We start from the raw sequence: 71,698 nt of genomic DNA, 5'->3' as shown, positions 1-71,698 counted from the left end.
ACAATACAGGTTAAAGTTCAGAGATACCCAAAAGGCACAGACTCAAGACTGGGTTGACTTTGTAGATTGTGCTACTAAGGCTCTGGAAGGCTGGTTACTTGGCAGTAAAGTGTGTGATTTTAAAGGATTGTACAATTTAATTATGAGGGAGCAGGTCCTTAATAATTGTCAAAATCAGTTGTTGCATCAGTACCTGGTGGACTCTGATATGACCTCTCCCCAAGAATCGGGCCAGAAGGCAGATAAATGGGTCAGAACCAGGGGTGAGGCAGAAGGTTCAGAACCAAGGTGGTGACTCCAAGAACCAAGATTCTAAAAACTCTTATAAGGATGGGGAGAAGGGTAAAGACCAGAAGTCTTCTCAAGGGCCCCAAAAATCTGCATCTGGTGGAGAGTCACAATCCAACAAGTGAAAAGGCAAGAAGAAACCATGGAGTCAAATATGTAAACAGAAGACCCATTGGAGAAGTGATTGTAACAAGTCCAAGGACTCAACTCCAGCCACCATTGCCCCTAAGGCAACTGTTCCCCCTAGTTCAGCTCCAAGTGGTGGTACTCAGAATAAGGGTGTAGTAGTGTTAACCCTGGGATCTGAGATGGACTCTGGCCTAGTCAGAGTTCCTACTCAGGCTGTACTGATCTGAGATGGAAGCATGGATATTACCTCCCTATTTCTCAGTCCCAGTAATCTGGGCAAATACAGACACCAGCCTTTGATAAATGGAAAAGAGGCCTTGGCATTCAGGGACACAGGAGCAAGTGTCACCATGGTGACAAAAGATCTTGTGGCTCCTGAGCAAATCATACTTGGTGAGATGTACCAAGTGACCAATGCAAGCAATGTCAGGACAGACCATTCCTTGGCAGTTGTTAATTTCACCTGGGGAGGGGTAACTGGCCCTAAGAAGGTTGTGGTAAGTGCAGACCTCCCTGTTGAATGTTTGTTGGGCAATGATTTAGAAACTTCCGCTTGGGCTGAAGTGGAGCTCAGTACTCATGCAGAAATGTTGGGAATCCCTGCAGATGTGTTTGCTATGACCAGGTCACTGGCAAAAATGCCTAACACTGAACAGGCCCTGGATCTTGGAAAAATAGATCAGGTGCCTTCCAAGAAAAGGATCAGTAGGGGTAAGGCAGGCACCTTGACTCAAAATGCAGATCAGTCTCTTGAGGGAGATTATCTTAGTCCTGAAGAAGGAACTGTCTCAAATGAGCTTGAACCTGATCAGATTGAGTTCTTGGGGACAGGGGGCCCTTCCAGGGCAGATCTGAACCAGGAGCAGCTGAGCTGCCCTTCTCTTGAACCCCTCAGACAGCAAGCTGTTGCTGTGGCTGCTGGGAGTGCTAGTGGGTCCCATAGGATCTACTGGGATGATGGACTCCTTTACTCAGAGAGTAAAGACCCCAATCCTGGTGCCACCAGGAGGTTGGTTATACCTCTGAAGTTTAGAGGCTTCCTATTGACTCTAGCACATGACATCCCTTTAGCAGGTCACCTAGGCCAAAACAAGACTTGGAACAGAATTGTCCTTCAGTTTCATTGGCCTCACATGTCTGAAGACACCAAGGAGTTTTGTCGCTCCTGTGTCACCTGTTAAGTCAGTGGTAAGGCAGGTGGTACCACAAAGGCTTCCCTGATACCACTACCTGTGGTGGGGGTTGCCTTTGAGAGGGTTGGGATTGATATAGTTGGTCCCATGGATCCTCAAACTGTATCTGGGCACAGATTTTTACTGGTGGGTGCGGACCATGCCACTAGGTATCCAGAAGCAATTCCCCTTAGAACCACCACCGCTCCTGTGATGGCAAGAGCCCTTCTGGGAATCTTTTCCATAGTGGTTTCCCTAAGGAGGTAGTATCAGACAGAGATGCAAACTTCATGTCTAGTTACTTGACTGCTATGTGGAAGGAGTGTGGAGTAAATTACAAATTCACCACCCCTTATCACCCACAATGCAATGGGTTAGTTGAAAGGTTCAACAGAACCCTCAAGGGCATGATTAAAGGTCTCACAGAAAAGCTTAGGCACAGATCGGACATACTTTTTCCCTGCCTTCTCTTTGCCTACAGAGAGGTCCACAGAAGGGGGTTGGTTACCGCCCATTTGAACTTCTGTTTGGACATCCAGGTAGGGGTCCATTGTGTCTAGTGAAGGAGGGATGAGAGTTACCTCTCAAACCCCCTAAACAGGATATTGTGGACTATGTACTTGGTCTCTGCTCCAGGATGGCTAAGTACATGAAGAAGGCAACTAAAATCCTTGAGGCTAGCCAGGAATTGCAAATGGCCTGGCATGACCAAAAGGCTGTACTGACTGTTTATCAGCCAGGGCAGAAAGTATGGGTATTGGAGCCTGTGGCCCCAGCAGCTCTCCAAGCCAAGTGGAGTGGCCCTCATGCGATAATTGAGCAAAAGGGAGAGGTTACCTACTTGGTGGACCTTGGAACTCCCAGGAGCCCCCATAGGGTGCTCCATGTCAACAGGCTCACACCATATGTTGACGGGGCTGACATGGGCTTGCTCATGGCTACTGATGAGGGACAGGAGGAAGAGGGTGATCCACTCCCTGACCTGCTCTCACAGAACCCTGATGATGGTTCAGTTGATGGTGTAGCCTTGGCAGGCTGCCTCACTGTCCAGCAGCAAACTGATTGCAGAAAAGTTCTCAATCCGTTTAGACATATGTTTTCACTGACTCCAAGTCAGACTACCTGGTGCACTCATGAAGTGGACACTGGGGACAGTCTACCTGTTGAAAATAAGATTTACTGGCAACCTGACCATGTCAGGGACTGTATCAGGACTGAAGTCCAGAAGATGTTGGATTTGGGTGTGATTGAGCCCTCAGATAGCCCTTGGGCTAGTCCAGTAGTCTTGGTACCCAAACCTCACACCAAAGATGGTAAGAGAGAGATGAGGTTTTGTATAGAATACAGAGGTCTCAATGCAGTCACTAGGACTGATGCCCATCCAATCCCTAGGGCAGATGAGTTTATAGATTCTTTGGCCTCAGCCAAGTTTCTGAGCACATTTGACCTAACAGCTGGCTACTGGCAGATCAGACTAGCTGATGATGCAAAGCCAAAAACTGCATTTTCAACCCCTTGTGGGCACTACCAATTTGTGGCGATGCCCTTTGGTTTGAAGAATGCACCTGCCACTTTTCAAAGGTTGGTGAACAAAGTCCTTACAGGCCTGGAAGCCTATAGTGCAGCTTATCTAGATTATATTGCTGTCTTTAGCTCCACCTGGGAGGATCACCTGGTCCACCTGAGAAATGTTTTGGAGGCCCTGCAGAAAGCAGGCCTAACTATCAAGGCCACCAAGTGCCAGATAGGGCAGAGTCAGGTTGTGCACCTGGGCCACCTTGTGGGTGGAGGCCAGGTTCAACCATTGCAGAGCAAAATCTAGACCATCATGGACTGTGTTGCTCCAACCACCCAGACTCAGGTCAGAGCTTTCTTGGGCCTGACTGGGTACAATAGGAGATTTGTCAAAAGTTATGGATCCATAGTGACCCCTTTGAATGACTTAGCTTCTAAGAAAATGCCAAACAACGTTCAGTGGACATTCAGCTGTCAAAAGGCATTTGAGGTACTTTAGGTACATCACAGATGGGAGTCTGGGGTACCCTTATAAGCAGGGCCGGACTGACCGTAGCGGGCACTGGGCAATCCCCCGGAGCACCGCGTGAGTGGGGGCCGGTTTTGGGCTCCTGGGGGCCGTTTTTGTTACAGGGCCGTTTTTGCAGCAGAGCCGCAAAATCGGCCCTGTAAGAAAATTGGCTGAAAACCGGCCCTGGCAAAGAGCTCGGTGGCACCCCCAACCCCCCCCCCCCCCCCGCAGGGAGGGGGGCGGCCTAGCACTTTGCCAGGGCTGGTTTTGGTTCCCAGTCCGGCCCTGCTTATAAGTCCCTAGTATATGGTATACTATATACCCAGGGCGTAGGTACCCCAGAGGCCTCTCAGGGGCTGCACCATCTATTATGCCACCCCTGGGAGACCATTCAAAATGACACCACAGGTCAGCTACAGCGGCCTGTGTAAGGTGGTGCATGCACCCCTTATTTAGATATAGGTTCACTATATCTATCCTAATCACTACACAAATAAACCTATCAGTCACCCCTATGGCAGGCCTTATCAATCCTGAAGGCAGGGTGCTGGATTTTATGCGAGAGGTTGCCCATGCATGAGCAGAGTCCCTCTGCAGCTTTCGGAACCTTTATTCCGGGGTTGTTTGTGATGCAGCCAACCATATACTCTTAAGTGCATTATAACCTCACGGCAAATGCTAACTTTAAAACAGCTGCATGGAAACATGTCATGTTTGGTGTCAAACACCTTGGAATCATACCTCCACACCAGTAACTGGTGTTGGAGGTATAATTCCACCCAACTAGAGGGAGAAATGTAACTACACCAGTACACAAGGTACCAGCTTTACAAACCCTGGCATCACAAAATGGATGCTGCCAGCCACAGACACGAGTCTGCCCTCCTGCTGCTGGATGAAACTCCAGCAGTGGACGGCTGGACAATAGGTTTCCTGTCACAGGGAGGGTGACCACCTCCCAGACAGGCTTTAGTGTATTGGGGCTGGGTGGGTGCACTCTGAGAGTGCTTTGATGTCTGCACTGGGGGTACATTTGGTGTCCCTGTGCATAGTCCAGCTCATACCGGTTGCAGGGGTTATCAGCCCCTGCTCTAGCACAAAACTGGACAAAGGACGTGGGTGTAGCCAACCCTCTGTCCTGACCCTCCCATAGGTGGGTCCCCAGAGTTTGTCCCACCCCTTCCTTGGGTATAAAGTAGGAACCCCTGGCTACAGGACTTTAGACGTACCTGGACAAAACTCTGCTACAGAAACCAAGTACTTCAACTATCTACACTACGTTGGATGCCCGAAGTATTTCCCTTAGAGTAAAGTAGTTACTCCCATGCAAGGCAGGCACCTGAAACGCATCGGACCGGTTTGCATGCACACAGCTCCTGAAGGACTCTGAAGATTTTGCAACACAGGAGGTGGGTTCCCAAGCTTCCCCGAGGTTGACTACGACGGAGCGGCACGGAGGCATACGGAAGTGAGGCAAGATCCTGAAAACTTGACTATTACCAGGCGTCCTCCCCTCCAGTGCGTGCTCATGAAGCCTGAACATTACAACTAATCAAAATACCAATTTGGTCCTATTTTCCGATTGGGGTCAGTGTACCCTAGGGCGCAGCTTTCATTCAAGTCTGCTAATAGAGACGAATAGGCATACAAATCTAGAGATTCTCTCTAGTGTTCAAGGGATTATTATTTTTTGGTCCTGATGAGTATAGCAGTGGGGACTGCTCACGAAACATGTCGACCCAGTAGGTAACCACTAATTTGTGAGATTTCCTACTCTTTCCCCTTTTTAACGGTCCCAGCTAGAGAACAGAATAAAATTGTTTTTTCTACTAGCCAGGGTCTTTTTAATTTTTATTTTCACGTATCCCTAATCACTCACATCCCTTGCACTACACATAAGCCTTATTATCACAACAACAGTGCTCCCGCGTAGCCGTTGGTAGTAGCACGCCCCGCCCCGTAGAGGGACGGGAAGACCCCCATGATGAAGCATGACACTATGGGACTCATAGTGTGTGAGGGGTATTTTAAAAACACTTAGTGCTTTCCGTGGCATTCCACGGATCACTTTAAATTCACTGTACTAATCATTGTAAAAATCAAAAAACATAAATTAAGTAATTAATTAACTATTTAGTATCACTTTTTCACACTTTTTGATAGGATAGAATCACTTTTGTTTACTAAATAGTGCTCTAAGCAAACCTGAGACAAGCAGCCCACGTGGGGACCGTGCAACATGTACCCCTGGATACCCTGCACATTTGCAGCAGCATATGCTTTTTGGTAATCCCTGAGGCTGTGCTTTGGGCTACTTGTTGTCCAAACCCCGAGCAGTGATTCCACCGAAGACTACCGGCCTACACTCCATGAGTGTTCCGTGGGCTGGTATTTTGTGGTCCTCTCGAGGTCCCTTTACGATCCCTAGTCCGTCGACCTGTGGGTCCCTGTGAAGGCAACTTTAACTTTCAGTGGGCTTTCCTGGTTTCTCCAAATGTTCCCTGACTCTCCATTACTTGGGGAGTCCCCTGGACCTTGCTGGTCCTCCCCGAAGCATCTTTTCCCTGACCACATGGGTTGCAGTTGCCAAGCCTTGTTGGTCTCCAATATGGACACTGACCCCCCCAGCACTTGACATCCTTTGTGGGACAGCTCACCTGTGGATTTTGGTTGTCGTTGACATTTCCTGGTCCGCGTGGCTGCAGAGTCAAGCTTCATCTCATCTCACCTGAAATTCCCGACATTGGTGAGCATTCGTCTACCGAGCCCCTGGTCACCCTGAAGTGACCTAGAATCTGTCCCCTCTGCTTTCAGGTTCTTCTCAGCTCCGGTCCAGGTGTGGATCACACCGGACACTTCTCATCTTCCCGGCAGCAGCACTTTGCAGCATCACGCCATTGAAAACGGTGAAGCTTCCCGACACCATTTGTAACCATACGCACTCGGCTTCTCTGGGTTAGGTAACACGAGTACTCCGGTGCTCACATGGGTGCTGGCCTTAGAACCTTCTAAGGTTGAAAGGGTTTGCTCAAAGTCCTCTCCTAAGTGTCCTTAATCTTTAAAATTCCAACCGCGACTTTCCCATAGGATTGTACGGAGCTCGCGGATTTGTTCTCACACTGCATGCGTCCCCCGTGAGTCCCCTGTATCACTACCTCGGGTGGTTCCTTGGGGTCCCAGCAATTCTACGTGCTCTAGGCACTGTCTTTAGTCAAGTCGTGGTTGTTATACCACTTTCTTAATATATGGTTTGGTCTCCGACTGGGGCCCACTGTGAATTGTGCTATTTACTGTTGTTCTTGTGCTTTAATATTGTGTATCTTGTGATTTAATCTCATAAAGAGGTTAGTAGAGAGTATTTAAAAATAAATACATATATTTTATATATACCTTGTGTGGTTCTCCTTTCATTTGATCATTCAGGAGGTTATGATCTGGTAAACCAAGCTGCTTTACATTCCTTCGAGACTTAGCCTGAAGGCTGCTCTCCATAGCTACCACTAGGATAGCTTTTAATAAATGTTGTCTTTAACCTAATCATCAATATGGGTCATTTGGACTGGTGCAAGGTGCGCACTATAACTAGTGAACAGCAGATACCAGGCCAACTTCTCACACCTCCCTTCCCTCTCTCCACCCTGCTTCCCTGCATGACGGATGTAGAACTACCCAACTCTCCAACTGCGTAGAGTGCTTAGTGTCCATTCCCAATACCGTAATAAGGGGGAGAGTCGTCCGCAGTCCCTTATAACCTCCCCTACTTCGTAGTGTACCTTAGTTGGATTGTTCCGTTCAGTGGTCAGTGCAATAGTGATGCAGCCCTGCTTCACGGTAAATTGCCTCAAAAGTTTCTTGTGGTCCCATAACCGTCTTCAGAGAGACGTCCGTCATAGTGTCGCCCACTCGGTGATGGAGTTCTGAGTCCGGCCTTGCAGACCGGTATGCATTTGATTTCAGCCAGACAACCAGTGTCGGTGTTCATTTGTAATATGGGCGTGTTTACTCTCCTCCGCTTGCTTGCGATAGTCTTTCCGTTGCTCCTGTCTCTCCTGACTCAGAGTATGGGGTATATAAGAAAAACCTTTGTAAGTATTCTGACAATTCAATTTCTAATTCCATTCATTAAGTGATCTCTTCATCATTTAGAAGTGTGGCCACTGATACAGGAAATTCTGAGGTGAATGATATTACAAGCGCTTTGTCAATAACTGTGGAATGCATGTCACTTTCCCAGCTAGGGAAATTATGTAGCCATGGCGACAAAAGAATGATGAAGAAAAGTTGTGTTTCCCCTCATGTGTATGAGGGATACGGGTTGGCAGACCTGCTACTCTGCAGTAGCTGCAGGGCCCTGTTTTACACCCCTGAGCCTCAAAAGATTAAAATTGGGGATGAGCCTCATATTGTTATTTGAGAGGAGGGAGGAGCCACTATGTTTGAGCCAGAACTCATTCAGCATCCACTTTTGGTGGACTGGGCTCATCCGATAGGAGTGTTAGATCTAAAATGAGGGGAGAGTGCCTGGGAACAAAATTACACGAGAAAGCAGCCATAACTCTAAGTATGATAATACATTGTAAAAAATGTAAGCAAAGGTGGCAAATATCCCACTAAAGATGTGGATATGGCATGCATGGTCCTTTTTTCAGGATCCATTATTAGATACCCAGGGTCCTGTTTCCTGTGTTTGGTGTGCTGCTGAAGAGGTAAAGAAGTGAGGGTCTCAACTAAACCTTGAAACAATTTCTGGTTTGGATAAAAGTGTTCTCTGTTTTTTTGGGAATGTAAATGCAGGACTTTCTTTTGAGTGACTCATGGGACTGTTGTTGCATATTGATCCCAAACTTGGGGAGCTGACAAGCGCAAATGCTGGGCCACTTATCAAGATTATTTGTTTGGGGATACATTTATAAAAGAAATTGGGGGATATGTTCAGTTTGCCTCTGAGCACAAGTAAGTCACAATCATCCCTAGCTCATGTGTTGATTGGTTCTCTCTTAGGGCCAGTGCATATGGGGGTTGTTTCACCAACCAGGGAATCTTATACAGACCCTTTTACCACCAGCAGTATGGACACTCAAGGTCACCATTCTTCCCACAAAGAAAGAGAGGACGCTTTGTTATAAGCAGAGGCCAAGCAAGGGGGGGGGGACTCAAGGTAAATGTAGTGTTCTCTTGCTTATAGGGGAGCGAACATTACTACACTAGCAAGATACAGGTTCACCCTCTATGTTCAACAGTTGGGTTTACCGTTACAAGACATATGGGTATTACGGACGGCGAGAGGGTTTAAAAGAGAATTCTATGCAATCACAGTACAGACCTGGTGCCATTTGCCAATACATTTTGCTCGGGATGTTTGGGATCTGATCACCACAGAGGTACAGGATCATTTGTAGAAGGTCGCTATAGAACAATATCACTTACACCTCAAGTGTACACCCCATGCGTTTTGTCAGCAATTTCATTCTAGTGCAGATGAAGAACAAATAATATAGGTCAGTAATACATTTGAGGGACCAGTACAGTCTATACCACATTTTATAATGGAGACTATCATAGGCCTGAGTGCCATTCTTCTTCCAGGGGACTGCATGGTGTTTCTATATTTAAAGAACACCTACTTGGCAACTCCAATATGGCAAAAGCACAGAAAGTAACTGCACTTTCTGTGGCAGGGACAGGTATTTTGATTCAAGTCTTTCCATTCGGTCTATCTTCCACTCCTCGGTGCTTTACCAAGTTGATGGAGACTCTAGCAGAGGCCCTCAGAGCACAGAGACTGAGAATGGTGGTATATCTGGATGATAGATTATTTCTGGGACAGGTGAGAGAGAGGCTAGTAAAGAAGATGAGGGTGCTGTAGAATTGATTCAGTCATTGTATTTTGTTATCAATGTGGAAAAACTGCAGTTGGTGCCCTCAAGAAAGATGGAATTGTTTGGTTGCTAGAAGGAAAGTTAAAGGTGATGAAGAATGAGCTGCGGGTGACGTTGTCACAACAACCGATTTCTCTCCATCAATTAGCGAGGTTAGTGGGTTGCTTTCCTCCTCGATTGAGGCAATTTTCAATGACATCTTTAATACAGGTCTCACCAGTGTGTGAAGACAATACGCCTTCTGAGAGGTCCAGAATACTCACAAACCCCCCCTTTAGATCAGGAGTCAAAAGAGGAGATACGTCCGGCTAGTCATGTAGAAGCCATAAGTCCCCAGAACTTGCCTTAGAATCAGATATAAATCTGAGGGCCTGTTACTGGAGTGGAGGAGGATAATCCAGGAAGGATTCATTAATGGACATACATTGTTTAGAGCATATTGCATATTTCTTTGCAATTCAGAGGTCTTAAAAAAAACACACGTTTCAAACGTAAGGTCCTCCTTTGCATGGACAACATTAAGACAGTCAGGTACATAAACAGACTGGGAGGAACAAAGTCAAAGCAATTGGTGCGTCTAGCCATGTCTGTTTGGGAGTTTTCTTTACAGAGGAAAATATCTCTGGTGACAGAATACTTTATAGGACCAAAGAGTGTGGTAGAAGTTTGGTTTTCAATGACCGTTTTCAAGGACCACATACAACAGCAGTGAGTGGTGTCTGGATCTCCAAGTATTTCAAGCTCTAGCAACAGATGTTTTTTATCCGGGCTGGTCTAGTGTGAATCTTTATGCTTTTCTACTGTTTATCAGGATTCAAAGATGTGTTTCCTAGATCCACAGACAGTTGGCAAGGGTCAAAGTGCTAAATACATTGTGGAGGACATGGCCTCGGATCCTTTCACTCCTGGAATTGTCAGCTGATTGCCCAATTCTTATTCCAATCTTTCTTCTGGTATTGAGGGACTCTAAGGGACAGTTTCACAATCTGATTTTGGAGGGCAGATACACTCTGGTGGCATGGAAACTTTCAGGGTGCTCACAGGTATGCTGGGCCTTTCGAAATTAGCTTCTACTTGTATCAGAGTGTCCTGAGTGAAAGGTCAATCAATCAATCAATCAATCAGGGATTTGTGAAACACTCTACTCTCCTGCAAGGGTTTCAAGGTGTGGGAGGGAGGAATCATGCAGCTACGTCTTACCCAAAGAGCCATGTCTTGAGGCTCCTCTTAAAGGCATGCAGAGTGGGGAACTTTTGATGCTGACCGGGAGTTCATTCCAGGTCTTAGCCGCGATGTGGGAGTAGGCTCTTCCCCCCATTCCGGGTCTACGGATGTGAGGGGTTTTGGCAAGGGCGAGGTCGGTGGAGTGGAGAATTCTCTTGGGTGTGTAGAAGGAGACTCTTTCGTTGAGGTACTGGGGTCCGGTGCTGTGGAGGGATTTGTAGGCATGAGTGATTAACTTGAAGGTTACTCTCTTTTCGACGGGGAGCCAGTGGAGGTCTCGTAGGTGCTGGGTGATGTGGTCTTGTTGTGGGCTGCCGAGGACGAGTATGGCAGCGGTGTTCTGGATGGTCTGGAGTTTTCGGATCAGTGTTTTGTTGATTGTGTCATGGAGGGTGTTTACGTAGTCCAGTCTGCTGTTTATGAGTGCATGGGTGACGGTCTTTCTGGATTCGGGGAGATCCATTTGAAGGTCTTGCGGAGGGTGTTGAAGCACGTGGTGGAGACGACATTGACCTGTCGGATCATGGTGAGGGGTGAGTCGAGCATGATGTTGAGATTGCGGGCGTGTTCCATAGGTGTGGGGGTGTTGCCGATGGCAGTGGGCCACCAGGTGTTGTCCAATGCAGAGGGGGTGGGTCTGATGATGAGGACTTCTGTCTTCTCTGAGTTGAGCTTCAGGCAGCTGCTGCTCATCCAAGAAGCAACATCTTTCATTCCTTCCTGGAAGCTGAGTCTGGTGGTGTTGGATTCCTTTGTGAGGAAGAGGATGAGCTAGGTGTCGTCTGCATAGGATACTATGCTGAGTCTGTGCTGTCTGACGATGCAGGCGAGGGAGCTCATGTAGTTGTTGAAGAGCGTGGGCTGAGAGATGATCCTTGGGGTACTCCTCGGCTGATCTCTGTGGGTTCGGAGAGGAAGGGCGGGAGTCTGATTCTTTGGGTTTGCCTGGTGAGGAAAGAGTGGATCCAGTCGAGGGCGGCGTAGTGGAGTCTGGCGTTGAGTGTGCGGTGGGAGACGGTGTCAAAGGCTGTAGAGAGGTCTACTAGGATGAGGGACCCTGTATGGCCCTGGTCGAGGAGAGTGCGGATGTCGTTTTGTCATTTAGGAGGGCGGTCTCGGTGCTGTGGTTGCTGCAGAATCTGGATTGGGATGAGTCGAGGATGGAGTTAGCTTCGATGAAGCTCGTGAGCTGGATGTTGACGATCTTCTCAGTTACTTTAGCTGCGAAGGGGAGGAGAGAGATGGGTCTGTAGTTTTTTAGGTCCGTTGGGTGGCAGAGGACTTCTTGAGGAGGGGCTTAACTTCTGTGCATTTCCAGTCGTCGGGGAGCATGCAGGTTGATGGTGCGTCGTAGTTTGGGTGCTATGGTGGCGGTGGTTCTTTGGAAGATGTGCCGCAGGCAGGGGTCTGTGGGGGCCCCTGAGTGAATGCTTTTCATGGTTGTGGCAGTGTCTTCTGTAGTGACCGGGGTCCAGGTGCAGATGGTAGGCTGGCTGCCGTTGCTGGAGATAGGTGAGGTATCTGTTTGTTGAACTTGTCATAGAGGGACTTGATCTTAAGATGGAAGTAGGGGCCAAGTTTGTTGCAGAGGTCCTGGGAGGGCGTGATGTCTGAGGCTTCGCTGGGGGTTTGGCGAATTCTTGTATGATGCTGAAGATCTCCTTGGGGTGGCTGGAGTTATCAAGGATCTTATCCTGGATGAAGTTCTTTTTGGTGGATCTGATGTGTTGGTGGTATTCTGTCATGGCTTTCTTGTAGCTGGTCCATGCTTCTGGGGTTTTGCTGTTCCTCCAAGTCTCTCGAGACGTCTGCAGGTGCATCTGGATTCTCAGACGTCAGTGGTGAACCAGGTGCCTTTTGTGGGGCGCTGTTTGTCGGAGTTCCAGAGGGGGGCGAGCTTGTCTGCACAGTCGGTGATCCATCTGTGGAGTTTGTGGGCTGCAGAGTTGACGTTGGTCATGGTGGGAGGGGGTGCATGGCTGAGGGTGGAGTTGAGGTGCTCCTTGGTGACCTTACTCCCATTCCTGCACGGGAGCGTGGTGTAGGTTTGTGTGTGGTGGGTTTAGAGAAGGAGAAGTGTGTGCAGTGCTGGTCCTTCCAGAGGGGTTGCGTGGTGTGGCTGAAGTGGATGTTGTTCCCTCATGCGAAGATGGGGTCGAGGGTGTGTCCTGCCTTGTGGGTGGGGGTGGTGAAGAGCTGCTTTAGTCCGATGTTGGCGAGGTTGTCCAGGAGGGCAGTAGAGTTGGGGTCGCTTAGGTTGTTGAGGTGGAAGTTCAGGACTCTGAGCAGCATGTAGTCCATGGAGGCGATGAGGTCAGTGATCGTTGTGGCAAACATGGTTCACGGTCCGGGAGGTCTGTAGGCAGGGTTGCCGAGTAGGGTCATTCTGGGGTTGGTCTGGATCTGAAACTGGAGTTGTTCCGCAGGGGCCGAGGAATCGTTTGTGCTGGATGTAGTGAGTTGGAGGGAGTTCTTGTGTGCGATGACGAGTCCTCCTCCCGGGTGGTTGCGGCAGTCCTTCCTCTGTATCTTGTATCCGCCGGGGATGGCAATGGCTAGGTCGGGGCAGAGGTGGCGTTGGTCCAAGTTTCAGTGATGAAGGCAACGGTGTCGAGGAGGTCCCAGATTTCTACTGCGTGTCTGTGCAGGGAGCGTACGTTGAGGAGGATGCAGCTCAGGGGTTTGGGTGTGCTGGTGTCCGGTGGCGTCTGGTGGGTGGGCGGTAGCTGTGGGGGTCTGGAGTTGGGTGAAGGTGCGGCAGCATAGTTGGCAGGAGAACTGGCGGTGGGTGGCGTTTGCCATCGACAGCTGGCAGTTGTTGTTTCTTCCGGGGTTGAGTAGAAGAGGGCAGCTGAGTCGTAGCGGTGGGAGGTCGGAGAACCAGGGTTCCTGGCGCTGGTTGCGGTCGGGTCTCAGACGGGCTTGCCTTTGGTGCGCCAGTGGCTTGCCTGCTGCGCGCAGGGGCCGCCATTAAAGTATAACAAGGATCTATAAGTAAGAATGGGATACCAATAGTAGGTGGTGTGTGGTAAGTGATATTGATCCTGTTTTCTTTGACGTCACAAGTGTGCTACATTTTCTGGCATTGTTAGCAGCGAAACAGAAGTCTTATAGGACTATTAATGGATGGAGATCAGCTATGTCAGCAGGGTTTCAGAAGGTTGGAGGGAAACCGCTTTTGCAGTAATAGCTGGTTTGTAAATTACAATATCAAGATGTACCAAGAATGCCATTGAGTTGCTTGCCTTTCCTCTAGAACATAAGTTGTGTTTGGTTAGATGCCTCAAGTAGTAAGTAGACATAACAGAGCTCGAAAACTTCTGATCTGCAACTTTGATAGCTTTGCCCAAGCCAGTTATTCCTATATCTTCTACTACTCTTTGTTGGTGGGTTAAAAGTATAATGACCATGACAGGGGTAGACATCAATTGTTTTGGGGTTGTTGGACTTGGCCCTCCCTGCAGGGCCACCCCAAACTTTCTGCCTTCAACTCTCCTGTTTTCTGAACCCGTCTTTGTTGACTTTTAGGACTCTGAGTACTTTACCACTGTTTGCTAGTGCTAAAATGCTTGTACTCTCTTCCTAAAACATGGTAAAATTGGCCTATTCCTGATTGACACATTTAATTCACTTATATGTCCCTAGTAAAGTGGGTACACATGGCCTATAAATTAAAATGTTCTACTAGTGAGTTTGCTGCCCTTTTTGTGCCACCTACTGCAGTAGCCGTTTCCAAAATGTCTCAGGGCTGCTATTGCCAATTCAATCTGCCAAAATAAACCTTTTCAATACATACATACATACATACATGTCACCACTAAAAGCGCAGGGTATAGTGTATTTAAAAGGTTGTACATGTAGTTTTACATTTTCACATCCAGGTAATGAAATACTAAATTCCTTTTTCACTACTTTGAGGCCTGCCTCTTTCACATTGTTAGAAATGGGGTTTCTGCTTGTCAGAGTTTGTGCTCTGTATAAGCTGGAACCACCACTCTAGTCAGGGTAAGGTAGATACACACTAAAAGATAACCTGTGCTCACCCTCTGGTAGCTTGGAACAGGCAGTCTAATCTAAAGGTGCAATGTGTAAACTATTTGCGCAACACAGTAACACATTGTAAAACACCAGATAAATACTCCACACATGGTTAGAAAACTAGTTTATATTTATATGGATATAACAAGACCAAAATGACAAACATTCAATATATAGAACTGAAGTTATGAATTTTTAAAGAATAAATCAAAAATTCGTGCTTAGAAGCAAATAACGCTTAAGGGTTATTTGTGGACGTGCTGGACTGTGGTAAATCCAAAGTTCAGGCTGACCACGATGGAGGGCAGGCCGGATACAGGACTCATGCAGGCAGTCTCAAGAATTTGGGGGCCTGGGACCAATTGTATTTTGGGGGCCCCTTTTTGGAACAGTTTTGAATTTACGACCCAGTTTCAGCTCCTTCGTGCCCTCTTTGGCCAGGTCACGGACAGTGCACAGCCACACTCGTCCAAGTTCTAAAGTTGTTACATCTAATATTCATAGATTGTGATGCATGTTTTCAATATTGTAACACAGCACCAGCTCACTAATATTGCTATCAATATTCTCTGTGACACCCTCCCATTTTTCGTATATGAGGTCCTGTTTTGATCTAAAAGAAATGTTATTTATGGATGTTGCATCAAACATAAACACACCATCTTGCTGCAAAATGTCTGTATTAGACTTTCACACATTACTCACATCAAAAATAAAGTAAAGATCAACAGTATATAAAATAATTTGTTGAAAAATTATTCACGGTCATCAGGGCAAGCTTCTGCAAAACAGAGCTGGCTCTACCAGGGGTCTCCTGGAAGGCTGGGGCCCTGGGCCAGAGCTCACTTTGCCCATGTTTTAAAACTTCTCTGCATGCAGGTCCCACTGAAAATATTCCTTGGATGGAGAAAGCATCAATGTCGAAGACTCAATGCGTCAGTTCTAATCCACGTACGAGATGAAGGCTTCATCGACAAACTCCTTTAAAGTCATGCACATGTCATTGTTGAGCCGTGCTGTCTGCCATCGTCGAGCAGTGCAATCTGTCAAAGAGATGTCTATCAGCTCCTGCGTCTGCGTCCAAGGGCAATGCGTTGGTTCCTATTGGCACAAAGTCATCACTGCATCGATTTTGATGGTTCTGTACAGCAAAAGTCCCCTTTCAAGGGCCCAGGACTGGATTGGCACCACTTGGCAGGGCAGGACTCACAGATGGCAGAGTCTGGGTTCTTCTGCAGGGTTGAAGAAAGTATTCGATGGCCCTGAGACTTCAGAACAAGGGGGCAAGCCAGAAAGCTGTTGGAGTCGTGAAAGCTGTTGGAGTCGTTTTGGGTTCATTTGGGATGGGTCAAGTCCTTGTCCTCAGCAGGGCAGAGATCAGCAGGCTGCAAGGCAGCACAGCAAAGCAGAAAAACCATTGTGCCAGAGCAGCAGCCAATCAGAGTGACAATCCATGTAGCACAGCAGTCTTTACTCCAGGCAGAGTTTTTCACAGGTCCAGTAGTGTCATGTCGTGGTAGGGTCAGATCCCCAGTACTTATACCCAGTTGTAGCTTCAAAATGGGGGTGACTGCAAAGAAGTCTCTTTGAAATGCGCACAGGCCCTTTCTTCCCAACCCTAGTTCCAGACTATCAGTAGGGGGTAATCAGACTTATGTGTGGAAACCAGGAAACTACCTATTCAATCAATCAAACAATCAATCAAACATTTGTAAAGTGCACCACTACCCGCAAGGGTCTCAAGGTGCTGGGGGGGGGGGGGGGCTGCTACTGATCGAAGAGCCAGGTCTTGAGTGTTTTCCTGAAGGTCAGCAGGTCTTGGGTCTGTCGTAGGCTCAGCGGTAGGGAGTTCCATGTTTTGGCGGCGAGGTGGGAGAAGGATCTCCCGCCGGTGGTAGTTCTTCAGATGCGTGGAACGGTGGCAAGTGCGAGGTTGGCGGATCGTAGCTGGCGGTTGGGGATGTAGAAGGAGAGTCAACTGTTGAGGTAGGCAGGGCCGGTCTTGTGGAGTGCCTTGTGTGCGTGGATGAGGAGCTTGAAGGATATCCTCTTGTTGACGGGGAGCCAGTGTAGGTTTCTCAGGTGGGGGGTGATGTGGCTGTGGCATGGTATGTCGAGAATCAGTCGTGCTGAGGCGTTTTGGATGCGTTGTAGTTGTTTGATGAGTTTGGTCGAGGCTCCCGCGTAGAGGGCGTTTCCATAGTCGAGTCTGCTGCTGACGAGGGCTTGGGTGACGGTCTTTCTTGTGTCCGTTGGGATACATTTGTAGATTTTGCGGAGCATGCGGAGGGTGTTGAAGCAGAAGGAGGAGACGGCGTTGATTTGCTTGGTCATTGTGAGCATTGAGTCGAGGATGATACCCAGGTTGCGTGCGTGGTCTGTGGGTGACGGGGCTGTCCCTAGTGCTGTCGGCCACCAGGAGTCGTCCCAGGCTGAAAGGTTGGAGCCGAGGATGAGGACCTCCGTCTTGTCCGAGTTCAGCTTCAGGCAGCTGGCCCTCATCCAGTCGGCGACGGCCCTCATTCCTTCATGGAGGTTGACTTTGGCGGTGATGGGGTCCTTGGTGAGGGAGAGGATTAGCTGGGTGACGTCGGCGTAGGAAATTATGTTGAGGTCGTGCTGTCGGGCGACGTGTGCAAGCGGGGCCATGTAGATGTTGAACAGTGTAGGGCTGAGGGAGGAGCCCTGGGGTACGCCGCAGATGATCTTGGAGGTTTCGGATTGGAATGGGGGAGGCGGACGCTCTGGGTTCTGCCTGAGAGGAAGGATGTGGTCCATTCCAGAGCCTTGTCTCGGATCCCTGCGGCGTGGAGTCGTGCGCGTAGTGTGCGATGGCAGACGGTGTCGAAGGCTGCGGAGAGGTCTAGGAGGATGAGTGCCGCGGTCTCACCGTTGTCCAGCAGGGTCCTGATTTCGTCGGTGGCGGCAATGAGGGCGGTCTCGGGGCTGTGGTTGCTGCAGAACCCTGACTGAGAAGGGTCCAGGATTCTGTTTTCTTCGAGGTATTGGGTTAGCTGTTTGTTGATGATCTTCTTGATGACCTTGGCCAGGAACTGGAGCAGAGAAATGGGCCGGAAGTTCTTGAGGTCTCTTGGGTCTGCCTTGGGTTTTTTGAGAAGAGCTCTTGATCTTGGCGTGTCTCCAGCTCTCTGGGAAGGTAGCGGTCTCGATGGAGAGGTTGATGACGTTGCGCAGGTGGGGTGCGATGGAGCTGCTTGCTTTGTTGAAGACGTGGTGCGGGAATGGGTCTGACGGAGAGCCGGAGTAGATAGTGCTCATGGTCTTGATGGTGTCATCGATGCTCACGCTGGCCCAGGCTAGCGGGGGGTCGTAGTCGATGATGTGAGGAGAATCTGTTGTGTTGCTGTATGTTGGGGCGGTCTGGGTGTTGAAGCTGTCATGGATGTCTGCAATCTTTCGGTGGAAGAAGGTGGCGAGGGAGTCACACCGGGCTTGTGACGGCGGGATGTCGTTGGTGTTGGAACTGGGTTTGAAGAGTTCCTTCACGATGCTGAAAAGCTCCTTGCTGTCGTGTGTGTTGTTGTCGAGGCGGTATTTGAAGGAGGTCCTCTTGGCAGCCTTGATGAGGTGGTGGTGGTTGTGGATGGCGTCCTTGTGTGCTGTGAGGTTGTCCGGGGTCTGTTCGCTGTGCTGTTTCTTCTCTAGCTTCTGGCAGGCTCGCTTGGAGGCTAGGAGTTCTGGGGTGAACCAGCTGTCCCTCTTGCTGGTGTCTCTGTGGGTGGGTTTCTTCAGCGGGGCGAGGGTGTTGGCGCAGTCCTCGATCCAGCGTCTGAGGCTGTGGGCAGCGTCGTCGACATTGGAGGGTTCGGTGGGTGGGCTGAGAGTGAGGTTTGCATGAAGTTGATCTTCGATGATTGTGCTCCAGCAGTGGCGGGGGATCAGTTGGGTACGGTGGTGTGTGGTGGGTTTCTGGAAGGTGAAGTGGATGCAGCGGTGGTCGGTCCAGGGGAGTTCGGTGGTGTGGTTGAAGGAGACGTGCATGCTTGAGGAGAAGATGGGGTCAAGCGTGTGGCCGGCAGAGTGGGTGGGCGTGGTGACGAGTTGCCTCAGTCCGAGGTTGGCGAGGTTATCGATCAGGGTTGTGGTGTTGCTGTCGTTGTTGTTCTCAAGGTGAAAGTTCAGGTCTCCGAGGAGGATGTAGTCGGTGGAGGTCAGGGTATGCGTGCTGATGAAGTCGTGATGGAGTCGCTGAACTGGGGGCGTGGTCCTGGTGGTCGGTAGACGAGGGTGCCTCTGAAGGTGGAGTTGGGGTCTGTGTGGATCTGGAAATGCATGTCTTTGGTGGTGTTGAGAGTGTCGTCGGTGCTAGTCGAGATCCTGATGCTGTTCTTGTGGGCGATGGCGATTTCTCCTCCGACTTCGTTGGTGCGGTCTCTGCGGGTGATCTTGTAGCCGTCTGGGATGGCTATGGCGATGTCGGGTGCGGAGGAGTCATTCATCCACGTCTCTGTCAGGAAGGCGACGTCTGGAGATGTTGTGTCGAGCAGGTCCCAGAGCTCGATGGCGTGTTTGCGTCCGGAGCGGGTGTTCAGAAGTATGCATTGGAGGTGGTTGGGATCTTGTTTGGCCGGTGGTTCGTCGGTTCTGAAGCTGGTGTAGCTGCAGTTTCGGCAAGTGAAGGGGCTGTGTGTGCATTTCGGGGCGGCCTTGAAGCAGGTGTGGGTCCGTCCGGGGTTGAGAGCATGCAGAGTGCTGGCATCGTAGTGGCGGCGAGGCAGCGGCGGGAGCAGAGTGGGACGTCGAAGGGTACAGAAGGCAAAGAGGCACAGGTAAGAGGGCAACGAAGGAACAGAAGACAAGGCAAGGCAGTTAGGAGGTACGGGGCAGCGAGGGGAACAGAGGTGGGAACGGGCACAGAGACGTGGGGCAGCGGGGGGCAGCGGGGGTAACAGAGGTGAAAAGGGCACAGAGAAGCGGGGCAGCGAGGGTAACAGAGGCAAAGAAGCAGGCACAGAGCAAGTACAGGCGGTGGGGGAGGACAGAGGCAGAGCAGTTAGGGCAAAACAAGGGCAGGCAGTAAGACAATGCAGTGATCAACTTACTCAGTGGTAGCAGCGGCAGACACACATGTGGCGCTGTGCAGTGGGGAAGCGACCTACCAGGTAGGGTCAAGGGTCGCTCTCCTCACCGCGCAGCAGCCAGCACATATGGGGAGGTGGGAGGGAGGAGCAACTGGGAGGTGTGAGGTGGGGCAGCGAATGGGCAGTCAGGGGAGCGGGCCGCAGGGGAGGCAGCGGCCGGAGCGGGACGACAAAGGGTACAGAAGGCAAAGAGGCACAGGTTAGGGGGGTAACGAAGGAACAGAAGACAAGTCAAGGCAGTTAGGAGGTACGGGGCAGCGAGGGGAACAGAGGCGAGAACGGGCGCAGGGACGCGGGGTCACAAGGGGAAACGAGGCGGGAACGGGCACAGAGACGCGGGGCAGCGGGGGGAACAGAGGCGAAACGGGCACAGATAAGCGAGGCAGCAAGGGGAACAGAGGCAAAGAAGAAGGCACAGAGCAAGTACAGGCAGCGGGGGAGGACAGAGGCAGAGCAGTTATGGGCACATCAAAGGCAGGCAGTAAGACAATGCAGTGATCAACTTACTCAGTAGTAGCAGCGGCAGACACACAGGCGGCGCTGTGTGGCGGGGGAGCAACCTACCAGGTAGGGTCAAGGGTCGCCTATTGAGGTGTAAGTGTCAGCTCCCCCCACTCTTCCTGTCCAGAAAGAGCTATCAGAATGCCGATGAATGCAGATGAGTTCTCTGGCACACCTACCCTTCCTGTATTTATGGCTGTCTAGAGGGAATGCACAAAGTGCAGCAGTCACCCACCCCAGATGTATATTGGAGACAGGCTGCAGGCACAGAGAGCAGTAAGAGCAGAGAAATGCCCACTTTCTGAAAGTGGCATTTCTAAAACAGTAATGTTAAATGCAACTTTACCAGTAAAGAGGATGTATCATTACCATTCCAAAGGTATAAAACATGAAGAAACTACTCCTTTCTAATCAGGAATTGAATCTTAAAATTATATTAATGAATGCTCAATGCTAACCTATGAGAGGAGTAGGCCTCGCTGTAGTGAAAATCGAATTTAGGAATTTGTCATTACCAGGACACGCAAAACTTACCAGTACCTTTTCTACCTTTTACTTACACAGCACACTGCCCTATGGGCTACATAGGGCCTACCTTAAGTGTGACTTATGTGTAATAAAAGCAGAGTTTAAGTCTTGGCCAGCGGTTTTAAATGCCAAGTCGAAGTGACAGTAAACTACACACACAGACCCTGAAATGGCAGGCCTGAGAAAGGTTTGAAAGGCTACCTGTGTGAGTTGCAGAACCAAAACTGCAGGACCACTAGTAGCTTTTCAATTTGCAGGTCCTGGGAAAATACTATACCACTTCACAAGGGACTTACACATAAACTAAAGATGCCAATTGTGTATACACCGATGGTACCAGGTTTAGGGGAGAAGCACATGCACTTTAGCCCTTGTCAGCAATGGTAATGTTCTCAGAGTCCTAAGGCTAACAAAAAGAATCAGCAAAAGAAGAGGTAAGCAGGCAAACAATGTGGGAGAAGACCATCCTAAGGATGAAAGGTCTAACACACAAAACATTGGTTTACTTTAATGCATTTAATAAGTGCTAACTTTCGATTGGGAACAGGTAGAAAAATCAGGTTTGGCCTCAAATGAATTGTAATTTAAAATCCTCTTTAATGGCAAAGTTGGGTTTTAAGACATAATTGTGAAAATTTCACTTTTAGAAAGTTGGCATTTACTTGTCCTAACCATTTGGTGCCTGCAGTCTCTATTCTGGGTCGCATGGCTATGAATAGTTGGCAGTTGGCCTTTGTGTATTCCTTTCCAAACAGTGAGACAAAGGGGAACTGCCAGGACGAAAAGGGTGAAGACGTTACCTACCCCACTTACATTTCAAAGGCCTGCCTTCAGCACCCTCAGAAAGTAACTTGACAACAGCCTTATGTCACCCTAGACCTCTTGGAACTTGGGCAAGGAAAGGAAGGAACGTTCCAGAAACAGATGTGGGAGTAGTCTAGAAATGTCCCCCACAAGGAGGAGCCTAGCGCTTGACCAAGATGGCCGCGTGAGCTCAGAGCTCCCGAGACCCTCGCGCCCTCCGTCGACTATCCTGTCTCTAATCCTGACGGTATGCATGGCATCGTGTAGCTGAGTTGTCAGGGAGGCGATTGATGCTACCCGCGGTCGGATCGCCCATCGGGAACCGGACTTAAGCCTGGCGGAAGATTGCGGCCTATCTCCCGGGGATGCCAGGGGCTAGAGTTGGCAGGATGCCCGGCTCCTAGTTGAACAACAACGGCCAGGCGAGGTGTGAACTGTCGGACGGAGGTCCCCGCTCTTTCACTTTCGATTTCGTTCCCTTTGTCAGCCCGGCCACTGGAGAGCTCTGGGTGGCTTTATTACCCCAAGGACGCTCTGCGGGCTACTCTGGCAGCTTACGGCAGAACTGCTCACTCCTTATTCCTCTCCCTGAGAGGGACCAGTCATAACTGCACTGGACTGCCTGGAGTCCATTATGTCGGGCAAAGCAGAAGGGGATCGGCTGAAGGCTAAGTCTACCAGGCGGGGAACGTATACCCAAGTCAACAGCATGGACCGATACGCTCTCCAGAAAGCATCACCGAGTGGACCGAGCCAGGCGCCGGATGCCCAGAAGGAGGACTCGCCGGTGACACCGGAGCTCTCCCTACAGGATGTCATGGGCGCGCTCGACGGGATGCAGACCTCGATGGGGAGACAGTTCGAGGCCCTGGCGCATAAGGTGGATGCCATCCTGGTGGATGTCAATCTGATCCGCTCGGACCTGGGCAAGACGAACGAACGGGTTAAGAACTTGGACCTCAAGACCACGGGCCTCACTGATGATGTTATGGAACTGCAGACCGAGGTCCGTAAGCTGAGGGCCGAGAGTGATCTCGTCGCCCGCCGGCTGGAGGACTTTGAGAGCCGGGCCAGGCGCAACAACGTGCGCGTCATCGGGGTCCCGGAGTCCTCGGATGAGGCTTCGGCGGACCTGCTTGTTGAGGATTTGGTCCTTAATCATCTGAAGCCTAAGGGCCTTGGAAAGTTTTTTGCGGTGGAAAGGGCCCATAGGGTGCCGGGCGGGAGGCCCAAGGCGGGTGCCCCGCCGCGGCCGATCGTCGCCCGGCTCTTTCATTTTCGAGATCGGGACGCTATCCTGCAAGCATCGAGGGTGACGGGCCCAGTTCCCTTCCAGAATGCGTCGGTGAATTTTTATCCGGACTTCACCCAGCAGGTGCAGAGGCAGAGACAGGGCTTCCTGGGGGTGAAGCGGAGGCTCCGGGAACTGGATCTGAAGTATGCCATGCTTTTCCCTGCCAGACTGCGGGTGGTGCACGAAGATCGAACATTCTTTTTTGACTCTCCTGTTATGGCCGACGAATGGCTGGACGCTTTGCCCCGGCGACGGACGAGGGACGACACAGCCGAGGATGGAGACAGTGGCCGGGATGGACAGGGCTGATATCTCGGAGCCGGCCTGAATTGACTTGACTATATTTGAAGATTTGAATAGAGTGCAGTAACTGTGAAGGGTTGCGGGAGGACGAGGGGTGCTCTTTTCCTCCCTTAGGGTACTTTTTGTAGACTTTTGGTTTTGTAGGGCGACAGGCACACTGCAAGTTGGGGGGGCTTTGTAAGCTGCAGCAGGGGTGCAGGGTGGGGGGAGTTTCGGGGATTTGGAGTTTGTTGTTGGGGGGTTTATTTCTGCAAGGCATGATGATCATCTTCAGGGTTGTTCCGTGGTGGCTCCTTGGGTGCGGGGTGGGCCTCTTACCGTTTGAGGATGGGGGGTAGGGGCTTAAGTGTTATAAGCTGGGAGGAGGAGCCTAGCGCGCATCCAAGATGGTCGCGTGAGCACAGGGCTCCCCGGACCCTTTCTGCTCCTCGGAATATATCCTGAGACTATCCTGATTTGGTTTATGGAATCTGGGAGATGAAGACCAGCTGATCATATATCTCTTTTTAAAACTCTAATCGGACCTGGGAATCCTGAGTTGTCGTCGTCGGAACTTTTGGGACCCACCCGACGGAGGTGGCCGGGGTGAAGGTGACCCGTGGGGCCGGGCTGCAATTGAACAACAGCGGCCTCAGCGCGGTGCCAGTTGCCGATTCAGCACTTTCGGTTTCGGTTTTGGCCTTCAGGAGATCGGCTGGCGTGCGTGCTCAAGGTGGCGAGGTGCCTCCTGGGCCTCTGCCCGAGGCTTGCTTCCATCTGCTACTGGTGGGCTTAACGCCTCCGACCCCTACATCGACAGTTTGTGGTCCTTTTGCTGGCGCCCGCACACCTCTTGATCGGAGGTCCCATTGAGCGACTGCGCTCGCATGGCGGGCAAAGGGGGTCCGGATGGGCGCAAGACCAAGGCTCCTCTGCGCGGGGGAGCGGTCCAGAGCAACAACATGGACCGCTACACCCAGGGCAGGGGGTCCCCTGGCGCTGCTGGCCTCTCCCCGGATGCTGCAGGGGGAGGCACGACCGTCTCTGCGGAACTTTCCCTGCAGGACATTATGGGCGCCATCGAGGGCATCAGGGAAACCATCGCAACGCAATATGAGGCCCTGGCCCGTAAGATCGACACTGTCGCGATCGATGTCACCCTGATTCGGGCCGACCTCTCCAAAACCAACGAGAAGGTCCAGGCCCTTGATACACGGACCTCCACCCTGGGTGCGGAGGTGTCTGATCTCCGGGCCGCGCTTGGGGACATTAGAGTGGTCAACGACCATATGGCCCGGCGGCTTGAGGACTTCGAGGGACGGGCCCGACGCAACAACATCCGCATCATTGGTGTACCGGAGTCCTCCGACGGCCGCCCGGTGGACCTCGTGGTCGAGGAACTTATCCTGCAACAGCTGTCCCCGGTTGGCCTAAGCAAATTCTTCGCCGTGGAGCGGGCCCATCGAGTTCCGGGCGGCCGGCCGCGGCCGGGGGCCCCCCCGAGGCCTATCGTGGCTAAACTGTTCCACTACAGGGACCGCGACGCTATTCTGCAGGCTTCACGGACCCGTGGCCCGGTCCGCTACGAGAACTCGACCATCAATTTTTATCCGGACTTCACGCAACTGGTCCAGAAACAGCGGATGGGATTCCAAGGGGTGAAGCGCCGTCTCCGTGAGCTAGGCCTGAAGTATTCGATGATCTACCCGGCGAAACTCCGAGTGGAGCATGGAGAGCGGACAGCCTTTTTTGACTCTCCTGTGGCCGCAAGTGACTGGCTGGACTCGCTGCCGGACGGGGGTGGCCGGCCCGGGCCCTCTGGGGGCACCGCAGGTGACGGGTCCCCTTAGACTGACATTTGGTCCTTGCTTTTGCGGTTTTGCACTGTACAGTTGGGTCTTACTTCTTTTGGATACTGTGTCTTACCAGGACCCGTGAGGGGTGCGGGCGGGTTCGGGTCCCTTTCCTCCTCCGGGGTCTTTTTGTAGAATGGGGTTAGGGGGGCGACAGGCACACTGCAAGTTGGGGGGGGTCATTGGCCCGCAGGGGTGCAGGGTGGGGGGAGTTGGACTTGGGGTGGGGTTGGGGGGGCAGAGGGGTTGTTTTGTTGTGTGTTTTTTGTTTACAGGGCGAGGTATTGATTTTTGTCCATATTTGGGAACCGTGCTGCGGGCTGGGGGCCACTTGATCTATTGGAGGGGATGGGGGGAGATGGGTTGAGGCTTATGTCATGGAACGTCAATGGGTTGGGGGACCGTATTAAGCGGGGAGTTGTACTGCAATATTTGCGTCGTGTGACTCCTGATGTGGTGTTTCTCCAGGAGACGCACTTGGTCGGCGGTGTCTGCCATGCGATGAACAGGGGGGGATACCGTCTCGTAGCCCATTCTGGTTTCACAACTGGCTCCAGGGGGGCGGGCATTCTCCTGCGAACCTCCCTTCCGGTGGAGATCACGAGGATAGTCTCGGATGACAGAGGGCGCTATGTGTGTTTGATTGGGAGGTGGGAGGGGCAGCCCCTTACCCTGGTTTCAGTCTACGTCCCCCCGGGCCTCCAGAACTCCACCTTTACTGACTTGGGTCGAATGCTGCTTGACCTTCCGGACGGCCTCCTGCTTATGGGCGGGGACTTTAATTCTGTGGTTTCGGGTGAACTGGATCGTCACCCACCAAGGACCCTCCCCGCTGCCCAGTCATGGCTGGGTGGGATGTTGGAGACCTTCGGCTTGGTGGATAGTTGGAGACTAATGCATCCGACCCAGCGTCAGTTCACCTTTCATTCCGGGGCGCATGGGAGTCTCTCCAGGTTAGACTACTTCCTTATGCCCGCGGCGCAGACTGGTCGGATTCGAGAGGTCAGACACCTGGCGCGTGGTATCTCCGACCATTCTCCGCTGTGGCTTCTCTTTGACACCGGGTCGCGGTCCGCAGGGCGGATAGCTCCTATTAACCCCTGGTACCTGCGGGACCCTGCGACCCGTGACAGCCTGGTTAAGGCCATGGACCAATACTTCAGTGAAAACGAGGGGTCGGTGCCGTCTGCGTTGTCCCTTTGGGAAGCCTTTAAAACTGTGATACGCGGACACGCCCTCGCCCAGATAGTGGTGGCCAAGAGGGTTAGGAGCGAGGCGGTGGTGAAGCTGGAGACTGACATCTCGGGGTTGGAGTCGGCCTTGGAGGCGAATGTTACTCCGGACGGGCTACATGCCCTTAGCCTGAAACAGTTCGAATATAGGTCCCTGGTCACTGACGCGGCCAAAACTATGTATAGGGAGCAGCAGGGCCGATTGTATGACGCGGGGGACAAGGCGGGAAAGTTGATTGCGTGGCTGGACAAAAAGGAGAAAGTGAATCGTGTGGTCCCCGAGTTGCGTGCTGCGGATGGTGCATGTGTGACTGAGCCGGATGAGATTGTGGAATGTTTCGCTGACCACCTCCGGGCGGTGTACTCCCCGGTGACTGACAGGGATGAGGATGACTCTCGCCTCCTACTGAGAGATATTGCTCTGCCCGGCCTGTCCGTTGAGGACCGGGAGCGGCTGGACGCCCCCTTGTCGTCGGATGAAATAGCGACCGCGATCCGTTCCCTTCGTTCGGGCAAGGCTATGGGTCCTAACGGTCTGCCCATTGAACTATACAAATTGCGTCCTGATAAGCTTGCGCCCTTCCTCAGCCGCATGTTTCGCGACTCTCTTGCGGCGGGTTCCCTTCCGGCCGACCAGCGCTTGGCCACTATAGTCGTTATCCCCAAGGAGGGCAAGCCACGAGACCGCTGTACTTCTTACCGGCCTATTTCACTGCTCAACGCGGAGCCTAAAATCCTGGCGAAAGTCCTGGCCAATCGATTGTTGAGTGTCGTGTGCGACCTTATTCATCCGGACCAATGCGGCTTTATCCCGCACCGCAACACCGCTCTTAACTTGCGGCGTCTTCACGGTGCCCTTGCCAGGGCGGAGTTCCTCTCCGAACCGGCCGTGCTGGTTTCTTTGGATGCCACGATGGCCTTTGACACTATTGAGTGGCCATTCCTCTGGGCCGTCTTGGATAAATTCGGCTTTGGAGAGGGATTTATTGGCTGGGTGAGGCTCCTTTACACGGGACCCATGGCTCAAGTGGTGGTGAATGGGCGGGTCTCTCGGCCCTTTGCCCTCGGCAGGGGCACGAGGCAGGGGTGCCCGTTGTCCCCGTTGCTTTTTGCTCTCGCCCTGGAGCCGCTCGCCGCCTGGCTCCGTTGGGAGCCCTCGCTTAGAGGGATCCGGTGGGGCCCGGGCTTCGAAGATCGGGTCTCGCTGTATGCGGACGACATTCTCCTGTATCTTACCTCACCGCGGCAGTCACTTAACGTCCTCTTTGACGTTCTGACCTCCTTTGGGACCAATTCGGGTCTCACGATCAACTGGTCTAAATCCTGTGTTTATCCCATCTCTGGTGGTCCTCCTCTCCTGCCGCCTCGGCTCCCGATTCAAATATCGCTGGGCGGCTTTAAGTACCTGGGGATATACGTTTCGCTGGACCCGGTGGCTCGCTATGAGCAGAATCTCCTGCGTCCACTTCGGCGACTGCGGGAGGACACGGCCCGGTGGTGCAGGCTCCCCCTGTCCCCGCTGGGTCGGGCCGCGCTGTTTAAAATGATGTCCCTTCCCAGGTTCCTCTATGCACTCCAGAACTCCTTCGACGTTATCCCAGTGGCCTACTTTCGGGAGGTGGAGAGCCTGCAGAGGAGACTGGTGTGGGACGGGCGGGCGCGTATTGCTCTTGCCAAGCTCACTCTCCCCTGGTATGACGGGGGCATCGCGCTTCCTGACATTCGCAGGTACTATTGGGCCTCGCAGCTATCTGCCATTAACCACGCCACGTATGCGCCCGGCTTGAATCCGGCGTATGAGATGGACAAGTTCCTGCTTCCCGGCGGGAACTACAACAGGGCACTTTATTCCCGCCTGGCTGGCCGGACCCTTACGGGTCCTACTAAGATTGCGGTGCGGACCTGGAGGGCTGCCACTGCGGCCATGGGCTGGAGTGAGCGATTAACATGTGCTACTCCCTTGTTTGCCTCCGACCGCCTGGGCAGCTTGTGGACCACGAAGGGGTTTGACCAGTGGGACACGATTGGTATCAGCAAAGTGGGAGACCTGTGGCATAAGGGCGCGGTAAAGACTTTCGCGGTGCTCCAGGCCGAATACGAGCTGACCGACAGGGAGTTCTTCCGCTACGCCCAGGTTCGACACGCCCTGCTCTCGGTCTTCGGGGAGGGGACCAAGATCCCTGTTTCCTCGCCCCTCGAGGACCGTATACTTGACGGCCATGTCCCTGATAGTACTATTTCTTTAATTTATAAAAAATTAATTAATCACCGGGCGGACCTTTTTGTGCGCCTTCGGGAGGCTTGGACTGGGGATGGGGTGGAATTGGACGACGAAGATTGGCAGTCTGCACTGTCGTCCCCCAGGGAGGTTGCCATTCCGGCTCGTCTCCGGTTGGTACAGCTCAAGATTCTCCACCGGGTGTATGTGACGGGTCCGCGCTTGGTCTCGATGGGATTTTCCGGCGACGGGCTCTGTAAGCGAGGGTGTGGGCTCAGCGCCACCTTTCTTCATATCCTTTGGGAGTGCCGCGAGGTGGCGGACTACTGGCGCCGGGTCCACACGGTTATGGGACGGGTCACTGGGGTTGTGCTGCTGCCGGAGGTGCGTCGCTGTGTCCTGAATGTGTGGGAGCCCAATGACTACAGCGCGGCTCAGACTCGGTGGGCGGCCCTAGGGAACATGATTGCCAAGAGGGACATAGCGCAACTTTGGGGCGCTCAACGGCCGCCCACCGTGTCAGTGTGGAAGGAGAATATGGACTGGTGTATGTTTAGGGAGAAGACTGTGTATGTGGCCCGTGGCAAGCCGGGGGCATGGGGTAGAATTTGGGGGCAATGGAACGCGTATCGCGGAGGCATCTGTACGCCCCCCCTGGTAGACACTGATATCGCCATGTCCCCCTGACCCTTGATGGCTCCTGGCGCCTTTTGGAACAACTACATATGGACGTTCATTTCCCTTGAACCCTCCCCCCCCCCCCTCCGTCCCCGGCCTCCCGGTACTCCTCTCTTTAGCGGTTTGCTCAATTGTCCTGACTGGAGTTTCCCGGGGGGAGCTTGACCCGCACTGGTTTCCCACATAACTCGCCTTTTGTTTTTTATTGTTTGTCTTTTTGTTTTTGTGATTGTTGGACTGACGCTTCCTGTTCCTCGAGAACTATCTGGAGCCACTGCGGGGCAGTGCCCTGGGAACTGATTGTAGCCTTGATATGTGTAGATTTCCTTCTGTACCTAGCGGCCGGCCCGGGTGGTTGTAGGCCCGTACTTGTAACCGAATTATTGCTCAATAAAAACTTCTCAAAAAAAAAAAAAAAAAAAAAAGTGTTATAAGCTGGAATGTTAATGGTTTGGGGGATCGCATTAAGAGGGGGATTGTTTTGCAATTTTTGAAACGATCAATGCCGGATGTTGCCCTGCTGCAGGAGACGCATCTTATAGGTAATACGTGCTATGCCCTGAATAGGAAGGGGTATAAATTCATTGCACACTCGGGATTCTCTTCTGGGTCCAGGGGTGTGGGCATCCTAGTTAGAGCATCGTTGCCTTTTGAGGTGGACTCCACCATTGTTGACGATAGGGGGAGGTTTGTGGCGGTGGCGGGGCGGTGGGAAGGAAGGACTTTGGTTTTGGTTTCGGTTTATGTCCCGCCGGCCCTGCAGGCCTCCACATTTGCTGATCTGGGCAGGGCTTTGCTGACTCTCCCGGGGGGAATGCTGGTGGTGGGAGGGGATTTCAACGCTGTGGGCTCCGGACTGTTGGATAGATACCCGCCCAGGGACACAGGGGGGGCTCAGAAATGGCTTCCAGATTTCCTAGACACGCTTGGTCTGATAGACTGCTGGAGGCTCCGGCACCCCACACAGAGCCAATACACGTTCCACTCCGGGGCACATGGTAGCCTCTCCAGGATTGATTACCTGCTCACTCTGGCCGCACATGCCTCGTTGGTATCCGAGGCGAGGCACATGGCACGCGGTATCTCTGACCACTCGCCAGTGTGGATCCGGCTGGATCTAGGTCGGGAGGGAGGAGGGAGGGTGGCCCCCATCAACCCATGGTATTTCCGAGACCCCAAGATGCGCAGCGCCCTGGTAAAGAAGGTAGATAATTTCTTCAAGGACAATCTGGGAACCGTGGACTCGGCGGTGTCGCTGTGGGAAGCTTTTAAGACCGTGCTTCGGGGGGAAGCCCTCTCCCTGGTAGTGGCTGCCAAGAGGCGGAGGGATGGCGAGGTACGGCAGGTAGAGGAGGAGATCGCGGCTCTTGAAGGGGCTATGGAGGAGAAGGTTACGGAGTCCTCACTGCATGAGCTTTGCTTGAAGCAGACTGAGTATAGGGACCTGGTGACGAACGCCGCTAAGACCCTCAGTAGGGAACAACAGGGCCGACTGTATGATGTTGGTGATAAGGCAGGGAAACTCCTGGCGTGGTTGGACAGGAAAGAACGGGTCAATAGAGTGGTGCCAGAGTTGACGGGAGAGAGGGGAGAGGCGATTGTGGAACCTGAGGGGATTGTAAAGTGTTTCTCGGAGTATTTCTGTAGGGTTTATTCCTCTGTGTCAGATAGGCCGCCCGAGGACTCGAGTAATCTCCTCCGTGATATCGAGTTGCCCTGCCTCTCTGATATGGATAGGGACGATTTGGATGGTGACATAACGGTCGACGAGGTGGCGGGGGCTATTCGCGCGTTAAACTCGGGTAAGGCCTCCGGACCGAACGGATTGCCGATCGACCTGTACAAGCTGTTCCCGGATAGGGTCGCCCCTCACCTGCGCGCCATGTTTTTGGAGGCGCGGGGGGTTGGGACCCTTCCGTTGGATCAGCGGCTGGCGTCGATTGTGGTCATACACAAAGAGGGTAAACCCCGAGATAAGTGTGCCTCCTATCGGCCCATTTCACTTCTCAACGCTGAGCCGAAAATTCTGGCTAAACTCCTGGCGACCCGTTTGATTAGGGTACTTGGCGACTTGGTCCACCCGGATCAATCCGGCTTCATCCCGCACCGAAACACAGCGTTAAACCTTAGGTGTCTTCATGGCGTCATCGCCAGGGCGGGCACGCTGCGTGAACCGGCTATTGTGGCGTCTCTTGATGCCACGATGGCCTTTGACACGGTGGAGTGGGCATACTTGTGGGCCGTGCTGGCCAAGTTTGGTTTTGGTCGCGGTTTTGTGAGCTGGGTTAGGTTGCTGTACGAGGGGCCGCTAGCGAATGTTGTGGTGAATGGTCGGGCGTCTACTCCGTTTCAGCTTGGGAGGGGTACTCGGCAGGGTTGCCCCCTGTCGCCTCTGTTGTTCGCCCTCGCCCTTGAGCCGTTGGCTGCGTGGATACGTTGGCACCCGGATATACGGGGCCTTCGGTGGTCGCCTGATCACGAGGACCGTATCTCGCTCTATGCCGATGATATCCTGTTGTATCTTGCCTCACCTAAGACGTCGCTTATAGTGGTCTGTGACGTACTCACATCGTTCGGTAGGAACTCGGGGCTCGTTATTAATTGGAGCAAATCGTACTTGTACGTCCTTAGTGGCGAGGTCCCACCGATCCCTAGAACATGTTCGATACAGGTCGCCCAGCAGGGTTTTGTGTATTTGGGGATCTTTATATCCATGGACTCTGCTGTGCGCTACGAGAAGAATCTGCTCCCCCCCCTGGCACGCCTGAGGCGAGATGTTGAAGGTTGGCGGAGGCTGCCGCTCTCCCTCGTTGGGCGTGCGGCTCTGTTCAAAATGATGTCCCTCCCCCGCTTCCTTTACGCTCTACAGAATACCTTGGACTGGGTGTCAGCTAAATACTTTCGGGAGGTCGAAGGCCTCCAAAGGACATTGCTGTGGGATGGGCGGCCGCGAATAGCAATTGCAAAGTTGACGCTTCCATGGTACGACGGGGGCATTGCGCTCCCAGACATCCGACGGTACTATTGGGCCACACAGCTGAGTGCGATCAATCATGGGTTTTATGGCCCCGCCCTCAGCCCTGGGTATGCCATGGACAGGTGGTTGCTGCGTGGTGGTAACTACTACAGGGCGTTATATTCGCGGTCCCTAGACTCGTCCCTCACGGGGCCCACTGGTGTGGCAGTGCGTGTGTGGAAGATGGCAACTGACTCGCTGGGCTGGAAGGATAGGCTCACCCTCGCTACCCCATTGTTTGAATCGGAGAGATTGGGAAGGCTTTGGCATACAAAAGGCTTTGATAAGTGGGACCTGATAGGCATCTCCAGGGTGGGAGATGTGCTGCATGAGGGGAGGGTGAAGTCCTTCGAGGAGTTGCAGACTGAGTATGAGCTGGGGCCCTCCGAGTATTTCAGGTATATCCAGCTGCGCCACGCCCTCCGATCAGTCCTCGTGGAGGGTGAGAAGGTGCCGGAGTCCTCTCCCCTTGAGGACCGGGTCCTTGATGGACATATGCCCGAGAGCACGATCTCGCTCATATATAAGAAACTGATTAACGTCCGGGCGGACATGCTTTTGGGGCTGAGAGAACAGTGGACTAGGGATGGCCTTGAATTGGATAATGAGGACTGGCAGTCAGCTGTTTCTTCTCCTAAGGAGGTTGCGATCCCGTCGCGTCTGAGGCTGGTGCAGCTTAAAATACTGCACCGGGTGTATGTGACGGGGCCGAGGCTGGTCCACATGGGGTTCTCGGATGACGGCCTGTGCAGGAGGGGGTGTGGTATGGTGGGTACTTTCCTGCACATCATTTGGGAATGTGGTGTCATTGTGGAATTCTGGAGGAGAGTCCATGCAGTTATGGGGGAGGTGACGGGCACTGTTGTGCAGCCGGAGGCGCGGTGTTGTCTTCTGAATATCTGGGGGCCCACTGACCTCGATGAGGCGCGGATCCAATGGGTGACTCTGGGTAACATGGTCGCTAAAAGGGATATCGCGCGATTGTGGGGCTCCTCGGGACCCCCTACACTGACTGCGTGGAAAGAGAACATGGACTGGAGCATGTTTAGGGAGAAGACGGTCTATTGCTCTAGAGGCCGCCCCCGGAAGTGGCATGCCATCTGGGGGCGGTGGAACCAATATAGGGGGGGAATATGTCTTGCCCCGGATCTGGAACCTCCCGAGGAACAGCTTTCCCCCTGACCTTCCTTCCAGCACAGTTTGGTTTTAGGAACCATTTTGGCCTCTGCTGTCCCCCTTCTTCCTCCGTACACTGTCTTGTAACTAGTAGATGAGTGGGGTCCGGCCTCCCCTGGGGGCTCTCACCATGGGCTTTCAATGTTCTTGCCTTGCTGGGGTTTGTTGTGAGTTTTTTTTTTTGTGTTCACTTAAAATTGGACCTTTGCACTATTCTTTGTACTGTACTGGGGACACATCACTGTATCTAACTCTTAATGCTGCCGAACCTCCGGGCTGTCGGCTGAATGGCTGTGTCCTGATTTTTGAAATAAAGGTTTTCCAAAAAAAAAAAAAAAAAAAAAAAGAAATGTCCCCCACTTCATAGGCTGGCACCAAGTATAAATATTGGACTCTCAGATCAACTCTTTAGTTCAATCCTGGACCTGCGTCGGACACCCAGAAGGACTGGTTTATACTTCAGAGGTCTGCTCTGCTGCTTGAAGATTGCCTTGTACCCTCAGAGGATTGCCCTGAGCTCAGCCTGCCTTGTTTCTTAATCCCAGAACTACCAGAGGGACTCCAAGGGGCATACCAAGCTCAAGAGACCTTGAACCCTGCACCTTGTCTCTGCCTGGAGTGAGTCCTGAACCCTCAAATGGTGGCCAACAAGCCCTTGGAAGTGTTTTTGAATCCATGCCAAAAAGAAATATAGCATAACCATCACCTATCACAATACAAGCAACTTTAGTCTAAAAATCTAGGATTTGGTTCAAGATGTCACACTTTATCCTACTGGGCAACAGTTGCAAACCATCAAAGAGGTTTTGAAAAAAATCTGAAAATGTTGTTCGCCCAGCGATCAGCATTGAAAGGAGTGATATTTTTGGAGAGATAAAAAATCGAATAAAGTGAATTAAATGATATTGTTATTCAAGCACGACACATGGTAGAAAACAAATGAAGGCTCCTAATACGCAACTGTTTGGGAAAAAAACTAACGTGCATATATTTTACGCGGCAAAATTGTTGCACGCTGTGAGATGTAAATTCAGACAAGGCTGGAAGTCAACGGTAACGTAATCCCAAATTCCATGCAGGTGTCTCATTCTCAAGTCAATGGTGCTCGTGGCGAGTTTCACGATAAAGTGGTGGTGGCGATATAGTATGTCTTCTAGCTCTACATACAATCTTGCATTTAAGCACGCCCTGCGCTACCGCTCTCTTATTTAGTTTTATTCTCTCGTGCAGGCAGTAATATGGCAGCGAAGAAGCGCGTGGCTGTGGTGCTGGCCGGCTGCGGCGTGTTCGACGGCAGCGAAATACATGAGACGTCGGCCGTGCTCGTGCACCTCAGCCGCAAGGAGGCTGAGGTAAGTACACCCCATGACTTTTTCCGCGGAAGGCTACTTTGCTTACGCCCCATTCGATAAATCTGAGGGTGTACTTGTTTACACCGCTGATTGACATGTGTGGTAGAGGGCACCGGTTGTATGTAGCCAGTGCACCTAACTTAATTATTTCTAGTAATCCAATATGTTCGCTCCGGAAACCTTTGGTGTTGTTCGCCGCTACTGTGTAATGTTTCCTTCCACATAGTGTGTTTGTCACTTTGTTTCCCACTATTATTGATACAAACCGTGACTGGGGGTGTATAGTGTCACATCGCTGTGAACAGAAAAGGGAGGGGCGCATCGAATGGCCGAGACTTGCTATTCAAGTAGTTGGCTGTGTGTTGTGGTATTGGGGCGTTAAATACGATAAACTTTTTTGTATTTTACCTAAACGGAGGGTACGCGCCCCTCTGAGCAGGGATGTACATATTTAATGGGAAAGTAGCAAACGAACACTTTACTATAGTGAGTACTTGGGCCTTTGTCTTATTTTCAAGCTGTGCGCGCAGCGCGGTCTTTTACCTTCTGCGGCGGCGCGGTGTGATCATGGGGGGTGATTAGCCAAAGGATTACTTCATTGGGGGGGGAAATAGATTTAAGTGCAGTTGGGTCACCAAGCGTGTTTTCATCTTGTGCTGCTTAGTAACGACCTGCTTTAAGAAAGGAATGCCTTCCAGTGGTCATGGAGAGTAATTAGCCCTATCTTTCAACGTCGTCAGAAATAACTTGTAGCAAACCGCACAGGGGCATGGCCTCTTTCTCTCTGAGGGCGGGTTACTTTGACTTGAAGTAGAAGTAGTTCCGAATTGCGTGAGACGAGTCGCGCTCTTTGGCAATTCCTGCATGAAGCACAGGGATATGTCCCTGTGCCGCACCATCCTATATGTAGGTGCATGCAGGGCTTTAAGTGGATGAGAAAAACTGGGGGGGCTCAAAGGGATTTGGCCTGTATAATTAAGGGCGGGGGGCTCAAAGGGATTTGGCCGGTATAATTAAGGGCGTGGTTTAAAGCACATAAGTTAATCTATGCTTAGCATAGTGTGTCGCCCAACAGTTATTTAGCTGTTTCTTCCATCACATCTGGCTATATAATACAACAAGTAACACTAACATTCTACAAGCCAGGTCTATTGGCTTTTCCAATGGTTGTTAGTTGCATAAGAGAAGCTAGCACGAACTATGGCTTCGTTGTTTGTAGTATTGAAAATGCTCCCGTTCTGAAATGAGACTATGAAAGGACTATAAGGAGTATCTCTGAAGTTACATCAAAGGCGGTGAAGGATGACACTGCTGCAAAGCTAAGATTATGTTTACCCTGAGGGTGAGAAGGGATGGACAGCCCGATAGGGACCAGTCTCTGCTCCTGCTTTTTAGAACTGCCGGTGCTGAGCACTGACTGGACTCGGCCCATTTAAATCCCTGAGTGCATACACATTTGTTAAGTCTTTCACTGGACACAATCTTAAAAAAACAAAAAAAAAATAAACGGGTAACTAAATGATCTCAACAGTGCTATGACCAGATGAGGTCAGGTGCTTTCAGGATGGAATGGCCCTATGCCTCCTCTTACCAGATCCTTTTAAATGCTATGTTTTTGCACTGGATGCATACGATGAATTATACCATTGCAAGTAGTAGGAAAGGAGGGCGCTCAGAGTTCCCCAGTTAAATAGGGGGCGATGTCTTGCAATCTGGTACACCCATAGTCGGGCCCACTGGCATCATATGGCAGGGTTGAGTAAACTATGCGTCCAGAAAGGGCAAATTATTCAGCACATTTTATGATGGTGATGCTGCATTATTTTGTTATTTTTTAACTTGTTGACACTGGGCATTGGTTGCACCTCATTAGTGCTAGTTTAACACACATATATGGCGATAAGCAACGGAAAGGTGACCATTCAAGCTTGGAAAGAGCCTTCACCTCTGCAGCAACACGTTGCTGTGTCTTTCAGTAACATTTAAACTCTTTGAGCTAGAAACACTTCATATTTTATTTTTGCTAAAATTTGCAGATGATGCAACACCTCTATTATACGAAAAATACAACAGCTGCAGAATCTCACCTCCATCACTAGGGGCATGCCCACTGGAATTAAGGGCTGTGAACATACTGCAATCAAAGTAATCATGAAGAACTGTGCATGCAGTTAACAAGTAAACCTTTCAATCATTTTAAATCTTTATTTCGACGCATTTGTGTCATAAAAGAACAATAGAACATTTGTTATCTTACATTTTGACAAAATAAAAATAGCAGTAAATAAAAGGCTAACCTATACGTATATATCCATAGCGTCCATGTGTACAATGTCTAATTTCATAACAAACCTTTCAATCAACATGAAGTTGTCGGTTGGCAGCTTAAAGCAATTCTGAATTGAGAATTTCTCTCAAATAAGATTCCTCAGCATGGTTGTTGGATGCTTTAATAGAAGATTTCAGGGGTTTGACGTGATCTTAAAAGGTTTAGACTGCTTATAAAGTTATTGGTCCACCATAAGGCAGTTTTAACTTAGTTTTTCACAGCCAATTTACACCCCACCCGCAACTAGCTCTCAAAGGGACACAATTTGACTATATATAAAATGCCTCAAGAAGCGCCTTCAGTTGCTGCCTTTAGGATTGAGCGGGAAGTTGTACCTAACACAAATTGAATTAATGCTCGATGGTGGATGAGGCCTTTAGTACTAAATGGATCATTTCCTTGAGTTACAGGGTCTTTGCTTGAGTTGTAGCATTTTGATCTCCAGCTTTATATGACAGACTTTATCTTTGTGTGGTGTATTCAGTAGCTTTGGGGAACTGATGCATGTCTAGGTCCTATAATTTCCCCTGACCCTCCTGTGTTCGGTAAATAAAATGTTGCTCTTCTGATAAGTTCATTTTAGAATCGCTCTGATTCATCTTGTCATTTATTTATAAGAGGCCAATAATAAGGGCTCTCCTAATTTGTTTTGAACTAGCAAATTTTGCCTATGAAAAAATCCCTTGTGGGCACCATTACCTTATACTAGTTCCGATGCCCCAAGGGTTTATTGGGTTAACCATTTTTTTCCTAATGGTATATTTAGAAAGTTGGCATTTTCCTGTTCTTGGCCCTTTTTATGCTTGTAGCCCTACTTGGGTCACATGAGTGGGTGTAGCTGAGTCTTCATCAAATCCTCAAACAGTTGCACAATATAGGATTAGGTGTCTCAAAGCGCCCCATCTGCTGGTAGGATAAGGGGAAGAGCGGAGTACAGGCCCACATGCACCTGAATAGCCAGTGCTCTGCCTCCACACAAAGGGCCTAACAACCCTGCATTGTCACTTCAGCCTGCTTGGAGCCAGGTCAGGGGAGACAGGAAACTCCATGCACTTGAAAGCAACTGTCTAGAAGTTTCTTGCATCTTTCAGTTGCAGGGTATGTAATAAGGATTTTGGGCACCAACTTTTCAGTACAATTCTAGACCTGTGGATACTCTGCCAGGAATTACAGCAGTGTTGCTACACGGACTGACACTTTGCTGCCCTCTTGCCTTGGTTAAGAACTGGTCCTGCAACTTCATCTTGACCCCAGAGTGACTCCCTCTGCTGGCCTCCTGATCTGAGACTCTGGGGACATGACCGCTTCCCCCGCCTGCCCAAGTGGTGCCTCTCCGGTCCTGGGCCCATGGTGTGGCTCTTAAATTAAGCTTTTGGTCTCTTGCGACTACAAGCGGGCCCATTTGCACAGACTGCGCTGCTTGCACTGAAATACAGCACAACTGCCTCCAGGGAGTGCCTATGTGAGGCTCCAGCCTGTCTATGGTACCTGGCCTATTCACATCATGCTGACAATCTCCCCCCAATGCTCTTTCTTCCCGTGACCCTCTCCAAACTGAGCTAGACTTAGACAAACTTGAAGGAAAATCTTCAGCAGGACTAATCTAGGACTGTATCTCTAACCCGGCGCTCCTTCGTGGTTGTACCCCTACAGTGTCCATGTCAATTCTTAGACATTGTAAGTGTAGTAAAGCCATAATTAGTGTATGGTGTGGGAGTTGGGTCATTACAAACTCCGCAGCTCCATAATGGCTTTACTGAAACTGGGAAGTCTGGTAGCAAACTGCTCAGCACTTTAAAATTGCACTGATGTCCGTGTGGGATTTAATGTAAAATGCATGTAGAAGGCATCTTGGAGATGCCCCCTGAAACTACCAGCCCTGATGTGGTTCCTGAATGGCTGCCTGTCACTTGGCACCACCAGACAGGTTTCTGGATCCTTTGGGTAGAGGACCTCTGCTCTCTGGGTCCGGAAACAAAGCTCATCCTGCACAGGTGTTATGCCTCCTCCAGGATGGTCTGGGTCCATAAAGGGGAAGCTTCAAAGGCCTGCCTTTTGCTGCCCCTACAACTGTCTTGCATCGGTTCTGGCCCCTGCTTTGGGTGGGAGAATCAGCAGGAAAACCAAGCTAGGAGAGGTGTGCCCACATTTGCTAACCCCACCCTCTTACACACCCCTTTAACAGCCCTATATTTAGTATTGAGGGGTGATCCTGAACCTTGCCGCCTCAGATTAGAGGAAGAAAGGACCAAAAAGCTGTGCTGACCCGCGAAGCAGGACACCACTGATTTGGCCCCAGCCCTACTGGCCTGTCCTGACTCAGACCTGCCTACAGCAGAAACTCCGGTGTCCAGCAGCTCCCCCATAGCCCAGAGGACCTTCCCTGCGTTAGTCACAGATGGTCTCCTGTGAGCACTGGATATGCTGAACAAAGACCAAGCACAGAACCTGGATCCAGGCAGCTTTGCACCACTCTGCCCCCATAGCGTCACTTTGTGTCGCAATACCAGGAGGTCTCCCAATGATCTTGACCAGGGATCCTTGAATGCTTCAAGCTGACACACGCAGCTTCAACCTGAAGGGTCCCCCGGCCATGTCCGGAGCTGGTAAAATGCACCACCAAAAATCAACCCTGCACCTGACACCCTTCAGCCTTGGGTGGCTCAACCAATGGTGTGAAATCATACCCCAAGAACCCAACTTGCCTCTCCTGCAGGTAGTCTCCTTCAGGAAGCCTCCTTGATCGAACCTCCTGCACATTTTCCAAACCAGAGATCTCCATTGCAAGACACAGGGCTCCCGGCGTCTTCTAAGCACTCTGTATCCAGCCACCTCCATGCTGCTTGTGGTGCAGCTCATGTGCTGATCATTGGCCCCTGCAGTGCTGATATTAATCACAGGAGCCTTGCTCCCACACACGAGTGGCTGGCTCGTAAGCATCCCCTGACCAAAGGCCCCCATTGGCTAACATTAGTGCCCTGCACCCAGCTGCCCCAGTGCCACTAGTGATGCAATTTGAGTGCCAAACAAACTTCGGGGAACCTTGGTTCTAACCCACAAAAAATGTTCTTTCAGTTAGTTTACTTACCTACAAACAAATAACCCTCTTTTCCCTATAGAAACCAATGTTATGAGTTTTTTTTTTTTCCTAAAAATGTCTGCACTGTTTCTGTATGAAAGAAAAGTAACTGCTTTAACCTCTTCCGTGCGTCGGACGGCCCCTGGCCATTTGACTTCACAGTGGGCATGTGCGTCGGACGGCTGGGGGCTGTACGATTCGTGCATGCGTATAATTCGCCCGCACAGCGGGGCAATGTGCGCCGCATCAAAGCGGCTAAACCGAAGTGTTGCATTCCTTTGTATTGTAGGATCTACAGTATATCTAGGCATATCACTTTGGGTAGTTTATGTAACACAAGTGATTTCTATGCATGCTAAACTGTTTTAAAAGCAAATGCAAACCTGCAACAATTGAAAATTCATTCTCAACTATTTCCTTGTAAAGTTTTTGTATTTGAAAACACATTTCACTTACCTCTGCCAGGTCTTGCTTGGTTCTAGAAATAAAGTATAAATATACCTTTGTTGGGGGAGGAGCCAAGCGCCGGAGCAAGATGGCCGCTTGATCTCCGGGCTCCACGATCGCCGCTCCTGGGACCACATATCCTGTTCATGATCCTGCCCTCAATACCTCGCGTGGAGGTATACTAAGATACGCGGTGCCGGATCCAGCAAGTCCGGTGATTGTGCCCCCCTGCACGGCGAAGTTATCGGTGCCGCTCGCCGGGGCCTGCGTGCCAGCCTCAGCCGGGGGCTGGGGTTCGGAGGGAGCCGCGGGAAGTGTGGTGGAGGCGGCTGCGCAGACCGGAAGTCCCCGGTCGGAGTGGTGCCGCTCCTCGAGATGCCGCTGGCATGGACCGGACTGCTGGCGGTCTCCTCCCCCGCCCCCCCTCCCGTGACATCTGCGGGCCGGACGGCGGCTGTGTGGTGCTGGCGGCGCTGACGGACAAAGTCCAGCGATAACTGTGCCGGTGGAGATAGCGCCCCACGGAGGGAATATGCGGACTGCGGATGGTGCGCTGGCCAAGGGCCTGAGCTGTGCAGCTGCTGGAGGCCCGTCCCCCCCTCGACTGTCGGTTGCTGGGAGCGCGCCGGCCTGGGGGTTTAAGGTGAGGATCGGTTGGCAGTGCAGGCGCCGGAGGTGGTGTGCAAAGCCGGAGAATCGGGTATGAGTATGAAGGGAGGTCCAGGCGGAACAACGTCCGCATCCTGGGAGTGCCTGAAAAGTCAGAGGGGCCCGCACCGGACCTCTTTGTGGAAGATCTGATTCTCAAGCCGAAGGGCCTGGGAAAATTCTTCACCATAGAACGGGCGCATAGAGTCCCAGGTGGAGACCCAAGCCCGGAGCGCCCCTGCGTCCTTTGATAGCACGTGTTCTTAACTACAGAGACAGACGCTATCCTGCAGTCGGCCCGCGCGTCGGCTCCACTGAGATACCAGAACGCCACGTCTCCTTTTTCCCGGACTTCACCCAGCTGGTGCAGAAACAACGTAAGACTTTCCTGACAGTCAAGAAGCAGCTCAGGGACAAAGGGATTAAGTATGCTATGATGTTCCCGGCGCGTCTGCGAGTTGAGTATGAGGGGAGGGCCTGGTTTTTTGACACCCCTGAAATGGCCGCAGACTGGATGGACAGCCGGCGCGCTCATGGAGCTGGAGGGCGCTGCGTGGGCGAGGAGGAGGCGATGCAGGAGCAGGCCTGAAACCGGAGAGCGGACCAGTTGACAATGTAATGGTGGTCAGGTATGGGGTTCCTGGACCCCAGAGGGGGGGCACGGTCGGTAGGATTAGGACATCACAGCAACGGACTGCCAAGAGACACTATGGGACATTTACCTTAGAAACCTTGGTCCTGGGGGTGGTGGCTGGGCTGCCTCCTCGGTACTACATTTAGTTATCGTTAGAGATAGGGTATAGGGCGACAGGCACTCTGCCAGTTTGTTATGGGTGGACCCAATCGGCAGGGGTGCAGGGTGGGGGGGTAGTTGGGGGAAGCGTGTGCATTGTATTAGTTGATTTTGTTATTGTAATGTGTTTTTCGACGACGTCAAAGTGGCTAGCAGAGCGGGAGCGAATTCCGAAACGACATGGCGGGGAGTAACAAAAGGGGGCTGGGGGGTCAAATTCCTCAGTTGGAACGTTAATGGGCTGGGATATAAACTAAAACTGGGGATGGTTAGCCAATTCGTCAGGAGGCATGCCCCAGATGTAGTCCTCCTACAAGAAACTCATCTAGTTGGAAACAAATGCTTGGCCTTGCACAGGGGAGGGTATAGAATGGTGGCGCACTCGGGGTTCACGACCGGGTCAAGAGGGGTGGGTATTATGGTCAAACTCGTTCCCTTTCACGATACAAGCCTTGTGGACTGATGTCCGTGGTCGGTATGTCGGGATATCGAGCCTGTGGGAGGGGAAGACGGCCACATTGATCTCTGTATATGTCCCACCCGGTTTGCAAGCGGACACTCAACAACCTGGGCTCCCTTTTTTTTTAACATTTCCGCTGGGTATCCTAGTATTGGGGGGGGGGGGGGGGATTTCAACGCTGTGGTAGCCGGGGAACTAGATAGGCGTCCGCTGCGAGAATTGCGACCCTCCAGATGTGGCTGTCTCATTTTCTAGACACAATAGGGTTGGTGGATGGGTGGCGGACTCTTAACCCCGACAGGGCGCAATATACTCATATTTCAAGCGCGCATCAGTCTATCGTGCATTGATTACACCTTAGTCCCAGCACCGCAGGCCCATGCTATCCAAGAGATCCGTCACCTGGGCCGGGGAATCTCCGATCACTCCCCAGTGTGGCTTCGAATGGAAATGGGTCGCACCATTTGTAGGCAAGATTGCCCCAATTAACCCATGGTACCTGAGAGATCCGAGCATCCGCACACAAATAAAAGCTACAGATTACTTTCGTAAAATGGGGGCTCGGTTGACTCAGCGCAGACCCTTTGGGAAGCGTATAAAACAGTCCTAAGGGGAGAGGTTGTTTCGTTGATCGCCGGTAGCAAAAGGGCCAAACAGGCGGATCTGGTGAGAGCGGAGGAGGATGTGTTGAGGTCGGGTGAGGAGGTGACCCAGGGGGAGAACCCGGAGGGTCTCCACCTGCTGAAGTTGAGGCAGGAGGAGTTCAATAGCATAGCCAAAGAGGGCGCTCGAGCGCAATGGAGGGGGGTTCAGAGTAGAGTGTATGAGATGGGAGACAAGGCCGGTAAGTTGATAGCGTGGCTTGATAGGAGGGAGTGGGTGTCACGACTGGTGCCCGAGATACAGGGAGACGACTTGGCTCCTATTACTGAGCCGCAGGCTATTGCAGACGCATTTGCGGATTATCACCAATCGGTGTATACTGCCTCGGGGAGGTACTCGGAAGACAAACAGCGCGTTGTTAAGGGACATAAGACTTCCCGCACTATCGGCTGATAATGGGGCATACATGGAGTCCGCACTGACGATGACGAGGTGGCGCAGGCGGTTAGAGGAGTGCGATCCAGGAAGGCCACGGGCCCGAATGGTATTCCCATTGAGCTGTACAAGCTGAAAGCTCAGGCGCTCGCCCCCCATATCCGTGCGATGCTGGAGGAGAGTAAAGAGAGGGGAGTACTTCCATATGACCAGAGGGTGGCTAACATAGTTGTCATCCATAAGGAGGGTAAACCTAGGACGCATCGCGCTGCGTATAGACCGATATCCCTCCTAAACGCGGAACCTAAAATCCTGGCAAAACTGTTGGCCACACGGCTGATTAAGGTGATTAATACACTTGTCCACCCAGACCAATCAGGTTTCATGCCACACCGGAATACAGCGCTCAACCTGCGCCGCCTCCACGGAGTACTGGGCCGAACATCAACCATACTGGAGCCGGCGGCTCTGGTTTCATTGGATACAACCATGGCATTTGACATGGTTGAGTGGCCTTATCTGTTTGCAGTGTTGGGCAAATTCGGATTTGGTCCGGAATTCCTGGGCTGGATCCGTCTCCTCTACTCCGGCCCGATGGCCAGAGTGATAGTGAACAACCGTGGGTCCAGGGACTTCCGGTTAAGCAGGGGCACTCGCCAGGTGTGCCCCTGTCACCACTTCTCTTCGCGCTGGCCCTCGAACCGTTGGCAGCCTGGATTAGACAGGATAGATCAATCCGGGGACTGAGATGGACCAATGAATGGGAGGACAAGATCTCCCTGTACGCGGACGACATCCTACTCTGTCACCACTCCTAGGGCGTCGCTGATCTGTCTATTGGACGTGCTGGCTATTTTTGGTAGATATTCGGTGTTTACGGTTAATTGGTCCAAGTCAGTACTTTATGTGCAGGCAGTGATACCGCTGAGTTGCCCAATTAAAATTGCACCGGAAGGTTTCCGATATCTTGGGATCTATGTCACCTTGGATGCGAAACTGCGCTTTACTCATAATCTGGTCCCACCCCTGCAACGGCTTAAAACAGATGTTGTGTGCTGGAGGTCCCTTCCTCTCTCCATGTTGGGACGGGCGGTCCTCTTTAAGATGATGGCCCTCCCTCGCTTCTTGTATGCTCTCCAGAACACGATGGATCTGGTCCCACTGTCTTATTTTAAAGAAATTGAGGGACTGCAGAGGACGCTCCTCTGGGATGGCAGGCCCCGGATCGCGCATTCGAAGCTGACCTTGAACTGGTACGATGGGGGTATTGGTCTCCCAGACCTTAAACTATTGGGCATCACAGCTCGTGGCGATCAACCACGGGGTATATTGTAGCCCAGATGACCCCGGATACGCACTGGACAAGTGGTTGCTCCCGGGGGAGGGGACTATAACATAGCTTTGTATGCTAGACCCGGTAGATTCCCGTTGAAAGGCCCTACAGCACATGCTGTCCAGGTATGGCATGCGGTCAATAAGCACTTGGGTTGGGATGGTAAGCTCACGCGGGCCATGCCTCTGTGGAACTCTGAGAAGCTGGGGAGCCTCTGGAAGTCCAAGGGCTTTGATAAGTGGGACCTAATCGGGATATCGCGCGTCAAAGACTTCTGGGGGAAGGATATGGTTCTGCCGTTCGCATCTCTTCAGAAACAGTTTAGAATGTCGGACACTGAATACTATGGGTATCTCCAGGTCCGCCACGCGTTAGTGACGCATGTTCCTAGGGGCGAGAAACTACCGGAGGCCTCCCCACTGGAGGACAGAGTGCTAGATGGGCATGTCCCAGAGAAGACCATTTCCCTAATTTATAAGAAGTTAATTAACAATATGAAAGATCCACTACAGATCCTTAAGGGTAAGTGGAACAGTGCTGGATTAGAATTGGATGACGAGGACTGGCAAGAGGCAGTCTCCTCCCCGAGGGTAGTGGCTAAACAGGCCAGGTTGAGACTAGTGCAGCTAAAAATATTGCATATGACATGTATACCGGGGCCCGGCCTGGTCCGCATAGGGCAGGCGGAAAGTGGGGAGTGTAGGCGGGGGTGTGGTGAGCAGGGGACCTTTATTCATATACTGTGGAGCTGTCAGCGAATAGAAGGGTATTGGAAAGGGATACATCGCACAATGCTGACAGTGTTGAGAGTTGAGTTGCAGCCGGGAGGCGCGGAGGTGCCTGCTGAATGTCTGGGAGCCTACGGACCTTAACACGTACATTCAGCAATGGGCCACGCTGGCGTACATGATCGCAAAAAGGAACATTGCACAGCTGTGGGGCGCCGTCCGGGCACCCCTTTTGGGGAGGTGGAAAGAGGACCTAGACTGTTGCATGTTTAGAGAAAAATCGATGTTTGTAGCTAGGGGGTGCCCCGGGAAGTGGAACAAAATATGGGGAGCCTGGAACCAGTATAGAGGGAATATATGTCCCCCCCCCACCTTGCCAGCGAACTGAGGATGAGGCTATGGAAAACCCCTAACCGCCAGGAAAGATGCTTGTAATTATTCTTGAAATGTAAGACTCAAATCTGATTGGAATTGATGTCTCCTGCTACTATGTCCTTTATGTATGACAGTCGAAATGGTTTAATAAAAAGAAATGTAAAAAAAAATATACCTTTTTGTTATACTTAATTGGTCTGGATTCTGTCAGTGTGCCGTCAGTCTTGAGTGAATATTTAACACAACCTCTTGATAAGCCTAACTGCTTTACCACTACCACAAAGAGCTGTTAGTGATCATCTAATTTAGCCTCTGCTATACCTCTGAGGATCCACTGTACTCTGTGCCCACTATACCTTATTTTGGTATAGTCTATACAGAGCCAGCTTCCTACACCTAATCTGAGATTCAAATAGCCTGCTTCGGACATTTTTTAGTAAATTGGAGAGAAGTTGGTGTTTAAAAGCTAACGAGCCTATGTGGCTTTAATGTTTTTTTTCTTCTTCAGGTAAAAATATTTGCCCCAAACATTGACCAGATGCATGTAGTCGATCATTTGAAAGGAAGTCCTACAGAAGAGAAGAGAAACGTCCTTGTTGAAAGTGCCAGACTAGCACGTGGTGATATTAAAGATTTGGCAGACATTAAAATTGATGACTTTGATGCTGTCGTTTTCCCTGGTAAGTCTGTGCACTGCAAACATTAACTTTGTAGTTTTCTGAACCCAATTAGCTATTGTATCTTGGCTTTATGAAATTATCAGTATTACATGCACCGTTGTTGGATAATGCGTGGGTTTCATCGTTTACCACTTATGGAAAATGCAGGTATGCTTTGCTTTCTACCCTTTTTAAAGGTAAAGACTAGCTAGGATTTTGAATTTCCTGGTTGAGAATGCTAATGTTAAAGGTTGTAATGTGGGGAAGAATGTTTCAACTAGTTAACTTATTTGCACTAACTTCCCATTGATCTTCACACCAGTATTTTACTTTTTTTTTTGTTTATTTTTTTATTTTAACATTGAAAGGTCTGCATAGCTGTATGTAGTAAAACCTATTGGTCCAAATGAATTTCCCTTTCTGCTGTAACTGTTTAGTTCCTACCAATCCATAGGATCTGCGCATTGTTTAGACAACAAACTAAGGGCTTGGTGTCAAGACTGATTCCAGACAGCCCCACAGGATATGTTGGCCTATAGACCATCCAGCTCCCAGTGCCGCCGTAAGTACTCCTAACCTACTAGGGAGCAAATAGTTTCTGGCCACCACTAAACATGACAACCCTGACCCCCTTGGATTGTGGAAGCAGTACAGAACCTTTTGCTCAGTCACTCATGCTTATTTATTCTCAAATATACAGAGTATGCACAGTGGGACCTTTTCAATAATATTTATTGAACTAATGTAATTTCATAAAATACGTGTGCTGCAATGATTAGTACACCAAAGCAGATAAACGTGATTACAAGCACCCAAAGTGTAAATAGTAGATATAATTCTACTGTGGTGCTTAACAATGTATAAATGCAGGCATATAAACAAGGCAGTAATTAGTGGACTGACACTATGCAAGTCCTACTTTAAGTGTACCTAAAGTGTGTAGGTGTAGAGCCAAGAATACATCCACCCAGGGGATGATCCAACCCAGTTAATTAGTGAGCGGTGTCCAGTCTGACCAAGGGGAGGTCCTTCACTCTATCCCATCAGATGTCAGAGCGCTACATGGTGATTTCTCAGCATGCAAGGACCCACCGTCAGCGGTAGTACCTCCTAATCTATCGGGATGCTAATTTTTTTTTATAATAGAAAGCAGCCTTGCGAAGTTCACCTAGATTAGTTGAGTTATGGATATGTAGATAGCCCTGTCTTCCCTGTGGATGACGATAGTGATGTCCTTTGTACGTAGTGCGAAACAACTTTGCACATGAGGATCAGTGTGTTGCGATAATGTTGTGCGAAGCTAGATGTAAAAAGTTTAGTTTCAGAGAAACTAATCCAACATGGTCGTGTGTGCAAAAGGTCACAGCTGGAACTGTTATTTGTGAGGACAATGTAAGAAATAGGCTGCTTCGCTACATGGGCTGAACTCTGAATATAACCTAACCAGTCATCTTAATTTGTCTAAGTAATTTTGCATGCACCATTCTTCCATGAATGGGCTAACTTTAGTTAATCCAGAAACTGATTGGCTGAGAAATTGCTTTCCCATGTCAATGACACAGCAGATGAGCATGGTCTGTCATGAAGTGCGGTTCGGTGTATTCGATCGTGAGGTAGGGCATTATCTTCGAATTTTGACTACTGTGTGGCCATTGGTTGAGTACATGAATGTGGTGCACTGATTCTTTGAGAACTTCACAATACTACCTTCTGAAAAATCAAAGGAGTGATTAAGCCTTCAACAGAATGAATCTTGGCACGTTATTAATAAAAGCTTAAGTGCTGCATACTGTGCAGTTTTATAGAGGACTTCAGCTTTGAGGTGGATCACTTTTTTGTGACCTCACGCTGTTTGTGTATCTTTGCACTTGCATATACTCTTTCCAACCATGAAAGAGTTGGCTAGACGGCAGATGTGCTGCAGCAATGCATTTGTGGAAAATCTAACGTGTGCACAGTACAGGCATCCTGTGCTTTACTTAAACTATCAGAAATGAACTGAAAGCGACTTTCTATCCTGGGGAATGCAATTGATTTGCTTTGAAACTAGTGTCTGCTGGTCTTCTAACGTGTGTTGCTTGGGGTGCAAAATGCAATAAAACTACTGTTTGAGGCTGCATGATACTTTACTTGGAAAGCAGAGGAACCGCGAGCATGAGAGCAACGCTGCTGATTGGGCCCACCTGTATCACTGACAGCGAAGTAGCTGCGGCAGTAGCTGCGGCAGCAGGCTGCAGGAGCCCTCCAGGCGCGATTTCTGTCCACCCTCCTCTCCATTGCAACTGGACCGCCGGACTCCTCAGATTGCCGGATCATCGCAAACACCAGCCGTCAGCCGGCCATCAGCCAGGGGAGCCCGCCATGTTCAGTCCGAGGCGAGAGCTGTCACAACCCGCGTGCACAACGGAGAAGGAGCTGTGTGGAGCCGCGCGGAGCCCGGAGCCTCAAGCTCAGAGTAGAGTCGTGTGTGGAGCGAGGAGCAAGGAGGGGCGAGGTGGTCCTGTGGCAGGCCAGCTTGGGGTCAGTTTCAGGTTGGTGGCCACTGTGACCCCACTAACCCCCCCGCACTCCCCACAATCCCGTCAAATCCCGCCAAAATCAGAGACGTGGTGGCGGCTATCGACGGCTACCCATCACGGGCCCGTTCCTGACCACGGTCACGGGTTACGACCACGACTCTGGCCACGATAACGGAGAGGGAGCGAGCAACACCGTGGTCGGCCATTGCCAGGGGACGCCGGAGGTGTCGGAGCGAAGCCTGATCCGGGGCCTCGAGCCAGCCCACAAGCTCGAACTTGCACCGGTCCTAGCTCTGGTCCCTGAGACTCCTGAGGCCTCTGAGGTCAGAATCTAAACCTTTTTTCTTTTTCGTTTGAATACACTTGAAAGTAAAGAACTGCTAGAGCAGGCGCCACTCAACTTAACAACTCAATAACTCAGCAATCACTTTGCTACCCACTTAAATTAAAGGCGAAATCAATGTCCCCCTTCAATTAAGTCTGTTTACAGTGTTTCCATCGATCTGGTCCACCACCAAGCCACTCAATCGCAACTCCTTTGGACCACCTGGAAGCTTTTCAGTCAGTCATTCAAAACACAAATTACATTAATAAAAAAAAAAAAAAAAGGAAGGGCGCTTGGAATGAGGTCAGGACGAGTAAGGAAAGCCCTGGTAAAACCGCCAAAAAGAGGAGCAAACAACACGGACTTCTGCGAGTTATTGGCATCCTCCCCAAAGATGTCAACACCACCTCATACATTAGTAACTACAAGGACAACCTCAGATCCAGGGCTTGCACATGCCCACCCAACGAGTGAGGAACCAACACCTGGCTCTACAAAACAATCAAATCCAGCAAAAAACAAGGTCTCCCTAAGGGACTACTTCAGGTCTATAGCTCCAGCCACAACCCAGAAGAGTGCCACAGGTACACAGAATAATCAACAGGTACAGGCACCCGTTCAAGTAGCCCTCGAGCCACGATCACACCAAATAACGGTTCTCCCATTGATCCACAGGGTCGATGGAGGACCAACGGATTTAAGTCAACAGAGCGCCTCCTCAATAACAGAATTTCCTAGCAAGGATGCCCTCGAAGCCCAGGACTCCATCCAACCACAACAGACTCCTTCTCAATCTTCAGTTCAACATTCAACCTATTCAGATCAAGTTTCTTTAAAGGCAACAACCCACAGTAATGCTGACCCTTCAATCACTCAACTACTTTTAAACCCAAGTCTGCTTTCTCCGTCTATACTTTATTCCTCAGTTAATCCCAATCAGGACAAATCACAAAAGAGTCCAATAGCCACTTCATTACAGGCAAGGGCCCTTTCACAAGTGGCCCTTAACAACTCAGCTCAATCCGAATTAGACCCCTGTTTGAACAGAATGAATCAAGGGGCGGCATCTGAGCAAGACTCGATACCTGAAGACCCAAATATTAACATCATAAACACCTCTTTGGACCTATCTTTCTTCAATACCGTGCATAAAGAGCCGGACAGGCAAAAAACACCCCTACCGGCCAACCCCAATAACTTATGGTCCCAATTATTACAAATCTTCCAAACAACGTCAGCTGCTTTAACATACCACTCAGACAAGATGGACATGCAGGTACACTTGCTAAACACGCTTGCAGTGTACACCGCCGGGATCGACCAAAAACTGGAGGCACTTAACGCTCTCATTAAAAAAGCCCAAGCACAAACACAGCTGGTGCAATCAGTGTGCTGCTGTTCGCCTATCATAGACTCTCTTTCATCTTTACCCCAATTTCTCTCAGCCGTTTTAACGGAAATAAAGAAACCCTCGGTGTACAAGTCACAAGATCCTCCCAATCAGGCCATGAGTCAGCCACAGGACTCACCTTGTCTGATAGTCCGCTCCAGCACAAAGTCTCCCAACCCAATCGACACAGCAGCTGCTGAACCAATTTTCATTAAAACATTCAAAAAACCAAATCGCCTGTCGAAGGGAAAAGAAAACGAAAAAGCCGTAACAAACTGACAATCGGCCTAACATCTTTTAACACGAGTAATCCTCCCAGGGACGAGGCAGCCCCCTTAGGTAATGCACCATCAACAACACCAATACCTTCCTCGAAAGGAGAATGGACAAGTCCTCAACCCCCGTTAAATCAGTCACTTACACAGACAGCCTCCTCAACCCGGCTTAAAAGGCAATCCGCAACATCCCAAGATTTGGAACCTTCTATTCATTCATCAACTCAAGCAAAACCGGTCTTCATACAACCATCACTTAAGCACCCAGTTTCGGGAGTTGCTCATCAGAGCCTTGCATCATCTCAAATAACTGCCCAAGAATTCAGTTCACTTCAACCCCTCACCGGTGCCAACAAAAGTAAACCATGTACACAAAGTATTGCATTAGATTCTGGCTGTAAAAGAGACCTAAACTCAGCAAACCATTGTAGTTTGGAGCTCACAAACAAAAACCATGCTCCACACTCTGTAAACACAAATCACATGGAAAAGTTCTCTTTTTCACCCACCATATCTGTATTGCCAAGAAAGTTCTCTAAAGCAAACTCCAAGCAAAGACAGCCAGCAGCGGCCAACAAGTCTTGTGAGTCCCAAAACAGCACTCAAAACACCAAATTGCTGTTCACCCCAGAATACACCTCAAGGGGCCGCATGACATTCTTAACCGAGGAAATATATTAAAACTTTTCAAATCATTACCAGACCTAAATCCTCTTCAATCGGTGGATATAATTGCTATAGAATTTATTTCAAGCACTGGACCCAACACGGGCGAAGCCACTCAAATAACGTTCTTAACGTCCACAATTCGGGATCTAGTGCTGACCAAAACCGACCAGTTCAAAACATGGGGTATTATAAAAACAACCCCGAGTGTTCCTCGTTATCCCTCAATATTCGAAACGAATCAGGCATGCACTGTAAGTTCCTCCCTAGCCCCTTATTCAGTACTGAGGTCTGCCAGAGGCAGCTCGCCCAAAGGCAATCCTGAGCCAGCAAATAACCAGCGAAACAGTGGCACTGCAGACTGGTCATGGTTGCCGGGGGCCTTATCCCGAAACCAGACCGACTGACCCATAGTTAATCACAACCTGACAATATGTTCTTGGAACATTAATGGATTCGGCTCGGAAAAACAATCTCCAGCAATAATTGACTCTCTAAAAGAATACGACGTTATCCTTTTACAGGAAACCTGGGCAGGAGAAAGTATCCCAATAGTGGGCTTCTTGGAGTTTAGGACACCCGCCACCAGGCAGTCCAAGTTCGGCCGCCTTAAGGGTGGTCTCTCGATCTATGTATCAACAAAAATATCAACAAGTGTCAAACAGATCGATTTTGCAGAGGAATGGCTCTCTGGAATAACCCTGGGAACCTCAACTATTGACCCTCAGTTGTTTATTCTTAACGTCTATAGCCCCCCCGGCACCACAAAGAAAAAATCCAAAATGGACAGTTTGATCAATTCCATCTGCGATCTCATCAGCAAGTACGGAAGCACACCAAGTATCATCTCGGGTGATTTTAACACCAATCTATTTTGTAACCTCGTAGACGACACATGCTTGGACTCCCCAAGAACCCCCCCACATTTTCTACCTCAGGCAATCCCCGCCGGGAACAAATCATCAAAACTGGGGGAATATGTGGGATCACAGTTTAACAACTTGGGATTTACTCTATTGAACGGGCGATTTTCCTTCGACACTCCACCTGCATGGACTTGGTCAAATGGCAGTTCCCACTCCTTTCTGGACTTTACCTTGGGGAGCAGAGAAATACTGCCCAGGATCAAGAGCTATCAAATTGCCCAACAGGGAGACAGTGACCATCGGGCCCAAATAATAACACTATCTTCTGGTGACTCACATCAGGAACTGGCTCATACCCACTTAGGCAGCCATTCAGAGGATCTTAAGCGGCTAAAGTGGTCATTCTATGGCCCCATCTCTGATAGAAAAAAGTAGAGTTTTGCTACATCAATCTCGAGACACAAATCTCCATGTGGTCAGCGGCTGGGCCTCTCTTATAAATCTTCTTCTCAATGAACTTCCCCTAAGGAGGGGCCCGAGAAATCAAACCTCTCAATTCTTCATCTCAAAAGCCATAAGGAAATTAAGAACCGAGAGGAATCGAGCACTCCGTCTTTCAAGAAAGTTCCCCAGCAACAAAATCTACTTTAATAATTACAAGCAAGCGCAAGCCCTATTCAGAACAACCATTCAAAAGGAAAAACTAAAGGTCTCGGACCGATATTGGCTGAAGCTCATCCACGAAAGTAAAAATCCCAATCCGAAGCAATTTTGGTCCCTAGTGAACAGGAGTAACCAAAGTGTAACCGGACACTGTAGCGCAAACATCAGCGAAGCAGACTGGAGCAAGTTTCTATCTCTCCATTTTGGAGACGTACACAACAAAGTTGGCCTCGATCTTGCCAGTCCAGCAAGCCTTAAGTCCCCCTTCTTGAGTCTAGAGAGCCAGGGGCGAGCATTGCCCGAAAATACACCCTCAGAAGACTCGGCAAAAAAGGACCCTACGGAATGGAATGCCACTCAACCAGAGCCCACGGTGTTGCCAGCAGCATTAAAAAATAAGATCTCAAACCACATAAGGAAAGCAAGAGTGGATGGAGCCCCCGGTCCGAATGGTCTCCCCCAAGCAATGTTTAAATCCGACATTAATTTATGGTCAGACTATTTGACCCCGCTGTTCCATTATTGCAGATTAAACACTATCCCAGAATCCTGGCGAGGAGCAGTCATTCACCCGATCCACAAAGGTGGAAAGCCGAAACGAGCCAAAAAATTACCGAATGATAGCACTTCTCGACGTGGAGTCCAAGTATTTTGCAAACATCTTACTAGAGGAGCTGCAGGCCTGGGTCGAAACAACTGCGCGTCTCTCCTTTAATCAGACAGGCTTCATAGCCAAAACTGGGACAATAACTAATCTGCTAACACTAACAGTTTTGATAGATAAAGCAGCATGTCAACACACACAGCTACATTGCTGCTTTGTAGACTTCAAAGCAGCCTTTGATCGCGTTCCCAGAAGCCTGTTATGGCAGAAACTTAAAACATGGGGATTACCACAGTCTCTCCTACAGGCAATAATTCAGCTCCACACTGAAACTTGGATTAAAATCAAACTGGGCGAAGGCCGCCATGTTTCCAGGAAGATCCAAACAGCGACTGGCGTTAAACAAGGCTGTGTGTTGGCTCCACTCCTGTTTAACCTTTTTATATCGGACCTTTCCCCAGCACTTGATAGAGTAAATTGTCATCCCCCAAAACTCGATGGGACCCGCATTACCAACTTACTTTACGCCGACGATCTGGTGCTATTAAGCCACACAAAAGTGGGTCTACAGAGGTTATTGGACGAATTGTTACCATACTCGACAAAAAATCATTTAGAACTTAACCTGTCAAAAACCAAAACTATCTCCTTTGGGGAAAAAAAAAGGACAATAGAAAGGTGGTTCTTCAATAAAACAAAGCTGGACTCAACCTCCAGTTATAAATATTTGGGCAGCTTCCTGGAGGCAAGTGGCTCCTTTGGCAAGCACAAGGAAGCATTACAAATAAAAGCACTCTCATTAGAGGTGGCCGCTGCAAAACTATCAAACCAGCTATTAGGTCCCAGTCTTACACCTATGCTGAAAGTAATGAAAGCCAAAGTAATCGACGCACTAACATATGGTCATGAGATCACCAAGGGCTCAACCAGTAAATTAATAAATATATTAATTACAAAAATCTTCAAACGAGCATTCCAGCTGCCAAAATCTGCATCGCCAGCCCAGGTGAGATTAGAACTGGGACTCCAAGATCACCTCGGTGTGGAGGCAGGCGCCTTTGTTAAACTGTGCCATAGACTGCGTCAGGCCCGGGAGGGTTCTTTGGAGGCGCGACTCTGGCAGGAAATACAGAAAGCCCACTAGTCAAAAGTACCAACAATACCTGGATCACAGCTTACAGCTTTTAGGCGCAAAAGACCTATGGGACTTAAATCTTTCCCCATCAGTGTTAAAATCTGCCATAAAGAAATCTGTTAGGTTGTGGTCCTTCCATTCAGATAGGACAACACTATCAAAGAGGGGACATGCCTGGGCAGTGATTACCAACTACGAAGTGGGTGTCCAGCTGCCCTATTTGTCTAGCACATATGCACTTTATTGGAAGCGTAAGTTCTTAGCCTTGAGGATGGGAGAATGGCCCTTTTTGAAGAATCTCCCGGCATGGCGCCGGTCGGGCTGTAGCACTGCATGCAGGTTGTGCGGTTACCACACCGAATCAATGGAACATATTGTTTGTGCATGCCCAGTACTACTTCAAGCCAGACGGCAGTTATTGAGAGGCCAATGTATTAAATTGGGTGTACCTTCCTGCCGTCAAGCAATACTGGCTGCCCTTAACCCTGCGAACACCAAGTTAAATATTGGGCTTGCGAAATTCGTTCATAAAGCGTCAAGATTTCTTGAAGCCAAACCCCCACTTCAGTAAGAGTCGAGATCCTGAACTAAAAGATGTTTTATCTCAAACTACATGAAACCTAGGGCGACGTATTGCACCAGAATATTACTAAGACATTCACGACCACTGAACTCTATTTTATTGATCAACTGTTTTAAATTTTTTACTATAGTCAAACCAGATTATTTAATTATTAGCATGTACTGTTTTAAATTCTTTACTATAGTTAAATCAGATCATTTAATTATTCGCATGTACAGTTGTAAATGGTTTTTAAAATCAAACAAAGAGCTATATACTACTGTTTGAGAGCCTTATGGAAAGAATGGCTAGCTTGAGGGGATACTCGTGGTTTGTATGTAGCAGCAGTTATAATGAAGGTGTGATGTGTACTGAGCTATCTAATTCTAAATGCAGGTACAGGAAAACTACATTGGGTGCCTCTTGCATAAAGTTGTCTTACAACTGTAGTGTTGCCCGCCTTAATCTGATCTTTTTAACCATGTTTTAAGATTGGCTTCACCCCTTTAAATTTCAGGTGGCTTCGGTGTGGCAAAGAACCTGTCATCCTGGGCAGTGGAGGGCAATGCATGCACAGTAAATGACGAAGTGAAGTCAACACTGGAAGATTTTCACAAAGCGAAGAAGCCCATTGGACTGTGCTGTATTTCTCCAGTATTGGCGGCGAAGATCTTCCCAGGCTGTGAAGTGACGATTGGCAAGAATGAGAATATTGATGGACGGTAAGATCCTCTTGTAAAAAAAGTACTTTGTACTGAAAGTAAATTCTAATATTAAAGTAGCTCGTGTAGGAAAGCAGGGTTGGAACTACATGTTCAAGATCTTATGTTCTACAAAGTGGGGTCTTTTTTCGTTCCTAGCTTCATGGTTTAATGCAGTTTTCACTCTCATTTAAAAACTTAGTATTTTGCACAAATTAGTTACTTAACCTTGTGCTATTTAGATGATTCATGTAGCGTTTGTTTCTATTTTTACGTTTTTCCTATTGCAACAATAGTGTTGGTTTGTTAATTAGTCTTGCATTTGCTAGGCATGCAGCAAGACCTCTCAAATTGGACTGATTGCTTTATTCTGTCTGCATGAAATAGATTTTGTTTTGTTTGCCATTTAACTTGTGCAACTGTTCAGTCTCTTGCTACTGTGCATCCCTTCTGCTTTCACCTCTAGTAGTATTGGCAAGTAAGATGACCAATTCCAGAACTCAGTGCTGCACGAGAATGTGCACGTATTTGGATGGAGTAATTTGTGTTCCTGGCTACTTTGACATTATGCTCTAGATTTTGAGTTCAACAGTATCAAACTTTCTAGTTGAGAAATGTTCATTCCGATCCTAGAATGCAGGCACTAGTCCCAACCCATCGGAGTACAAGCAGTCAATGTTTCACAGAATGAGTCAGTTGTCTTATCTCTACACCAACACCCTGGAGTTGGTAGAGCCTTGCAGTAGATTGCCACCTTGCAGCATAATTTCTATGATTTGTTACTCTTGTACATATTGGCGAAGGCAAGTTATTGTGGTTTTTAGTTATTTGTATCCCCACTTTGCATTTGGTGTTTAGCCTTTTCAAAGATTTCTTGTGGTTTTGACACCAAGTTCCCTACTACCATGCCCAACCGCCCCATTTTATAACCTTTAGAAGTCTTTTGCATGTTGAATGATTTTGATGCTAATTAACAGCCTTTTTTTATTTTCTAGAATGTTTTAACAGATTTAGGTTCTTGGATGTTACTTTGTGGTGTCCTATGTTGTGGTCACTTGACTTCCTTTTGCTACAACTGGTTGTGGGCTAAAATTTGAAGCCTGTTTGAGTTTTGGGAACATCGAACATATTGGGCTTCCTTGACAACTTAATTTGGTATGTTCTGTCGCACACCTTCTCCCAAGTGGCTTGAAAACCCTTCTTGGCTTTCCCAGACCCAGTGACATTTAGCTCTGGAGAAAGGGGAATCTCCGATAACCCCTTCCCTAAACTGAGATTGAGGAACCTCAATCCTAAGGGGCCCCACCTTAAGCCCCCAAATTGGTACACACATTTGCTAGTATTTTATGGTTTGTGCCATTTTAATACAAAAGAATTGTCTTCACAATGGACGAAACAGCCGGTTTAGAGTTCTGTTTACTTTTCAATTGGGCTGCTTGTAGCAGTGTTTTATAGGGCTTCTGCTTACCTACTACAGACTGATGGTTTAAAGGTAAATATTTTGACAGACCGCATGTCCTCCAGCTTATGGTTTCTCTCTGCCACTCATATGGGGGTTTTCATACCCTTGCCTCTATAGCAGTACTTTGTTAGAATAAAAGTGCCGGGGCACACTTCGAGCCACTGCAGCTTGCACCACCCATTGCCTCTGCCAGTGTTGCCAATTGTTTCCCTCTAAAGTTATCAGATGCATTTTATTTTTTTGTTCCATAAACCTCCTTCCACCCACCTATCCAATCTTGTGGCTCAACAGCGCACATGAGCATCCCTGTTTCGTACCCCAGGACCATTTGGATGCGAGGAGAGAGGAAGAGGTCAGAGCTGCTGGAGGCCGGCGCAACGGAGCGGCTGCTGAGGCTCTGCGGAGGGTCGTTGCTGTATGGGACGCCTGACTGGCCCCTGGCGCTTGGTGTGAACGTTGAGGCTGTCCCTGCTGTTGGTGTCGCCGGCTGCTGCCTCGCGGATTCAGAGGACGGTGGGGCGAAGGGACGCCATCTGCCAGCCAGCCTCCACCTCGGACTGCGGCTGAAGGGCGGGGCTTCACTCCCGGGGCTTGCGGGCGGCGGGCCGGAGCTGGAGGTGAGGCAACCCGGCGAAGCGTGGGGCAGTGCGGGGGCCCTGAAAGACATTCTGGTGAGCTCTTGGGTCCCCCGTGGGTCTGTCTTTGGCGGCTGGTTCGTGCGGGCTTGGGCACTGGCTGAGGCCGCATCTGGGTTTTCAGCGCGGCGGCCGTTATCTGGCTGGCAGCGGGGAACTCCTCTTGCACGCGATCCGGGCCCCGCGCGGCTGAGGTTGCGGCTCTATCTTTGCTGCGGCCCGCTTCTGCAGCTGCCTTGCGCCTGAGCGTGCGCCGTGTGAACTTGGAACTAGCTCCTGCATATTATTGGTAGCATACAGACTCCCGCAGTGCCTGGTGACAGTTGGCAGTGGCACTCGCTGGACGCCTCTGAGGATTACTCCATTGTTTGGGAACTGTTAGCCCTGGCCGCCCTACAGTACATAGTGTACACCGCCTGCCTGCCATCAATACTGAAGGTTTTGTCATGAAGTTGGCTCCATCTCCTACGGATATATTGGTGCCCACTGAGTGATGTATGGGGTTCTGGCACTGCGTACAGACCCTCAACTGCAGCGTATGCGGTAAGGCGCTGATAGTCGCTGCTGGCGTATTTGGAGGGGTCAGGGGGCGACTCTGTGCTGACTGGTTGGGACCGAACCTGAACGGACTTGCTTTTCGAGGCCATTGAACCTACCTGGCACCTCTGTCCTGCTGTCTTGAGCGCGTCAGCTCTTTCCTGATTGCCTGCCTTCCCTCCCGCCGCCGCACCGCAAATTACTGCGGCCGCAGTGAGGAGGGACTCCACTTACCAGAATCCTTAGCGGTCTGAGAGCGGGTCCCGGAAACGCTGCCTAAGCGCCTGGAGGTGCTATAATTCACTGCCTCTTTCCCGCGTCGCGGGTAGCGCGCAGGTTGCGCCGGGCTGAGCCCGGGCAGAGGGCGGGCCCTCTGAGGCCCCCAGAGACACGAGGAGACCGGATCGGGGGAACCCCCTGGAGTTTCCAGCAACCGTGAGTTGTGTGTTTGACATTCTGAGTATCACCATGGCCGAGACTGTTCCTATTAATGCACCCATAACAAATGGTACCCCAACTAAAGGAACACTGGATGATTATTTTAAAAAGGTTGCTACGGCCTCGGTCAAGGAGACCTCGCTCGCTGAACGAAGGGCTGAGCGACGTCGCTCTATAGAGTGTATTAAAAATAGGATACCATTGGATAATATGTCTCCTACAACTCCGACTCACATTGTGCTAAGTTCTCCTACTCTTACACAGGAGGCATTAGCTATTGACAATGTCCCTGTACTGCACAGAACCATTGATCCTACATCTGACAACTCCATCTGTTCGCTTGGTACAACTGATCCACACCCTTCCAGTTCTAGTATGTTTACTAAGGAAACTGACATTGTCACTATTCCCTCTCAACCTAAGGCTAAGGCCTCTAGCAAGAAGGTCGGGAGGGTGCTGATGCCTAAAGCTACAAGGCCCCCTCCCTCCAAAAGAAGAAAGGTTAGGAGATATCCTAAAGGACAAGATTAAACACACTGACTTTGGCAAAGGACCCATCCAAATTCCAGGCATAATATCTCGGACAAAGGTTACAACCACGTCACCATTAACACACGCCAAGGCCATAACACCTTCTACCTCTTTGGCATCCCCCTCTTCTGATCTGACCTGTCCTCCGTTGCCCATACCCAATGCAGGTTCGATGCCTTTATACCTCGAGGGCATGGAGCAACTGATAAGGTCATTTGTTCTACCCATCATCGAACGATTAAAAAACATAGAGCAACGCCTAGGGGACCTAGAATCTTCAATTATAAAACATCCGGGGCCATGTAAAGATCCTGTACACCCAGCTTTGCCCCCTCCTGCAGTATTAGTTCCATCTCCTACTTACACCAGGAAAAACGACATGGGTAGCTCTAATTGCCAGCATAGGGCCAAGTCCCCCCACACCACAGCTCAACAACACCGTGGTCAAAGCGATGTGGGCGAACAAATAAAGGAAGTAACAAATTCCATCATAGAAACGATTCCAAATGATAGGGGTGGGAACCAGCACTCAGCTAGGGCAAGAGACCGACCGGGCCACCTAGTCGATCTACCCCCAGAGGCGGTTCCATATGTGGTAGTGCTCACAGAAGTCCCGCCCCTGGAAAAGGGCAAAACTGAAGGCTTCTATGAACTAAAAAATAAGACCATGCACTGGCTTAGGTCTAACAGACCTCTCCCTTTCAACATCAATGGGGAGATACTGCATGTCCGGAGACTCACTTGGTTAGGGCGTAGAACCAAGGATCTCGAAGGGGATGTAATCATTATCAACTTCAGAGACCCTAGAGCAGTCGACTACATCTTAGACTACCCTCTGGGTAATACCTGTGGGTCCATAAATCCCCGTGAATTGTCATATTTTTACCCAAGACCTGTAGTCTCTTACAATGTGTATCCTAGGGCCCCAGTACGAATGACTACACACCCCCACACATTTTCTGCAATCTCTGCTCCCCCCGCTAAATATTGTAATACCTACGCATCCACATCTGCGACATACGGGAACGCATCAGAATGGGTTACGATGCGCCCTGGGAGTCACAGACATGGCCCATGGAAGGTGAACCATGGCCCACCATTTACTCCCCTTGAAGTCACAAATAGATTCGGGGTCCTATCAGGAGTCGATGATTGCGACTGACATAGGAGTTATCTTGACCACGGGCTTAGCACCCTGGTATTCCAGGCCGGGGACATGGATCCGATTCCTAAACCGCAGATTATTTGCCCACAACATTCTACCACTCCTGGGCTACCCCTGCCCCTACCTGAGACTCATATAGCGCCCCATGAACATGCTCCAGCAGTCGCAGATGAAACAGCAGTAAAGGCGCAGGGTGGTTGTCTAGCAGGACAGATTCTTCTGACACAGGGCTACTCATCTAAGGTACGAGATGATGTGGGGGGATTGTGCCCTCTCACGGCCGGTAGAAAGCACTCTGCATGAGACTCCAATGACCGTACGTAGGGCTACGAGGTCATTGGAAATACTATCATGGAACGTGGCAGGGCTACCTAATAAATTGGGTAATAGTGACTGGGGAACCTTTATCAAAGAATATGACAAATGCATGTTCCAAGAGACGTGGGCCAGAGAAAACCATTGCTACCCTGGGTTCGCAACTTTCAACGTCCCAGCCAGATGGGGTGGGAGGGGACGCCCGTCTGGTGGTTTATCAATGTGGATCGCTTGCCATCTAGGCTGTATGGCTGAGATGGTAGAAACAAACTCATCCGACATCCTGTGTGTGGCTTTGCGTTGGCCCACTGGGATGGGCCTGACCTTGGTAAATATATATTCTAGACCGGTCGGAATTGCGGCCACCTCAAGGACAATGGAGGACTTAATGACTTTTCTCGATTCCCTCATTGGTTCAGAAACATTACTGGTTGGAGTGGACTTTAATATCCAGTTTGAACCATTACCGATTCACCTGGATGGGATTAGTAGTGAAGAGGATGATCTCTGGGAAATCCCAAACATTGTAGGACCGCCAGTTAGGTCATCATCACCTCTAATTCTGCAAGTTCTAACACTGTCTTTGGCAAATTCACTTAGAGCATGCAATGGTAGGTTCCAAGGGGACATCCCGCCGCAACCAACTTTTAACAGACCAGGCCAGGAGTCCCGGATAGATTATATAATGATTAAACTCCAGGATTGGAAATTGGTCTTAGATTTTAAAATAGTCCCTAGGCCAGACAGTGACCACAATCCCCTAATCCTTTCACTAGCCGCTGACTGTTTTTTAAATGGTGCTGCTTTAGGAAACAGACTATCTGCCCCCAGTCTCACCTTATCTAGTAATAGGCGAAGAATAAGGTGGGACAAACTGCTAGAGAAACCGACTTGCATAAGGAGCATATACGAGCAAGTGGCATTCGCCCTTGAAAAAGTGGAAAGTCTCCTCTCTCAACTGCCCTCGCAAGATGGTTGTCTTCCCCTTGAGGACATTCACCAGACCCTCTGTGTTAACTTAGCCGAGGTATTGAACCCTGTGGTCCAGGACAGGAAAGTGAGGAGAGAAAGAGCCTCATGGTTCAATGCCAGTTGTAGGGGAGTTTGAAAGACCTCCTCAGAGCATTTAAAAACAAGGAGGCCCCCTCGGTAATTAGGGAAAAGAGGGTTGCTTACAAGCTCCTCCTTGAAAACGCTAAAATCGACTGGGACTGGGAGAATTGGGCAGAAATTACAACTGCACTTAAAACCAGAGACTCAAGGAAATTTTGGCATATAGTCAAACATGGCTCAGCAGAACCTGTCATGGCTATCGAGGGCAACATTGCGCCCGAAGTTTGGGAGGATCACTTCACATCGCTTTATAGCAGGACCGGGCTAGACAAAATAGGAATCCAGGCCGGGACCCTAGCCGCCCCAATCATGGATAATTCCTCTGAGATGGAAGATTTTAACTTGGAGGAATTGGAAATGGCAATCATTCGCCTTTCCACAGGAAAAGCGCCAGGCCTTGACAAGCTCCCAGGCGACCTCTTAAAGCATGAGGTAAAAATTTGGGCACCATACCTCTTGGTGTTGTTTAACGCCATCATCCATGGGATGGCGGTCCCTCCAACTTGGCTCGGGGCGGAGATTGTGCCCATTTTCAAAAGGGGCTCACCTGTGCTCCCTGCCAATTATAGACCGATCAGTCTGATAGACGTTCCACAAAAGCTTTTCGCGAGGCTTCTACTGGATCGACTATTGGACTGGATCGAAGAGAGGGACATCCTGAGCCCCTTTCAGGCTGGGTTTCGCCAGAAGACCTCCACCATAGACCAGGTCTTTAGGCTGTCCCTTCTATACTGGAAAACAATACAGTTGGAGGGTGGCAGTCTCTATACTGTATTTGTGGACTTAAGGGCAGCCTTTGACCTGGTTCCACGCGGTAAGCTCTGGGAAGTGCTGGCGAATGTGGGGGTGCCAGCTGATCTCCTGACCATGATCATCCGCCTCCACACAAACACCTATGCTCGTGTGAGGTGTGGTAGACATGGAGCACTGTCAAATAAGTTTCCCGCTGACAGAGGGGTAAGACAGGGGTGCGTACTCGCACCAACCCTGTTCTGCCTCTTTGTCAACGGCGTTATTGATCACCTCAACGGGGTCCCCAATTCGGATGTCCCGAAGTTGGCGGGAAGGAGGGTCCCGGCAATTATGTTTGCGGACGACACCCTCCTTCTCTCCAAGTCACCGATGGGAATCCAGCGTGTGTTGGATGGATTTGGGGAGTTCTGTAGGGAGCATGGATTGGAGATCAATACTTTAAAGACTAAATTTATGGCCTTCAATCCGCCACCCAGGCTCCACCGCATCCCACGTATAGGGAATAACACACTTGAAAGAGTAAACACCTTTGAATATCTTGGTGTTACCCTCAATGAGGAATTGGCGTGGGGTCCACACCAGGAGAAAGCCAGGCTGAAATTAGTGCAACACACCAGTGGAATACTAAGGATGATAGGGAAGAATAGGTCGACCCTTAAACCTATAGGCCCACACCTTCATATTTATAGGGTACAAGCCAGAGGAGCAGTCACATACGGCAGCGAACTATGGGGTCACAAAGTCTTGGACAGCTTGGGAAAGGAGGAGAACAGATTCCTTAGGTGTTTAGTAGCTCTTCCTCCGAGTACACCCCTAGTGCCTCTGAGACTAGACCTAGGTATTAGACCCCTGGAGGAAGAGTTGGCGCTTCGTCCCGTGATCTATTGGTGTAGATTATGGACGGTGCCTGAACTGATTCATTACAGACGGGGTTTACAGGAAGTTCTTGGCTTCCCAAATTCGGGGAACATTGCCTGGCTCAAGTTTGTAAGGAATAGTTTGGTGAGCCTAGGTCTAGATGCACTTTGGAACGATCCTTGGAACGCCTGTTCAAAGTTTCCTAAAAAAGCTCTTACCAAACTGTACTATGATTCCAAGGCTCCTTCACTTCGACCTTCAAAATCTTTAGGGTCGTTAACACATCAATTCCTTCACATGAAGACCACATATAGTTTTGAACTAGCCCTTGACAATGTTTACCCTGCAATAATCAGGAAGCTTTATTTGCAATGGAGGCACGGGTCCTTGCCAATTCATGCTCTTACTAGCCGTTGGTCCGCGTTGACATCCAGTATTTGCCCGGCATGCAGAGCAAGTGATGAAACCGAGCTGCATCTTATATTCTTCTGCCCGGGCTATACTGAGGCGCGCAGAAAATGGATCATTCCCGTTTGCAGGAATCTGGGTTTTACCAGATGCCACGAAGCCTTTAGAATTCTTAAAAGCGATATGGCTGTACACATTGTGTTTGCTGTGGCAAAATTTCTGGGGGCTTTATGGCACAAACGGAAGCGGTATTTAAAAATGTCACCATGATTCGTTTTTGTACTCTGTTATAAGGCACATGATTATATGTAACTACCAGGTATCTAGCCCTGCGGCTGCACCAACAACTTTTAACCATTTTATCTATTGTTCTTAAATGTTTTTATATTCATTTTATGTACTTTTATGGAGATCCTCCGAAATAAAGTTTTTCTTGACTTGACTTGACTTGGATGTTGGATACATTTAAGCAATTGACCTTATGAGCTGGAAATGGATTATTTCCTTATCTGCCCACATTCCGAACTCCGTCTAACCTCTTTAAATGCTGCTTCTCCATCTGCCTAATAAAATAAATATTTGAACTGAAAATGGCTTCCTTTAGAAAGCTTTTTACAGTATTTACAATTGCATGGAAGTGCAATGACAGTCTGAGGCAATTCTTACTGTCCATTTTGTTTTTCAGGTTTCCTGATGCTGCGACAGCTTTAGCTATAGAAGAAATTGGAGCCAAACACATTAGTAAAGATGTTCATGAATGCCATGTGGATGAAGCAAACCGAATAGTTACTACATGTGCCTTTATGTGCAAGGCCCCTCTGCATGAGATTTTCGATGGCATTGGCACACTAGTGGATGAACTCTTGAAGATTGCCTAAACTGGGTTTGTGTGTAAAGCAAATAAAATACTTTCAAAATGCCTGTTTTTGTGAGCTTATGTAGGATGGGGTTAGAATTGGAAGAACTTGGGTAACTATATAGTTTCAGTTAAATGTAAACTTGGTCTGTGGACTTGAGTGTAACAATCTGCAATAGTTATGGATGTTATTTCCATACATGCAGTCACATGGTTCTTATGTTGGAATAGGGCAGAAGAATAGCTGTGCAAGTAAGCAGTTGACCAAATACATACATCATTATAGTTAGTTTTCAGCCCAACAAATTGGATTAGCTAGCTATTGTGGTTGTGGTGGGGGTGGGGGGGGGGGGGGGTGGAGACGGAGCAGCCACTAAACTTCAAGTTTTGGGGAATTGAAGTCTTCATTCAATGGTGGTTAGGATGTGTGGGGCTCTGCCACCACTAAAGGGGTACTGTAAAGTACGATGTCTAATAGTTAGTCCCCACCCACAGCCCCTGGCGAATCGGCCCATTGTGCCATCTGTGAGGCTAAGGAGGCCCAGTATGAGGTCTGGTCCACATGAGGGGCATAAACACAGGTAAGGACCATGGGGGGGACCATCTAAGTGCCCATGTAAAAGGATGTCTACCGCTTTATCAATGCTTCAAGCCAGGTATGGGGTACCTGATCTGATCCTCATTAATACTCCCCTGGCGGAGTAGGCTAAGCCCCCTCTCATTTGGAGCTAAATAGACTCCTGGGCAGGTGTTTCTTGCAGCAGGGCGTTGAGTATTCCTTTTCGTTACATAAGCAAACAGTAATGCTTGGGTGCTGTGTGAAAGCTCCTTACCTCAATGTTAGTCTGTTATGGACTCTTGGCCATCGTAAACTATGATATGGTAGCAGGAGTGACAGTGGTGAGGGGTTGAAGTAACAGCAGTTTCCACACTATCCTGCATTTTTCTCCCTACTCAGGATGTGAAGGTGTGGGGGGCTGCCCCTCCCTAGTGGAAGATCTCAAACTGTGCAGGGCACAGAGCAACCAACTCCATCCAGAACTAGGTAATAGATTTGGGGTGTAAGTAAAGTGTGGTATCGTGGGTTAAGCAACAGTGAGGGCTGCACCACATGCAAGTTGTACAGTTTTTTACACCCAGATATACAGAAGAGGGGTGTGAACCAGATCTCTAGTGGCATCAGATTTGAAAGCGAAATTGGGTTGTTGGTTGACTGGGATGTAAACCCTGGTCAAGCAGCAACCACAATCCTTGCCTGTTTAAGGCACAAGCAAACTCCAAATTAACCTGTGCTCATCCCCTTGGTAGCTTGGCACTGAGCAGTCCGGCTTAACTTTGAGATTGTTTTCTTGAGCTTCAGGTAGCGCTCAATTGAAGGCATTAAAGGCTCACTTGGCAAAGTCACTGATTTGTCAGGACTTTGAAGGAGACCGACATGAACAGGTAGGAAAAGCATGGGCTAGATGCGCTTTCACAAAGATATAGTGTAGGTATAAGGCAGATAGTCAAGGTAATAGATACACATGCCATCACTCTATAGTCGTAGGACTCCACCCCCAACTGCGCTGTCCCCCATACTCAATTAGTCCTTCGCTCACTCAACTGAGCAGATGACTCCAAACCATATAGAATGCATCATCCAGACTCCTCCTCCCCTCCCACTACAAATGCACCCTGTACCTCAAATAGCCTTTCAAAGCCTTACAAATCGCTGTCTCAGCATACTTCAAAACTGCCTCAGATTTCTAAAATCTTCTAGATACCACTGCCTAGCCTGGATCCTACTTTGATGCGTTCCATGCATACACAACCAGAATAGGCAGTAGTGACTTCTCCTACCAACACATTTTCCCCACCTCAAAGTGTTGCATTCCACACTAAGTTGAAGACTTGACTCTTCAACTAGGTAAGCCCATGGATGAGGGCTGGCTGCTCCTGTGTTGGTGGCGGGATACCCTCTTGGGTGATGAGCTTTACGAATACACATGACAGAACTCTGCACCCAATGCTTTACACATGGGTTATGTTTTTGTTCTCGTCATGTTCATCCTCCACAGACTATAGTAGGTGTTCAGTGCTGTATGACTGCTCCCGTTCGCATTATATTCTTTTATGGTTTGCACTGGTATCCCTGAATATCCAATTCCAAATCTCCATATCTTCATGGAGCCATGATACGTTCCATCAAGTACTTCGTCAAACTTCGCGGTGTCATTTCCCAAGTTCCGGTTTTCGGTTCCGGATATTCAGGGATACCAGTGCAATCCTACTGTAATAGCCATTAAAAAGGCTCTCGAAGAATACAATGACATGGCGGATAGTAAAGCACCTTGGCAAGTATTCCATTGCTAGAGCATATGGGGAGGGGGAGTGCCAAGGAGCAACTTTAGCTAAGCTACTCTGGCATTATAGTCGAGATCCAGGATAAAAATTGGATCGTAACTATATAAATCAAGAGTTCCCCGGACGAGGAACCTATCGGAATATCTAGAACACATCAAAATGACATGGCTCACTAATGCGTACAGAGAGCATCTGATGGCACCTTTGGAACCCAGGGAGATTATTGCAGCCCTCAAGACCATGAATTGGGAGTGCTCCAGGTCTGGATGGGGTCATGATTGCCTTCTACAAGGCGTATCAAGAGTTATTGATACCCCATCTGACTACACTATTTGGAAAAAAAAAAAAAAAAAAAAAAAATGGCAGAGGCAGATGAAATGCTCCCCCTAATGAGGTGCTGATTGCTGCTGTCTTGAAGCCTGGTAAACCATCTGACTGCTGTGCCTCCTCTTCAGTTTGCTAATCAACTTTCTCCCTTGATACCTTTAGGGCAGACCAACAATCAGGCAGGATTCGTTCCGGGTTGTAATATATCCTACAACCTGAGGACTGCTTTCGGGGTCCTGCAAAAGATAGACCCAGAAGTCAGGGCAGCTGCTGTTTTCTGAAAAGGCTTTCGACTGTTGAGTGGGTATTCATGAGGGCAGTTCTCAGACTGGTAGGAGCTGGTGATATCTTCATTCTATTGGTCTTGGGCACAGGGGAATACGCTTCCCAGATACTGCCTCATTTTGGCAAAGTATGCTGAGGAGACACTGCTTTATATCAGTATCCGGAAGATAAATCTATCCCCAGTAGTTAATGAGGTCATTAATTATGGTGACCTCTGTAGACTAAGAATAAACTGGGAGAAATTCATCATATTCTCACCCCCCCCTTACTCCAACCATCCTCCAAGTGCAATTGTATTTCCCATTGCAATGGACCACAGATGCAGTCCGCTATAGGTATTCGACTACATACAGACCCAGACAAAATAATAATGGAAAACTATGGTAAGGTAATTCACAAACAAGATGAAGATATTTCGTGCTGGATTAGACTGCCCGGTCTCTGGCAGGTTGTATTTCCATCATGAAAAAGGTGGTACTCCCCAGACTTTTATTCCTTTCTTCACATCCCAATGGTTTTACTGAGCTCCATATTTGCCAAGTTGTGCTCTCAGATAATCCACTTGGCCTGGGCAGTAAAACTACCAAGGGTAAAGTGGGATACTCTGACACTCCCCTACAGTATGGGAGGACTTGGTGCATCTGACCTAGAGCTTTACTACAGAGCTCGCTTGCTCCTTTATTGGTTTTGCGGCCTGGAAGAGTTACCACACATCTATATTGAGAGGGAAGCGGCTAGACCTGGGACTCTACCTTGGGTGCTATTCAGGAATCCCAGCTGGAGACACTGTAATCTTGACTCCCTAAACTCCACGACTCCTGCATGGAAAACATTTCTAGAGAAACAATCGGCTCCACTAGAGTGGTGCACTTGGTTCAGTGCAGGGAATAACAGGGATGTCATGTGATCATTACAAAAAATAGGCATTGACAGAATAGGTGACTTTTTCCAAGAAGGCAGGGTGCAGGACTGAGATGAATTCTCAGTTGAGGACCTTGAGAGCTCCACTATAAGTAGATTTCACTATTATAGGGCTAGACATGAGTTACAGGCTCTTGGGGGGGGGGGGGGGGCACGGGGCGACAGGAGGGTGGTGAGACTTGCAGGAACCCCAGGAGTTACTTGAGCTCACCTATATAATTTGTAACACTGCGCCAGGTACATTGGTTGCTAGAATATATAGGGTTGCACAAGAATCCAGAAGGCCCCAACTGGTAAAAGCCAGGCTGGAGTGGCATGACCGGGGACAAGCGCTAGATTATAAATGTTGGCAGGCATGCTGTGAAATGACTAGATGGGTAATCCATTTCAAATTCATTAATAGGGTATCCCTTACTCCCGAGAGACTCCACTGATACGCACTCTGTGATAAGGCAAAGTGTGATGGCTGAACTGAACAGAACGCAGGATTTATGCATGCAGTATGGCACTGCCCTGAACTACTTGAGCTTTGAGCTGCTATTCAGGACCCCAGCCTAGCTGCTTCATCTCTAAATTGATTCCATGTATCTTCGGTACACCACAGATTGGATTCTGACGTTCCCTTGTAAGTCCCTAGTATATTGTATACTATGTACACAGGGCATAGGTACCCCCGAGGCCTACCAGGGACTGAATCATGTATTATGCCACCCCTGGAAAGCCATCCAAAATGACACCACAGGTCTGCTACTGCAGCCTGGGTAAGGTGGTGCATGCACCCTTTAAAGAGATGTAGGTTCACTATATCTCTATCACTGCACATAGAAACCTATCAGTCACCCCTATGGCAGGGCTTATCAATCTTGAAGGCAGGGTGCTTGGTTATATGTGAGAGGGTGCCCAGGCATGAGCTGAGCCCCTCTGCAGCCTTTGGAATCTATCCTCCAGGGTTGTCAGTAGTGCAGCCTGACCATATACTCTTAAGTGCATTATAACTAAACGGTAAATGCTATCTTTGGACTGGCTGCACAGACACATGTCTTGTTTGGTGTCAAACACCTTGGAATCATACCCTCATGTGGGATTACGATCCCACCCTTCTAGCCGGGAGAGATTACAGCACCTGTATACCCGGTACCAACTTAAAAGAGCCCTGGCATCACAAAATGGATGCTGCAGCCACAGACCAGAGTCTGGCCTCCTGTTGCTGACAAACTCCGGCAGGGGAGGCCTGAACAATAGGTTTCCTGTCGCAGGGAGGTGTAACCACCTCCCAGACAGGCTTTAGTGTATTGGGGCTGGGTGGGAGCACTCCAAGAGTGCTTTGAAGTCTGCACTGGGGGCACATTTGTTGTCCCTGTGCATAGTCCAGCTCAAACCGGTTGCAGGGGCTACCAGCCCCTGCTCTGGTGCGAAACTGGACAAAGGAAGTGGGTGTAGCCACCCCTCTTTCCAAACCCTCCCATATGTGCGTCCCCAGAGTTAGTCCAACCCCTTTCTTAGGTGTAAGGCCCCCTGGCAACAGGACTTTAGATATCCCTGGATGAAACTCTGCAACTGAATCCTGGAACTTCGACGCTCTACTCAAGACTAAAGGACTGAAGAAATCTCCCTTGGGGTCAAGGAGTGACTCCCCTGCGTGGCCGGCACCAATGAAGCAATTTCCGGTCTGCTTCTCTGAAGCTCCCGCTGGACTCTGAAGTATCTGCAGCCCAGGAAGAGGATTTCCAGACTTGTCAGAGGCCGACCCGAGTCCCCAGCAAAGTTGAGACCCACAGCCCTCATGAGTAACGTGGAACCAGAACTCCTGGTCACCATGCACATTTTCAAGTGCAGCAGCTTCTCGACGTGCCCTAAGGCTGTGGGTTACTTGTAGCCCACACCTGAGCAGAGAATCCACTGAAGATTATTGGCCTAGTCACCCCGAGTGACCCGTGGGCTGCCATTTTGTGGTTCCTCGAGGTCCTTTCGTGATCCCTGGTCCGTCGACTGGTGGGCCCCTGTGAAGGCAACTCTGATTTTCCTTGGGCTTCCCTGGTTGCTCCAGATGTGTCCCGACTCCCCACCACGTGGTGAGTCCCTCAGGCCTTGCTGGTCTGCACCGAAGCATTTTTCTCCTTTCTGCGTGGGTTGCTGTTGCCAAGGCTTGTTGTGTCCAATCCGGGCACCGATGCTGCAGCACTTGACATCCTTCATGGGACAGCTTGACTCCAGCTCCTGGTCATCCTCCGCCTCCTGGTCCTTGTGGCTGAAGAGTCTTGCTTCACCTTCTTCACCTGAAATTACCCGACATCGGTGGGCATTCGTCTATCGTGCCCCTGGTCACTGGCTAGTGACCCAGACTCTGTCCCCTCTGCTTTCAGG

General features: G+C 49.8%; 1 protein-coding gene across 1 annotated transcript; it reads left to right on the top strand.

Moving 5' to 3' along the window:
* Positions 1 to 34,637: 34,637 nt before the first annotated feature.
* On the top strand, positions 34,638 to 65,521 carry LOC146802463 (glutamine amidotransferase-like class 1 domain-containing protein 3, mitochondrial). The gene is made up of 4 exons (XM_085620435.1): positions 34,638 to 34,792; positions 46,531 to 46,702; positions 56,204 to 56,408; positions 65,288 to 65,521. The coding sequence occupies exons 1-4, from the start codon at positions 34,679 to 34,681 to the stop codon at positions 65,478 to 65,480; spliced, it is 684 nt and encodes a 227-aa protein (XP_085476561.1). The 5' UTR covers positions 34,638 to 34,678; the 3' UTR covers positions 65,481 to 65,521.
* The last annotated feature ends 6,177 nt before the right edge of the window (positions 65,522 to 71,698 follow it).

This window comes from Triturus cristatus, chromosome 8 (assembly GCF_964204655.1).
Source record: "Triturus cristatus chromosome 8, aTriCri1.1, whole genome shotgun sequence".
Lineage (NCBI taxonomy): Eukaryota > Metazoa > Chordata > Amphibia > Caudata > Salamandridae > Triturus > Triturus cristatus.
This window is presented reverse-complemented; position numbering and strand designations above follow the sequence as displayed.

Coding starts and splice junctions, on each gene's coding strand:
- LOC146802463 (XM_085620435.1), top strand. CDS start 34,679: ATGGCAGCGAAGAAGCGCGTGGCTGTGGTGCTGGCCGGCTGCGGCGTG. Junction 34,793..46,530: donor TCAGCCGCAAGGAGGCTGAG/GTAAGTACACCC, acceptor TTTCTTCTTCAG/GTAAAAATATTTGCCCCAAA. Junction 56,409..65,287: donor AATGAGAATATTGATGGACG/GTAAGATCCTCT, acceptor TTTGTTTTTCAG/GTTTCCTGATGCTGCGACAG.